General features: G+C 39.9%; 1 protein-coding gene across 1 annotated transcript; it reads right to left on the bottom strand.

Annotated features, from left to right (window-relative positions):
* Positions 1–29,533: 29,533 nt before the first annotated feature.
* Positions 29,534–60,774, bottom strand: LRIG3 (leucine rich repeats and immunoglobulin like domains 3; the record flags this gene model as incomplete). Its single annotated transcript, XM_083860616.1, has 19 exons — positions 29,534–30,584; positions 33,237–33,512; positions 33,596–33,739; positions 34,828–34,986; positions 35,196–35,648; positions 36,082–36,363; positions 36,866–37,186; positions 40,085–40,248; positions 41,423–41,494; positions 41,869–41,940; positions 42,601–42,681; positions 43,954–44,097; positions 44,525–44,668; positions 44,982–45,125; positions 47,022–47,165; positions 47,809–47,943; positions 59,201–59,275; positions 59,547–59,618; positions 60,764–60,774. 19 exons carry the CDS (start codon positions 60,772–60,774, stop codon positions 30,340–30,342), a joined length of 3,138 nt encoding a protein of 1,045 aa, XP_083716742.1. The 3' UTR covers positions 29,534–30,339.
* Between the last annotated feature and the right edge of the window lie 11,315 nt (positions 60,775–72,089).

The raw sequence follows: 72,089 nt of genomic DNA, 5'->3' as shown, positions 1-72,089 counted from the left end.
AGGTTGAAAATCTTGCTCTATTTTGTAAATTAAACATACATTATAGTCTCATAATGTGCTATGAAATTAAAAAAAAATCCACATCACAAAAACAGTTGTATTCCTTTAAGGAAAGATGCCGTGGTTTTCACAGCAAGGAACAATTCTCAGTGCAATTAAAGTAACAAAGAAAATAATAAAAGAATGGAGGATGGTTATAAACTACTTGCAGCTGAGGTATTTCCATTTGCTTGATGTAGACCTCTCATTCCAGATGCTGGCTGAGCCCTCAGTCTCTGATCCTTTATGAGTGTGATTCATTCATTTACTTCTGTTCTTTACACCGTTAATGGAATTGTCATCCCTTGAACCCGCCTTTGTGTAACCAAGGTTCTGTATTTTCTTTTGCTCTCTTAAAATAACATTCAGCCAGTGGTGAGAACATCTAGATTCTACATCTCTTCACATCTCCTCCACTGTTCTTTACAAAAGGTATTGGTACTTGTTGTTTTGAAAAGACTATGAAAAGAAAAAAAGAGAAAGAAAGGAACAGAATCTGCTGACAAAATGGATTTCCTAAATCACCTTCCTTTCAATGGTTAAATATATTATAAATATAGTATAAATTATTAATATATACTCATACATAATTATAAATACAATACGGATTTGTTTAAATAATATTTCTTTTAAAGATGCATTTCTTGTGTATATCACAGCACAGATTCACTAAGTACATGTTCCTCAAAATTATATTTTCCATAATATGGGAATCTGTTCTAAGGCTGTAATCTTTAGTATTAAAAACCTGATAATTAAGTAATTATTGATATAGATCTGAAAAAAAAATTCTTGTATTTTAGCAAAACATTTATAAAGATTTAAAGGATGGCTTTCTTTAAAGGAAATTATATTTTGAAATAATATACACAGATATACTGAATGTACATAGAATTACTGAGAAAATTAATTTCAAAAATAATATCATCAAGCTTTTTAATTTTGGTAGAAGAAGTCAGAGTAAAAAGAGCAAAATCAAAATATTTATACTTAAATTATTTTTCTTGTCTTTTTGCCTGTCTTTTCCCCATGTATATTTCTGATGCAGTGCAGTGGTTCGGCTTCTCCAATGGGTGCAGCTCCGGCCAGCCCTGCCTCCACTACATCCAGGGGGCCACTTTGCCAGAGGCGTGAGCAAACCCGACCACGGTGCGGATAGTGCGCAGAATAGAAAGGCGGGACTCTCAGGGTGTGCAACCAAGGGGTGCGTGGTCCCCAAGGCAGCGCTCCGAGGAGAGACGCTGGCCTCGAGATGGCACGGCTCTTTATTGAGTGGGTTACAGGGGTGGGATTGCGTGGGACCAATCACAACCTTTTGCCAATGTATAATGAGGGAATGCACAACTTTTGAACCAATAATAAGTAACTTGGGGAGGAGGAATACATGATGAGGGGGTGGGGAAGTTATATAACTTAAAGATTGACACTTAACAGAAAAGTGGTAAACAACTATTATGGGATAGGGTTACCAGGACAACCAAGGTTTTGGCGGGAAAGTCTGAGGGAAGGGGGGAAGGAGAGAAGGGGAAAAGGAGAGGGAAGGAGAGAAGGAGAGGGAAGGAGAGGCCATCTTAAACAATAGTAATAATTACAAAATTATAAAACACAAATTATAAAACCAAACTGGAGCAGTGAAAACCCAATTGGAATTGAATTTAAGCACCACCACAATGCAGTAATTTCACATGTATAAACACCCTCTGCTGTAGTTTGGACAAGTCTGCTGAAGGTGTGGCTACGTGTGAGGACGGCAAAGCCTTGTAGAAACCTCCATGTTATCTTTAAATGAGCTATCCTAGAGACTGGGTTTAGAAGAGTTTCTTTAGTGGGATCAAACACTATGGGGAAAAACACACATTCCTGTCTTCCAGTACATATTTTAGCTCATTTTGGACTGGTTCTTATAACTTAGTTATACACTGCCTACTCTGAGTTTACATTTAGTGAATTTAATGCTTCAATGGACAACTCTTGTAGGAGAACATCTTATGGTTCAGTCCAAGTCTGCTGTGATGAATTTTGATTCAGAATGTGTGAAATTTAGACTGTGTCAAATACCTTGATGCAGAAGACAGCTCATGGAACTTTAAATAGCACAAAAGGGAGGATACTGACTGCCCGGCAACCTGGTCAAGAAACTGCAGGAGCAGATGGCAAAGAGATTGGCTGTGCTGACTCTCTGCTCTAATCTCACTCTCCAGGAGTGATGGGTTCATATTATACAGTTTTATGATTTCTCTGCCTCAACTGCTCCCCTTAACTAGGATTCTGCAGCTAGACAGACACGGGGATTTTCAGTTCAAGAGTTTTCATACCATTATTTAAAGTAAATGAATTTAAATTCAGCTACTTACTTGGTCAGGAGCAATGGAGCCAACCCCTTGATATTTTTGAGCAGTTGCAATGTTCTCACCATCTGCTGGGTGACAATGCAAGTCTCTAAGATCTATCCACAGGGATACATAGGTACATTAACTAATTTTTACTTCATAAGAAGTAAAATAAAAATATAATAAGAAATTTTAAAAGTATTTTTTCTTTTAAGTAAAATATCATGCTAACTTTATTCTTAATCTTTATCAATACACATGCATAAATATTTGACAATCATACTCAAGCATATGATTAAATCTCATATCTGTATTGCAGCATACTGATCAATATTTGATTCTCATTCACTGCAGAACTATTGAGGACTCTAAATACACAACATATACTATTTTTATCATGAAAGGATGCTACTGAGGCATGCCATGATTTGAAACACAACTCAAAAAACAATGCAAGATTTCAAATACTATAAAATTCTAAATGGCATTAATCTCAACCAACTGATGCAGAAGGCAGGTACATCTAGGTTAGTCAGCTAGATTCTTTTTATTGGCGAGCAAATGGCATTACTAAATCTTACATTTATTATGATATTTTAAGTCTGGTAATCAGGGTGAGATGAAGTGCTTCCTAGGTGTCTCCTAGGAATAGCTATTTCTCATATCAGTCTGACAAAGGATATTGAAATACCATTAGATATAGATTTCTACAACACAGACACCTATACTAGAGACATTTTGGAAACTACCACCATTGTCTGACTGCAAAGGCACCTTCTGAAACACAGACAGAGAGAGCTACACTGGGCTCTTATGTACATTAGATATTTAAGTTTAATAATCTATTTACCCTGAGATTTACTTCAATTTACCCAACCTACCTCTAGGCCATATTTTTTCCCCATGAATAATGCAAATCATATGCCTCTTTCCTCACCTCATTTAAAAAAAAAAAAAAAAAAAAAAAAAAAAAAAAAAAAAAAAAAAAAAAACAAAAAACAACCAACAACGAACCACCAAATCCAATGCAGTTATCTTTCTGTAGGCAAGGACTAAGCAGAATAAACTAAATAGAATGAATTCCGTGGGGCAGACATGTTCTATTAACATATGTAGGATAAATACCAAGATACACAGATGAGTGAACTTCTTGTATCCATTACCCTTCTCTGGTTGTAATGTGTTGCTGGTATAGCATTAACTTGTGATAAGAATGTCTGCTGCTCCAAGTAGATAGGAGTTGAAAAAGAAAATAAATTCATTTGATTTGTATTCTCAAGGCCAATTGCCAGCCCAAAATGCATTATGCCTGTAGCCAATGGTATGTTAATTCAACAGAAACTTAGTCCAAAGACCTTTGCCTGTATCTTTTCCAAGCTGCACTGCTTAACCATTCACAACCAAATAAATAGGAGAATAGATCATAAAGGAATTACAGTCCATAGACTGAAGCTCAGATGCTCTTGGCAGCATGACAAATGATGTGCATATGATCAACAAAAAGCATGGAAAAGATGCAAAGGATCATGGCATATTTTGCTATTGTTTGTTTTTCTTCTATTTTGTTCATTATGTTCAAAATCAGAGGTAGAAACCACAGCCAGAAATCAGCAGCTCAACACAAGGTAAAACAGACCCCTATCCAAGCAACTTGATTAAATAAACTGGGAACAACACCAGGAGCAGCAACAACACAGAAGTGAGTTTGAGTCAGGAGAGAAAAAAACCCAGACCCAACAAACAAACAATAAAACAAAATAAAGAAAACCCTCATCTTTATACCTTTTCAGTGATGAAAAGTTTGAGAAAATAATATAAAAGCAAAAATTAAATTGTTATTAATCTTTAATTTCACATTTGCTTCAAGAAAAACTCCTGTCAGAAATGTCTTGGGGAACACTGCACCTTCCCTGGGAATCTACTGGTTCATACCTTCATTGATAGCTAAGCCACCCTTGCTGTGTTGTCATCATCATCACTACCTGCTGGACACAATGAAGTTGTTGGGAAAAAGGAAATTTTTTCCTTAATAACAAACCTGACATGAATCCTACAAAATTCCTTTCTATGATTACAGAAAAGCTATTTATAAAAGTGGAAAATATATAAAAAGTCAGAGCTCCTGACCAAAAAAAAAAAGTTTGTTAAAAAGACATTCTATGCCAAAGAAAAATTTAAACAAAAATATTTCAGCAGTTCCAACTTACTGTCTTCATGTTCATTTAAACTTCTCTTTGCAAGAATGTTTTGTGCTCTTTAAATTCACCCACCCTTTTCTGTGGACTGTAAAGGATGTATTAAATACAGAAGCCTCATGCAAATTTGTTCATTCCAGTAAGATTTCGTGTTTTGAATCCGAGGCAATATCTTGGCAGCTGTGCTTGTGAGACAACATCCCCGAAAGTTGCATTTTGCACAAGTGAATTAATAAAAACACAAACAACATTTTGCCTTGCTCTTCTGAACCCCTGCAATGTAACAGCTTCAAAAGGCATTATTCAGGTGGGCCTGTGGAATAGACATCAGGGTAAGAACTTCAACTACCTTTCACTATCTATCCTTCCATTTTGTCTTCTGAGATTCTCTATTTCAAAGCTCTCTTTGAGAGTAATATGACAGATTGAATAGAGACTGAAAACAGTGCAATCATGTTTTTTTAAAAATCCTTTTACATTTTAAAAGATTGAGGTTTATCCATGTTTGTGTTCTGCATTCCCTCAGCTAAACTAGGTGCCTCTGAAGTTTTGTGTTCCACTCTGTATTCAAACCCAGCCTGGATCTATATCTATCTATATCTATCTATATCTATTTATATCTATATCATATATATCTATCTATATCTATATCTATATTATCAATCTCCCTATATATATGTGTGTGTGTATATATTTGTATATAAAATAGGTGTGTTGGATCTTCCTGTATGACCTTGGACAAACCTGTTTACAATTTTCTGATTCAGTGTCTTCACCTGCATATTTTTAAAGATTATTTTCCTTTCTCTGATGCATTGACGTCACAAGCTGAAATTACATCATTTCTAGAAAGATGATCACAGGAGTTTAGGAAGCAAACAGAATGGATGAGAGACTGAATCCCTGTGAAAATCCCTTAAAATAGCATTGGTGGCTCTTCCAGTCTAGGAAAGGTTGCACTGCCAGTGCTTGTGGCATCCCTGTTGTGCATGTGAGGAGGGAAAATTGCTCTCTGGAACTGACAAAACCAAGAGCTATAGATTCCCTACATAAACAGATAAAATGTTAAAACATGTTTCTCCTGTCTCTGTGTGGCTTGCACTTCGTTTATCAGCTCAGCACTCTCCACACACACACATGCAAAATTCAGGTGACTATTAAAGACTTGTAGGTTAAAACCACAAATAAGATATAGTCCATCAATAGGTATAATGTGCCCCATCCTTTTCTTTTATCAGTCCAGTGTGAAACACAGGCACAGACATTGAACACTGATTTAATTGAATCACAGTTGCTTAAGTGCTCTCAAGAGGTGATAAATTAAAAAGTGTTTTATCGATAAAAGAAATGGGTTTTTGCAAGTTGAAGAAGCAATATGGCATGAATCTAGTAATAAATTGTTGGTTATCTACTAACACCAAATTGCTACCAATAAAAATTATCTGTGAGCTTTTTAACAAGGAAGGAACAATAAACAGAAGATTCCAGCCCAGACATTACTTTGTTTTCCTCTTTTTGGTCAAATTAATGTCAAGTTAAATGGAGAGCTGATCAAATTATTTCTGGAAGGCAATTATTTCAGTTAATCTGATTTATTTTGCCCTGAGTAAATGTTCCCCAAGGAATGCTGATTAGATGATTTTATGGCCGTTTTCCAAATTTTTTTCCAAGCAATGACCTTTTCTGCAAATTTCTTTTTCTGAAAAGTTCTTATTAATTTTTAAAAGAGTTTGCTTTCCCAATTCATATTCTACTGGTTATGTAAAGTCACCAAATAAGGCTTACCTGCAAAAATATTTTTTATATTTTAATACAAGGGTTTGTTTTTTGTTGTTGTTGTTGTTGTTGTTGTTGTTTTTCCTTAGAAGTTCCTAGGTAAAATGCTGACCTGTCTGAAGCTAGTTGATTTAAACAAGGACAAGAACCCATATTGCATGTCTTTGAAGTAACTAAAAATGCAATGGAATAAAATAGAAAAGACATTTAAAAATAGGTAAAAATGAATGTTATCAGGTAAATACTAAAATTGTTCCCAAATTATTATCTCTGCCTTTTTCTCCTGTACTGGTTTTCACTGGGATACAACTAACTTTCTTTATAGTAGTTTGAATGGAGCAATATGTTTTGGATCTGTGACTGGAACAGTGTTGGTAACACATTGATGATTTAGCCATTGCTGAGAGGTGCTTTCACATCATTTTGGCCTTTTCTGCATCAGTGCTGGGGGTCCACAAGGCATTGGGAGGGGCCAAAGCTGGGACAGCCTCCCTTTTTTTCCCTCTAAAGATCTTTCACAGCCCTCTCCTTCCCTTTTCTCATTTCACATGCCTTCATTATGGAAATACAGCTCATAACCACAGCTTTATTAAAAATAACATGTAGTCCTATACTTTGTTCAGAGGCCTCCCAAGTAAGAGGAAACACACACAAACATCCCAAATAATCCCAAACTGATAGATGCTTAAAGGTATTCCTCTTTCTTCCATGACTGCACATGGAGACTGATGATGTTATAGCTCCTGAAGAGGATAAGGTTTGGAATTCATGCAGTCAAAGCCCTAAACTGTACTTTCAGGAATGCCAGTACTCGTATTGCACCACAGAGTCATCAGAGCCATCCACCCAAGGGACCAATACCTGGCTCTAGATCAAATGACACAATGTGGCTTTGTGTGCATATTGCTCAGGACAATTCTACTACAAAGCCCTAGCAAAAGCTCTTCCAAATTGCCTGGGTCACTGCGGGAATTCTTCCCTGAGGGATAGCGATCCACCGCGACAGCTCTGCCCAAAACTGCCGGCACTTGGCAACCCCTCACCACCCGCAGTTAGGGGTTTCTCTTCCTGGCAGCCGCTTCCCAAAGCCAAGCGAGCGGAGAATAGAATGACGAGAGAGGACTCTCACGGGTTGGCAGACAGAAGATGTTTATTCTCCTGCTCCGGTCCCGGGAGAGACCAAGAGCAAACTGCGCACCGGCTTAAAAACTCGAAATGGGTGGGGATACAGACAACCAATCAGCAGAGCACAGGGAGTGGTCTCAGGGATTACAACCAATGGGCAGAAGGTGAGGTAATGCATGCATTAACATTATACCAACCAGAACTCAGAAACCTTGGAAGCTTCTGGAAACAGGGGTGGGGTGAGGGTGAGTGACATGAACAGGGGTTATATAACTCAAGTGATTGACATTTCAACTTAACTCGTAAACAACTTATTATGGGATGGGGACCGCCATAGCAACGTGCTTTTGGCGGGAAAGGGAGAACAAAGGAATAAAGCATAAATACATAAACTTTTTTAACAGCGAGAGTAAAATAGAAAAAACCCAGATAGGAAAGTCCAACATTCACCGCCACATCTCCCCCTTTTTTATTTAATAAAGAAAGGGCGGAGGAGGTAGGTATTCAGAGTCCGGGTAATGTTCCTCCAACCATCGCATGCGACTTTCATGTTCTTCAAAGCTCGGAAGCCAATGGTTTTCCGGGACAAAGTTTTCTGGATCCCAGACATCAATGGCTTCTGCCGGAGATGTCATCTCCTGCATCTCGATTTCTTCTGGTGACGGAGGAGGAGCCCACACATTGTTTACGGACAAGGAGGATGTTGCATTGGTGATCATTCTCGCGGTAAATCTCCGGATCACTCCACAGGAAATTCCTATCATAATTAAAATAAATAGAAAAATGACAACAGACTTTATAAAGGGATTCAACCACCCCGTAAGGTTCCAGTTCCCAAATAAAGAGTCCCAAAAATCTTTGGATTCTTTTTTGATTTCGTGAACCATGTCTCGTATCTTCCGGATGGATTGCCTCACATCCTCGGCCTTAGATGTTAAATTAAAACAGCAGAGGCCCTCGAATTCCTCACAAGTATGGTGGTGAAGAAGGAGGAGGTAGTCGATGGCGGCCCGATTTTGCAAAGTGGCCTGCCTAGTTACTTCCTCGTCTGCTAGGAGGTTAGACAGGGCGGCTGAAGTTAAATTGGCCTGTTTGGCTACCCAGCATTCCAATCTGCCTAATTCCCCCATAGCTTTGGCCACCGAGACCCAGGGCAGAAAAACTGTAATTGCTGTTGCCTTTGCTCTGGACCAGTGGATAATCTCTGATTCGCAGTCCGGGTCGAGACTTGCAAGGTCTCTTTTTTGGACTGTTGCGTGGGAGGAAGAATTTCTCACAATCCAATTGGTAATTTGAGTTTTGTTTGGGGTAAACAAGCCAAGCCTGCCGAGTGTGCACGGGCCTCCTATCAGGCGAGAGGGGATGCCTGTGTACGCACGGTCGCCGCAGATTAAGAATGAGCCGGTGGGCAGGGTCAAGGGAAAATTTTTGGTTGTACTTGCGGTGTCCACGTGCGCGATGTCTTGGCACCATTGTTTTGCCATGTATTCATCTTTGATCTGCAACAAATTGATGTAAGTTTTTTCTCGACCCTTCGGAGGAGTAAACCTAAAATGGACACAATAGGGAGCAGGGGAGGAGCCTAGAAGTTCCAACTCCTGCGGTTCAGCAGAGGCACGGGAAAGGGTTGAGGTTGAGGACGAAGAGACCCAGTCTTTCCACACAATCAGTGGATTGCGCACAGGGAGAACCACCCGCCTACGACGCCTGTGCATCCACGACGGCTTGTTATTATAGAAGAGTGGGTCTTCCCACCAGGCAAGGCGACTTTGCGACGGTTTTGGCATTTGTGCGTTAAATTCATTCACTAAAGACAGAAGAGAGGGGGGAAACTCTTCTGCCTTAAAAGGGATCCCCACTAGGCAGGACGCAATCGGGTCTTGTGCTGATCCCTGGGACAAGCAGATGTGGTCTTGTCCCATCGCCATCGCGAGGGTCCTCCACACATTGGCCTTGGGTTGTGGGACAATCCAACCGGAAGAGACTGAGATCAGGAATCCAAAGATGATGGCAATGACGATCCAAGGGGACTTCTTAGCAGTGACTTCGAGGGATCTTCCATTGATCAGGTTCCTGTATCAACAAAACAAAACACTAATTAAAGAGCCAGTTTGGGATTGAAAAACAAGACAGGGGTTCTTCCTCAGCCTGAAAGCCAGGTGACTTTTTCCTGCGTTTCCATGACACTTCCCCAGCCAACTTGTTTCCTTTCTTCAATACTTTAGGAACGTAGGGACGCACCCACTTGGCGGGCACCCACTTGGGCCCTTCAGGCGCTGCAACACAGGCATAACCGCGCCCCCAAGTGATTAAATCTAGAGGTCCCTGCGTTTCTAAAGTATTGGGGTCCCGGACCAGCACAGGTGGTTTCTTTTCGAATTTCAATTTGGGGTCACCCACAAAATGCCTGATTATGGGTGGGTTTAGATTTTCAAATGAACAATTTAAGAAGTTCAATGTAAATAAGGCCCTGGTGATTCTGATTTGAGGTGTGTCCAATTTTTTAATTTGGTCCTGCTGCGCGAGAACCCTTTTTAAATTTTGGTGGGTCCTCTCCACAATGGCTTGGCCTGTTGGGGAATAGGGAATGCCCGTCCGATGTTCCACTCCCCACTGCTGAAGGAAAGCTGCAAGCTCCTTGGAGGTGTAACTTGGGCCGTTGTCTGTTTTTATTAATTTAGGGATGCCCATGAAGGAGAAGGCCTGAAGCAGATGCTTCATGACATCCACGGCCTTTTCCCCTGTGTGGGCAGAGGCAAAAATCACTCCTGAAAAGGTGTCTACGGAGACGTGCACGTACCTCAGTCTGCCGAACTCCTGGACGTGGGTAACGTCCATCTGCCATACTTCGTTACTGCTCAGCCCTCGGGGATTTACCCCAGCATGCATTGCCGGGACAGCATGCCGCTGGCAGTTAGGACACGTTGCCACAATGGCCTTGGCCTGGTCTCGGCTGAGATGGAACTGCCTGACCAACCCTGGCGCATTCTGATGGAACAACTGATGGCTTATTTTCGCCTGTTGGTATAAATCAGGCAACGGAGTCATTGCAGCAGGGGCAGCAAGAGCATCAGCTCTCCTGTTTCCCTCCGCAATGAATCCGGGCAAGTCTGTGTGCGATCTGACGTGCATCACATAAAATGGTTGCTCCCGGTGGGAGATTAACTTGACCAATCTTGAGAGCAACTGAAACAAAGTAAAGTTGGACACTTCCTGCAAGATGGCATTCTCCGCTCTGGACACTACTCCGGCTACATACGCTGAATCCGTAACAATGTTGAGAGGTTCCGGGAATCTCTCAAAGGCCCTGATGACTGCATCCAACTCAGCTATCTGAGGGGACCCTTCCACCTCAGTCACATCAGACTCCCACCGCTGAGTCTGAGGGTCCTTCCAAGTCATTACAGACTTGTGGGATCCTCCAGATGCGTCTGTAAACACAGTCAAGGCCTCAAGAGGCTTCCTGCTTTGAACACTCTTCAAAGCCAATTGGAATTGAGCTTCCGAATTGAAAATTTTATGGGCAGGCCGCAATACAGAAATTTGGCCTGGGTAGCCGTCCAGGGCGAATTGCAGTGCTTCATTCTCTTGAAGCAGATGTTCCAACATTACTTTTGTAATTTGGCCCGATTTCAGCCGAATGGGTATGTGAATGCAGTCAAAATCGCACCCTGCCAAGTCCCTGATCCGGATCCGAGCTTTCCGGATCAAATCCGCCATCAGTTCTTGTGGCCTGGTCATTCTTTTGGACCTATGGTGGCTCAGAAACACCCACTCTATTATCAAGAGGGGATCTCTTTTGCCTCGGTCCTTCCGTGACAGTGATGTTACCTGTGTGTCCCATTGAAATATGACACCGTGCAGATGAGGCAGGTTTCCTAGAATGATGAATTTGAAAGGCAAGTCAGGATCGCAGCGACTCGCCTGTCGCGTAGACATCAGGTGTTGTACCTTTTCCAGTGATTTCTTCGCCTCTGGGGTAAGAGTCCTGGGGGAACTAAGCCCCTCTCCCCCCTTTAACAAATTAAAGAGGGGTGCTAGGTCCTCTGTTGTCAGACCCAGCCAAGGTCTTACCCAATTCAAAGCCCCACACAGTTGATGGGCATCAGCGAGGGTTTCCACATTAGTTTTTATCTCCAATCGTTGCGGCACAATGGTCCGCTTGTTTATCCGCAGTCCCAAGTACCTCCAAGGTGGCATTCGTTGAATTTTCTGTTCTTGCAACTCGAACCCTGCAGCAGTCAGTGCATTGACTGCCAGGTCAAGCGCTTGCGTGAGCAGGTCGTCGCTGGGGGCGCACACGAGTACATCATCCATGTAGTGATGAATGATGGCCTGGTGTGCGGCTGCACGAACAGGGGACAGGAGAGAAGAAACATACCACTGGCAGATGACCGGGGAGTTCTTCATCCCTTGGGGCAACACCTTCCAGTGATATCTTTTTCTCGGGGCCTCTCGGTTAACATTCGGAACCGTAAAAGCAAACCGGGGGGCATCATCGGGGTGTAGAGGAATATTGAAGAAACAATCTTTAATATCAACAATGGCCAATTTCCAATTTTTGGGCAACATGGTGGGGGAAGGCATCCCTGGTTGAAGGGCTCCCATGTCTTCAATGACATTATTAATTTGTCGGAGGTCCTGGAGGAGCCTCCACCTGGTCTTATCGCTCTTCTGAATGACAAACACCGGGGAGTTCCACGGAGACATGGACTCCACGATGTGTCCTTTTCGGAGCTGCTCCTCCACGAGCTCTTCGAGTGCCCTTAATTTTTCTTTTGAAAGCGGCCACTGCTCCACCCAGACAGGCGAATCTGTTTTCCAATTAAGCTTCTGAGTGGGGCACTCCGCAGCAACCGCTGCCCGAAAATTTCGCGGAGAGTCTGGAAGGCCAATCGTGACTCCCCACTGGGCCATGACGTCCCTTCCCCACAGGGGTGTCTTATAATCTAAAACGAAGGGCTTCACATTTGCCAATTTCCCTCCGGGCCCCATAATTTGCACCATGTTTTTTGACTTCCGAGCCAATTGGGCACCTCCTACACCTTCGATTTGTCCATCCACGGTTTGAAGAGGCCAATGTGACGGCCATAAATGCTCTGGCACTATCGTCACATCTGCCCCTGTATCAAGGAGACCAGTGACATATCTGGTTTCTCCGCCCACCTTCAGCTGGCAGGATTCCTCAGGCCTTTTGTTAGATACTACAACGACCGGATTCGCCTGAGGATGGCAAATTTGGCAATTCCCTTCTGGGCATTCTCTCTCTGGGAGGGAGGGGATAGCTTGAGCTAATATCTGCCCTTTGGGAATGTAAATTGGTGGGCTCGTGCAGCGCAGCCAGAGGACAAACCACTCGGGGTCAGATGGAGTGGTTTGTGGTGCAATTTCCACCTCTGGCGGGGTATATTTACAATCCCCCACGACTACCCATCGTGTGCCAATTGTGCACCAGGTACCTCCATTTCTTGAAACCGTAGCGGTGTGCCAGTCCATGTCCTTGATCCAGAGAGCCCCAGTTGTCCGAAGCCGGAACGGTGGACATTCTGACGTTGTCCTCAAAGTGGTCTCTGGAAAAGGAAACATTTGGTGATTATTTTGGCTGTCTTGGGCTTGGGGTCTCTCAACAGGAGAATTTTGTGTCGCGTCCGGGAAGTTCTCGTCCGGAGTCAATCTCTGTCCACTTTCAGACAGGGACCCTGGAAACGGAGAAAATGTCACATCAGGAAATTGCTGAGTTCTCTCAAACTCGTCTGTCACTTGACCTTCAATCCCCCCCCCACTGGCTCGAGCTGTCCCTGTTTTTTCATCACGCCGGACAGCTCGGCGCTCTCGACCTAGTTTTTTTGGTCTTTTAGTTTTTGCTGTTTAAACTGTTTAAATTCATCCCCCCATGGGCACTTTTGCCACCAGTGCCCTTGACGGCCACACAACGCGCAAGGTCTATCTCCAGTCTTCGATGGCTTCCTGTTTAGATCCCGTTTCTGTCGAGAAGAAGGTGTCTGTGGAGTAAGGTTCGTGGTTTCCGCAGCCGCAGCAATCGATCTCTTGCCTTTCCGATCGGGTTTTTCTGAGGTCAACAAAGGCACCACCTCTGTTACTACTTTTACATAGTCTTGAATATTTGGCTTCTGTCTGCGCGGCAGGGTGAGGATGGCCTGTTTGCACACGTCATTTGCGTGCCGAAATGCCAAGGAGAGAAGCAGCCGGCCTCTCGCCACCTCATCATCCTCATGCTGCTCAATTGCATTCGTCAGCCTTTCAACGAATTTTAAATAATTTTCATTCGGCCCCTGAAAGACATCTTGATAATAAGTTAGAGTGATTGCTGGTTTCATGGTTACAAAGGCCTTTTCAGCCATCTTTGCTGCGACTCCCAGTATTTCAGCCGGAATCCCCTCAGCTTGTCTCTGAGGTGACTCCCACTGTCCCTCTCCCATGAGGTGCTTAATAGATATTTCATTGCCCTCATTATCGACGGCTGTGTCAGGAGCTTCTAAGAGACTGGGAAGGGCGTCCAGAAGCAACTCTTTCCAGGTGGCTTCCCACAACTGATATTCAGTTTTGGAATGAAGACACCTAAAAAGGTACTTCAGATCATGCGGGACTACCACAGTTCCCGTCAATTGGCCGTTTAACAAACCGAGGAAATACGGACTAGAGCGCCCGTATTCCTTCAGGGCCTTCATCAACTCCTTGACAGCAGTCTGTGGGATCTGTTGCCAATGTGGTCTCTCATGGCCACCTCTCCCTCTTTTGTAAACGACTGGATTGGCCGCACGGGGCACTGACCTTCCCCCTTCCAACTCCTCATCCTCATTTTCCAGGTCCCCTTCGTGGGAACCGGAAGTGGGCGTGCCTGAGTTGAGGTATGATGGGCGGGACTTCCCGTGGGAAAGGGGCGTGTCATTTTCCCACGGGGTCACTTCCCGTTGGGCGGGACTTAGGGCGGAGTCAGGGGAGGAGCATTTTAGAGGAGGGTCGAGAGGCGGGGTCCAATTTGAAAGTTTCCTCCCCATGGGAGGAGCTCGCTGAGGAGGAGGGGTTTGAGGAAGAAAGGCGGGAAAAGAGGACAGGGAAGATGACCGAGCCATGTGGCGTCGGCCATTTTGGGACATTGGGGTCCAGGCGCCATTTTGTTTCAGGGGAACTTTCTCCTCTGCCAAGCTAAACCGAACTCGGGGAGAACGAGGGAAAGCTTTAGGGAAATTTGGGGATGGAAAATGACTCAAAGCCGCCTGGCCAGGGCTGCTAGGAGTCCCCCGAGCAGATCCTCTGGTCTGTCCGGGACAGGGAACTCTGGAATTTTTTGGGGAGCAGGGGTTGGCAGCATGAGTAGGAGCTGCCCCTCCACGCAAAATTCCTTTCGGGGACACTGGGGAACGGAAAGCAGGGGAATGGGAAGACAAGCATGGGGGAGAACAAACTGAACCATTTCCTCGGGGGGTCCCTTTCTGCACTTCCTTCATTTTTAATGAAGCGGTCAAAATAGTTTGTGACCAAAATAAATAATTTGCTGCATTTTTATCTCCTGAAGTGGCCAAATTAGAAAATTTTGAAATGGCAGATCTCCAATACTGAGGTTCTGCCACAGCTTCAGGAGTAGTATCTGGGAAGTGTAGGAAGAGTTTCCTAACAAATTTCTTCAATTCCCCCTTGGAATATTTAACTTTCATGAGAACCAAAACACCAACCAAACTGCTAAAAACTTCTCTCTGGGCTGTAGACAACCGCGCACCCATATCTACAACCTTTTTCTGGAATCACCCAAATCAAACCAAAACACAAACACAATCCAAGCACACTACAAACCCCGGTCAGGCACTTGTGCCTCCGCCCCGGGGGGTGCCCGTCGCCTCTTTAAATGCAAATTCAAACAAAGCGCCTCCAGCACCCTCAATGTGCTGCCCTCGGCACCCACAACACAAGCAGTCAAAAGCAAATTTCACAATGAAAACTCGCAGGTCGCCCCCCCCCAGGAAACCCAAGTGGGGATAAAACCCACCCCACTGGGCAGCCGCGCGGCTTCTCCTCCCACAAGCCAGTGACGCCTGGGCGTGGAGACCCGATGAGAGCTCCCTACCGGGGAGTCTCCCTGAATCAGGGAAAGGGGAAATTCCACTTACCCTGTCCTGGGGCTTCTGCGAAGAAACATGAGAGATTCCAGCTTCTCCGTCGCTGAGGAAGTTCTCGAGGGTGCTTCGAGCTGTCTTCCTCACCCTAGCAGGAGCGCTCCCACTGAAGGGCTGCTACCACTGCTAGGCGCAAAGCAGTCGAGATCCAGGTGCTCCGATGAGCCAGATCCAAGTGCAGTCTTCCTGCTGAAGGCTGCACCGAGTGCCTTGCCGCTCCGGGATTCACTGCGACTGTCTCAGGAGCCCCACGTTGGGCGCCAGTCTGCGGGAATTCTTCCCTGAGGGATAGCGATCCACCGCGACAGCTCTGCCCAAAACTGCCGGCACTTGGCAACCCCTCACCACCCGCAGTTAGGGGTTTCTCTTCCTGGCAGCCGCTTCCCAAAGCCAAGCGAGCGGAGAATAGAATGACGAGAGAGGACTCTCACGGGTTGGCAGACAGAAGATGTTTATTCTCCTGCTCTGGTCCCGGGAGAGACCAAGAGCAAACTGCGCACCGGCTTAAAAACTCGAAATGGGTGGGGATACAGACAACCAATCAGCAGAGCACAGGGAGTGGTCTCAGGGATTACAACCAATGGGCAGAAGGTGAGGTAATGCATGCATTAACATTATACCAACCAGAACTCAGAAACCTTGGAAGCTTCTGGAAACAGGGGTGGGGTGAGGGTGAGTGACATGAACAGGGGTTATATAACTCAAGTGATTGACATTTCAACTTAACTCGTAAACAACTTATTATGGGATGGGGACCGCCATAGCAACGTGCTTTTGGCGGGAAAGGGAGAACAAAGGAATAAAGCATAAATACATAAACTTTTTTAACAGCGAGAGTAAAATAGAAAAAACCCAGATAGGAAAGTCCAACATTCACCGCCACAGGTCACCTCTAGGATCCATTTGGAGGTGGAGGCTTTATTTTCATTAGTTGTAAGTGCCAATTAATTAGCCTCAGCTGGCTCCACTTGGCACCTCTGTGAAACCATTGTTTCTGCAGAATATTCAAACCAACCTTCCTTCCTTCCTTCCTTCCTTCCTTCCTTCCTTCCTTCCCTCCCTCCCCTTTTTTTTTTTTTTTTTTTTTTTTCAACATATAATGCCCTGAAATGGTGTAAGGGCAGTGTTACAGCCTATAAATGCTTTGGAAGCCCTGATTTGATGGCATGTGAGTGGGCTCTACAGGGGGACCACTGCTACTCCTTCCCCAGCTGACTACTGGGAACAGACTCAAACACAGTTGACCCCAGAAGCACATCTGGATTTAATCACAGAAGGATTCACTCCAAAAAAAGATAAGATCTGAAAAGTGAAACAGAGATGTTAAGACAATAAAGATATTCCCACCTTTCTGCAGGGTCCCAATCAGGAAATCTCATTTTGCTGTGCAAGTTTACAAAGTGGATACAAAGTGTGAATCTTTCTGATATAAGAAAGACAGGCCTTTGATGTATCATAACATCAGATATTTCTAGTTCATCAAGGAACCTGATAAAGACATTCGGACATTTCTGAAAACTCGAGGATACTGCTTTGGAAGTTTCCTTGAAATTTCACTAGAGGAAACTAAAATTGAAAGATTAACACTTAGAAAAAAGAAAATAATTTTTTTTTCTGTCTACATCTATTTCAGAAGGTCAACTTTTTTTCAGGATTTTATCAATATGGAACAACATTTTTGTTGGAAAAAAAATGTTAATCTCTTTTTCGATTCTGTATCTTAAGAAACACAATATCTTTTATTTATTTATCTTGCTGGTAGAATAAAGAGTTTTACAGCACCAAAATATAATTCTCCCATTCAAACTTACAAAATAAATATCTACCTGGCAGATAATTTTATAACAAAACAGTAAATTAAATTAAACAGTAAATTACATTACTGCTTCATGTTCTACAGCCTCACCTCTTAGGACTCAGAAGAAGACTGAATATATTAGGTCTTTGGGGAGTGTGTGATAAAAATTGTGCCTGTTTTCACATTTGTGTGCTTAAACAAAGACTTTACAGTTCCACTCAGCTTAATAATGAAATCCTAGCTGTAAGAACCTCATACACAAATACATTTCTGAATGGGTGTCAGTGATGAAGTAGTCTCTCCATCAAGTGTGAGAAGAGCAACACAAAGCAAAAGCCCAGGAGTGATTCTTGCTCACCAAGATGTTTCCCTAGGTCTCTGCCACAAGTGCATTTTCCTGTCATTAGGGAAACACAGGCACTTCCAAAGGGCTGCCTAGGCCATGGGCTCAGCCAGTCTCTGCAAAGCATGGATGAGCATGGTATGCTTAAAGCACACTTGCCAAAAACTTGAAAAGTGTTTCAGGAATGATAGGATGCATTAAAAAAAAAAATAAAATATTCACACTTTGTCTTTTAATTTGTATGTTTTCTTCTATCTTTAGGTGGTTTTACGCTCAGCTACTAGGGGGTTTGAACAACCTTTTCCATTAAGGAAATATTAATGGGGGCACTAAGCAATCTGTTGTGACAAAATTAATTCTCTTTGGATAACATTGGCTGTGTGAAAGGGCAAAACCCTTTAGCAAATACACAAAAGCAAAAGTCAAACCAAAGCCAAAGTTAGAAGTAAGCACATTTTGAGCTAATGCAGATTCATCCTGCAGCTGCAGAGCAAAGTCACCTACTTGATTTGTGAAATCATGAGGACTGTGAAGAATCACAGAAAAAAAAAAGAAGCATTTGGTGGTCTTGAGGAGTGAAATAAGTTGGAACTGGGGAACACTCTGCGGGCAGCTGTGAGACTCTCTCTGCTTCCCAAAGGAATGACCCTTTTAAAGAATAACCTGCTTTTCCTGCTTGGCCTTTTCCCCGTGTCAGGACATGGACAGAAACAGAGACATTTCATAAATGCCTCAGCTTAGCATGGTAGCCATTCCCACAGGAAGCTTATAATTCAAGCAATTATAAACTCAGAGGAAAGGCCATATTTCTTTCATTGTATATTCATATTTCTTTCAATGAATATTTCTTTCATGTTGCATCTCAGTTGAAAGCAAGATGGAGATGAGCAAAAAAACCAAGATCACTAAGTTTTGAAGGGAGCCGCAACAATGTTGAACATGTGAGCAGTGTGAATATGACTTCATTTGCTTAGTTAGTTACTTGCTCAGGAAAGTTGAGATTTTGCTTTTTTTCTTTCACTGCCTTCTGTATATTTAATTTCAGGTTTAAACCTAGAATGATAAATTAGTACAGTGTAGTTAAAATTGTTCAAGTGCTTTAAACAACTAACATTCGATTAGAATGGAGCTCAGACAAGCTACAGTGTCAGAACATGTTCTTGCTTTTCATTAAAATTCAGGTTTCTGAGGAGTGACACATTTTGAATTTTGATCAAGTTGATTTATTTCCATTAGTTGTAAGTGCCAATTAATTGCTTGCTGCATTAATGAGAGATTAGATCATTTTAATAGCAAAATCCAGATCCAGTGTTCCCTTTCACTCTAACTAGCCCCTTCAGTCATCCTATTCTTAACTTCTAGAACACTAACAAAATCCTAATTTAAAGAGAATATTACAGTTGACTTCAAACAAGGCCAACTTACAATCCAGTGTAACTCATCCTGTTTTATAAACAAGACAGAACCTTCTTGTGATTCTGCTCAACAGAAATTGTCTTCCTTCCTAGAGCTACATTAGTCAACATTTTACTCAAAGTTTTGAAAAAAGCTAATTTTTCAGATGATTGCCAATGTTGATTTACAGTGATACTTTATTTGGTTTATAAATTTAGAGGAAAGAGATACCAAAAATGTTAAGGAAAAGACACATGATATTCAAAGGAAAGTACAGAAATTTGGCTTCTTTAGACTAGGAAGGCAGAGAAGCAATATGCCTGATCTTTATGAAAACATTGGAATCTACATATTGGATACAGTTCCATCCACTTTCAGCAACAAAAAGCTGTTATTCCAAAGAGCAAATATCTGTCCTAGGTAAATTTGGGCTGAAAATCAGAAGGTGACTCCTACATTTGTGAGAAAACAGGTTTTAGCAGACCTTTCTAAGTGGATTGAAGGAGGAAACACAGATGGCTTTTACAAAGGAACATTTTCTGCAATAATTTGCTTGTCATAGTATTGTCAAAATAGACCCAACTCCATTCCTATTATAAGCATTTAAAGCCAGCAGAAAAGGGTATCATGTTAATGATCTCTGCTTCATCATCAGATACAACAAATTACAATTAAATATCTGTAAACTTGTTTGGGGCTTTCTGAAGTCAGCTAAATTGTACTCTTTTTTCTCATTTCTAGTGAGTAACAGAGATTGTTATAGCACAAGATTTACTGATCTATCCCTATCTGACCAGAAGTTAAGCTTTTATTTTGATCTGTTTTCTGAGGTTGTCAGCAGAATTTTTGGCAGCCTTGAACAGCAGTGCAGCTCCTTCTCAGATGGGTTTCCAAGACATGGGGAGAAATGTCTCCTGAGATGCTTATCACATATCCCCTGAACCCAGAGGAAACCAAGACAGTTACCAGAGGCTACAGGACCAGCCTTCCATCAGCTAAAAGGAATCAGGAACAACCCAAGCCCTTACTACCCCCTGTATCTGCTTGTATGAGATAAAACTTCCTTTGAAGACTGTATAGAAAGGGCTTTTCATGGTGCACCATGATGACGTGAATTATCTCTATGGTCCACTCCTTATATCCCTCCACCCCACATACCTCCCTACTCACTCTCTTTTCCTGCATTTGCTCTGCTCCACATGTATTGAGTCTTTCCCCGCTAAGCTCCTGATAAACCATACAAGCTACCTCACAACACCATGTCCTTATTTTGGCCTTTGCCTTCTCTTGAAAACTTGAGGTCCAAGCAAGAATGTCACCAAGCGGGAGCCAGTCTTGTATGGCTTCTCATCACTGGCATAAAAGAAGGACCAGGAAGCAGTAACAAGGAGCCACCATTTTATCACTTAAGGGAAATTACATTATTTTGGGTCACCTTTTGGATCAATTGGTTTTAAATTATACAGGACCTAGAAGTATGCTAATTTGCAACATGCAGGGTAATAATAATTTTCAAAAGTAGACTGATTTTGAAGTCTGTTGAGAATAGAATTATAAATTTTCCATAAAATCAAATACTTTGATGAATGAGAGCACCTTTCATTCATGTTTAAACATGGTCTTTTTGGGGAAATCCTGGTATAAATACTAATAACCATAAACCAGAAAAAAAATAGAATACTCACTGATTAGTCTTCCAAGTAAGCTATCTGATTTATTCCACACATTTTAAATTCTACTAATTCTTGTCTGCTGAAAATTTTGTTGCATTTAATAGTGGACAGTATTTAAAATATAAGAAGTGAGAACACCTTACACCTACTATATTACTAGATTTAGAAAATATTTTGTTTCCAAGCAGCTAAAGACGGGCAGTTCATGAAGACTTTGAAACGGTCAAATACTCACTTTTACCTTTAAAAATACGTGATTTTAAAGTCTTTAACTATGAGAATAAATATTCTTTTAACAGTAGATTTGTGTGCACCTTGATGTTCGTCACCATATCCATGCTCTACAAATATTATTATGTAGTGTAAGTTGGAATTCTGTTCTAAATCATGTTTCTGTAGTGATGATTGAAATAATAGCAAAGAAAGAAGTTTCTAGAGTAAGCTTATTATTTAGTTTTTAAGCAAATATACTTCTTGCCATTCATTGTAAGAAGAGGTGATATTTCTAAAGTCAGTGTTCCCAGAATTTCTGCCTGGCATTCCTCCCAGGTAGTTCAGCAGAAGCACTTCATCAAATTCTAAGATTCCTCCAAATGTTTTGCCCTTAGCTATTGTGTAACAGCTCCTGAGTAGTCTTATACTCATGTATTCAAAGGAAACAGACAGAAAATTCTTACTTTAGGGGAAAGGATGGTCTGGCTCCTTGCCAAGTTTGGCACATGTTCAGATGAAAAGCAAGATCTCATCAGGGAGGCAGAATGATTGGCACAGCCAGGAAGGCTGAATGGGGGCTGCCTTGTCAGTGTGGACCATTCAGTAGGATTAGCTGTATTCCTAAACATATCCAAACATCTCTCCCCTCAACTGACCACACAAGGAACCGATCACACAAGGAAACAGGAAAGCAAAAGGTCTTGGGACAATGTGTTCCCCTCCTGCCCAGTGCTGTGAACTATCAGCACAGTGTTCTAGCTCACTGCTGAATTCTCTTGAAGATGAAGAGCAGCTTGGGTCAGCCCTCTCAGAAGGAAAAGCTCATGGTGGTTACCTGAAATGGGTCTTTTATCATTCCCTGAGGGGCTGCTGTGAAGCTTGTCATGGTTTACCAGGTCCAGCTCCTACCTTCAGCTGCCACAGCCTCCTTGCTTCAATTTGCATGCACACATTCTCTCTCCAAAACTGTGTAAGCAAGATCACTTTGAGTTTAATGACAGTATTTCTTTTTCTAATTTGCTTCAAGTAGCTGAATTAAATAATAGAAGTGGTGAACTAGAGGACTCCCTAGAAAGAATAAGCACAGGCAACTTCTGGACCCCACACTCTACGAACACACGTGCACACAGTCGTGCACACACACACACGTGTATACAATATTTGTGACTGTGTTTCCACCTGTGCTGACATGGATGAGAATTTACAACTGCTTCAAAAAAGTTACAAGCAGTACCTCAGAAATTCCACATTTTACTGAGCTGCATTATTATAGCACAACTGTCAGGCAGCCAAACGCTATGTCAGCCCTGCAAATGATTTACAGCAACATCTGTAAGAATATTTGAGGAGAGAAGGAAACTAATGTCCACTTTCAATGCCAGCGTTTCAAAGAAACTAATGGTCGCAGTTTGGATTCACAAACAAAAAACACAGAAATAAATAGCACGTTTGAAAGGTTATGTGCTCAATGTTACAAAAAGCTAGGGAAAAAATAACAAATAAATGCACTACTTTTCAGACAGGAAAATAACCACAACCTTTTCAGGCATGTCTTAACTTAGCCATATAAAACACCTGGCCCTAAAAAACAGCAGACCTTTTTTTTTCTTTCCTGACAAATTTATGAAGCTTGAGCAGGAAGCCCACATAAGCTTAAAACTCCTTAGAGCAAAACCTCATTAAAAAAAGAAAAAAAAAAAAAAAAAAAAAAAAAAAAAGGAAAAATCCCACCAAACTTTTAAAATAGTTACTTTGTAATTGTTGTGAACTATAAGAGCAAATTCCTACTTTTCCATTTAAGAATATTTTGTGAGGAGAAAAGAGGTCCAATACTACTGAACAGCTGGAAAGCTTTGGGTGGAGGAAAGAGGTAGGAATACCTTTCCCAGATCTCTCTCCTCAGCCTCTGCACCTGATCAATAACCAGACATTACAGACTCAAAAATGTTTCTTCAGCTGCCTTGCCTGAGAGATAACTATCTGATGCAGCCTTTTTATTTGCACTGCAGTTTAACAGAAGAGATGATTCAGGCATTGCTCGCACAGCTCCTGAATCCGAGGTGCTGTTTGAGACCTGCTGGATGAAGGCATCCCTAGGGTAGGAGCCGTGGAGCAAAGCTGCCCCTGCGGCTCCCCTGCCAACAGCACACACAGCAACGCTGAGAGGCCACTCGGGGCTTGCTCAGAATGCACCCTGGGACCAGCCTCCTACAGCTCTCAAAGCGCACAGGGAGCAGAACACTTCTAATCACACAGAAAAATATCAACCCTGACTCTTTATGATTATAGAAACTCGTTGAGTCAGTACTTTCAAGAAGAAATCAAGGAAATATGCTCTGGTAGGAAGGAGAATCAATCCACAAGGACCTGCCAAACTCAGATCAAATGGATTTGGGAAGAGGGATGTGCAGCAGGGAAAGAACAAGCAATAGCTCTGCACAGTCCAGCTGTGTGCCTGGTCTGTGTTGCCCTGATAACCCAAGGGGCTCTGCACATTATACTCTAGTTCTGAATGGAAAAGAGAGAATTCAAAAACAAAAATGAAAATAATTTTGAGACAAGTAATTTCAAAGTGAAAAATCAAAACACTTCTATTTTTTCACACTTTTTTCATGTTCTGATTTAAGCCACTTAGTAAAAAAAGTTTAGTGACTCTGCCACAGAGTTGCTTTTTGATTTCATAATCTTTTTTTTTTTTTTTTTTTTTTTTAAATTTTTTTTTTTTTTTTTTTTTTTCCAAAAAACTCCCATACTTTGAATGTAAATGCTGTTTCAGACAAAACTGCTAGAGTGTGCTGGTAAGGTGAAATAACACAGTTGTTATAAGCTACAGAACAATAAACAAACACATTTCTAAAATAAGGCACTCAGTTCAGAACCTCAGTTTATGTTAAAGGATAATTTTATTCATTAAGTTAATGCAGCTTTCTCATTAGTCACATTTTCCATCATCACCACCATTTTACTACTCTACCTGCTGTGTGGTCACATTTACGTGAAATTTAATTCTTTCCAAGAACATTTTTACACGTGGGTTTTTGTGCCCTTGCCAAAGTCTGAGAGCAGATTAACTTTTCCCTGCTAACAGCACATACCTATGAGACTGCTGCAAGCACCCCTGACACTTTCCATTCTTTAGCTAACATGGAAGGCTGTGTAAGCTAATTACAATGGAGGCCGTGTTTCCCCTTTCCTGAGGGAAGGTTAATAGAGAAAGAACTTTACACTAATAAAGAATCCGATCACTCTGTGGCAGAGGCCAGGCTACGGGCAGCTGGCTGCTGTAGCACTGATGCTTTCTTAATGCTGCTGGTGTACAGACCCACAGCAGGTAGCAGTACACACACAGTTTATTTTAAGCCAGAAGAGTGGCTAGTTGCAGTTATGAGTTGGCTTAATTATATATGTCTTCTACCACTTACTCAAACAGCAGCTTCTTCATTGCTGTACTAGTCAGCCACAGCTATTAAAAAAACATAGAACAAAAGATTCATTTGGAGATGTGTTAAAAAGTATTATGTGGTACCAGTGAATCAAGTTTTTTCTTTTGTGAGCTTTCTGGTTAGTCACAGACTGCAAAATTCTTCTGCACGCAGTAAGGCACATCATGAGGGACCTCCATAATGCCAAATGAAGGACCAAGTCCTTCTGCTTACTTCTAAGAGTCTAGAATCACAATGAAATTGAAAAGCATTTCCAAAAACTCTGACATACTTTGTCCTGCAGAAAATGCACACTTCCCTATTCAAGGGCTAATAATGGCAGCTTTAACTCCTTGAGAAGCTTATACAATTATGAGAGGTAAACATTAAAACCTGCACAAGTTATTCCCTTGGAACAAGGGAGCTATTCAAAACCCCTCCATGGAGGGGAACTACAGCTGTCCTCCCCTGAATTCACCTTATAGTGCCACTGTAGCTCTGCCTTACAGTTGCTCTGACTATTCCCCTAACAGGTAGCATGCCAGCAAAGGACAGAACCAGGTATGTCTGTCATGTGCTGGCACATCTATGAAAATCAGGATGAAAGTAGTCCACCATTTGTTAATGAACAGAAGCCAAATGGAGCCCTGAATTCTCCACGCCACAGCAAAACAAAATGCAGGCATTTTGCAAACATTGTGCAAGCAACCCAAGGACAATGTCTATTCCCCCAAGACAGTATTTTTTCAGTGATTTCTAAAATAAGTAGGCTGAACACCAGGAATAGTACCAAAGGTTGCTTCTTTAAATGGCTAAAAACTTATGTGGGTTTGCATCATTTTGCCATAAAAGACTCTGAAGCCTCACTGTCCAAAAATATGTTATTTCACATATCTCTATAATTAATACCCAAATTTTAATAATCTAGCAGCAGACCCGAATCATAAGTCATTGCTTGTCCACACACATCTACAAAGGAAGTGCTGAAAATAAGTAGGTCACGTATTGCTATGGCAAATAAATGTCTTTGGACAATGTTGCATACCAGCCTTTCAAAGTAGAAACCTACAAAATCCCAAAGCCTGTTCTATATCCAGAGGATCTTACTACCTGTAAAGTAAGTTAGATCTTCATTTCCAATGTCATACTTGAAATTCACATGCCTTAAAACTGGCCACCATTAATTTCAGAGCAGAATACATATTCAGATTGCAAACTCCTCCACTGAAATTGCTGGTCAACAGCCCACAGTTAACAGCCAAATGGAACAGGAATAACACCAATGCCCTTGTTGATGGCTGAGGCCCAGGGATCATGCAGAAGTGCTATTCACTAGTCCCTAATCTAAGTAATTTATGGTTCTGTTCTCTGTTGCGTGGGGAAAAGATCCTGAAGTCACAAAGCCTAAATTTGTTTTACAAGCAGTTAATTTAGAATTGCCACCAACTTCACCCTCAGGTCCTGCTGTCCCATGGCATTCTTGAGTCTCATTGACCACACGCATTCTCACACAGTGGACCCACAGACCATATGACTCTGGGAAACTATGCACTGCACCAGCCATACTCAGTCTTGAACCCAAACACAGAAAAACAAACAGATCTTGTTTCTCGTCTACAAGAAAAGGAGATTTTAGATGGAGTAAGAGGTAACTCTCCAGATGATGTGCTCTTTGGTGCATTGCTGCTTTTGGTACTTGAAAGCATAGAGGGTGAGTAGAATTAAATGTACAAAAAGCATTGTGAAGCTTGTAAAGTACAAAAACACTCTTTATTATGCTTATAACATTGTGCTATAAATATTTTATCCCTTTGTCCTGAATTATGCATTTTCTGTACACACATAACCAAGTTCTTCCTAAAGCTGTGGCTAGCCTGCCACTCTCCAACACTTCCCTCCTCTCTTCGAGCACTGCTGACTTACTGCCTGCAATTCCACTGTGCTCTGTAAACTGAGTCCATTTGTCCCAGCCTGCCACACCACTGTTGACAGGGCAAGCAGAGAAATTGGAAGCTGAGGAGCTTAGGTTACCAGAGAGGGTCCCCTGAAGACATGGGAGCAGTACTGAGCTACGAGAAAAAGACCAGCATGGGAAAGAGGAGAGGGTCCCTGTGCCACTCAGTAAGAGGTTGGGTGTGTGCATATTTATTTCAGAGAAACAACTGACCCCTTAATACTTAAGCACAACAACTAGGAGCACCTTTTGCCACACATTAGTGAGCCAAGACACTGTTGCTTTTATTCCCTCCTGTAACACTTCCCTAAAATATAAAAAAGGAAGGTATCTGGAAAGTTCCTAACTGGAGTAAAATTACATGAACACAAACTGTATAATTGGAGTAAAATGGTATGAACACAAACTGCATCTTGTTATATGCTTTATTTCCCTTCACTAAATAGGCTGAGGTTCCCCCTCTCGCCTTATTTTAATGAAGTAATTTCACAAGAGTTGTAAACTAACATCCAACTAGTCAAGACACATTCTCTATGACAAAGCAATACACAAAGTGAGCAAAAAAGACAACTTCACTGAGAAAGTATAACTCTCTGAGACGTGTCATATCCACAACAAGAAAACCTGCTAACAGAATTTCTGCTTATGTTTATATCCAAGAAAGAACACAATCCCCAATTATAGTCCTTGGTCTGTAAGGCTGGCAGAACACAAATGTTTGCAGTGCAAAGCTAAGTCTTAGTTTTAAGCTTCTTTGAAGCAGCTAAAGGAATAAGGCTTAAGTGTTCAAGGGATCCTCGAGACTGAAATAAGAAATGTTTGGTGACACTAATGAGCCCTCGCTTGGAGAAGACTTTGCACCTAACTCTTTGCCATTTTTCAAGATCCCCCACACAGTTAAGAATTCTAAATTAAAGCATTTGCTGCTGAAATACAGTAGTACTCTGTAAGGTTGTGTTTGAAATTTTAACACCCTTCAGGATGCAGGTATCCCTTATCTCATACACACAATTTAAGTTACTCATTTAGGAAATGTTTGCTCCAGAGAGATTGTCATAAATGAGTAACTCAATATATCTAAAACTATTTAGGGCTTGCAGAAACTATACCTCAGAAATTGCTTGTGTGAGTTCAACAGGCAAAACATTTTATTGTGTAAAGCATTAAGTAGATACTGCCCTTAAAGAACATTCTACAAGTTTTAAGCGAGCCCACGGCAAGATTCCAGCAGCTACTGGTCATAAAACTGCAAAATGTCTGTTTTGTCATTCAGCAACACAACACTTGTTTCTCATCCTAGCTCTTAAGATGCAGTGTAAGCTTTACTCAGGGTTGGCTGCAATTTATGTCGCTATCACATCAATTTACAATTTAGCTTTCAGCTGGGTAAATATCCAACTACCAGCTCACTAATATCTGCATCGTAGAGAGGAGGGGAGAAAAAAAAAAAAAAAAAAAAAAAAAAAAAAAAAAAAAAAAAGGCAAACTTCCAAGCCTTTAAAACAGGTGTTTGGTTATATCATTGGTTTAAAAAGAACTACTAAGATACTGAAACTGTCTTGCATTTTTACAGATTGCCACTGTATTAAATCTACTTATAAAACACAAAACCTCAAGACAGCAGAAAAGAGGACTTGGGAGTTCTCATTGCCATTTCTGGACATTTAAGGCATCAAATAAAAATCTGAATCATTCCTGTGTCTAGATTGCTAAATGCAACTTGATGAAATGCATTTAAAATTCAGTCATTGACCCTGAACATTTATTTAGATACAGACATCCAAGCCTTTGGAAGATTAGTATCTTTGCAAGGGAGATGAAAAAGGAATGACATTGCCACTGTTCTCAACCTTCACCCGCTACAGAATTTAAAGCTTGTTTTTCATGATGGACCTTTAACATGGAGTCCTTATGGATAAACACTAAATCTGGAGTTACTGTTTTTAACTTTGCTATTTTTTAATATGTCAAAAAAGCAATGTCTGGTTACAAACAGGAGCTATCACAGGCCCCAGCTCTCCTCTCCCTAGAAATAGGGTCACTGAGGAGGGGGGGCTTGGGGGGAAAAAAAGCAAAGATATTGAATGAATCAAATTTTAGATTTCTTGCCTTATTGACCTACAGGTTTCTGCTTAACTGAGGAAAAATTAATCTCTTTCAAATGCACTTAATTATAATCAAATACCCATACCAATGTCTGTCACCACATCAGCACATCTGGCAGCAATGAAGACAAATTAACAATAAGTCAAAAAATCTGGCAATATGATCAACTAAAGCACGCAAAACTCATTCTGTACGCTTAGACCACCAGTGACTAAGAATGGATTAACTTCCTGTCTCTAATACTGGTGCCTAAATTAAATGAAAATTGCATTGCAATCTGGGTACCAGGTTTCTGGCTGCAGACAACTAAAACCCCTTAGTTCAGCTACACAGGCAACAAAATCTTTGCTCTTGCCTTAGCCCTGATGCCTGTGATGGCCTATTCTAACAGCTGCTTTTAATTTAGTTTAAAAGAAGCTATTTGGCAACCATGTAAGTTTGCACCTTCAAAGCAGGCAGATTTAAAAAGCCAATGTTCTGTAGAATTAACCATTTTGGAGCCTTGCTGTTTTAGTGCAGTGATGACAACAGGATTCACAGGTTTTTAAAACAATAGGCATCTGTATATGGAAACACAAAATAAAGACTGTTTTCACTCAGTTTTAACTCTGTTTTATACTAAGCAATCCTCTTTCTCTGACTTTGTATAGTTAAAGATACTGGGTCCATTACTACAAATATAATTCAGCAAGAGTCTACATTGCTCAACTTGACCGAGCAATTAAATAAAGCACAGATCTCATCTATAACCAGAGAAGGGCAGCCAAGTAAGGAGCAGAAGCATGAATTAAACCAAAGAAAACATTATCTTGTTCTTGGATTACCTCCTCATGTTCAGCAGGGAGTGGCTGCAGAAGCAAAAGAGAGGGAGAAAGGGTGTGGGAAAGCAAAGACTCAGGCACGCATTGCATATTTGGCAAATACTTGACATTAAGCCACTCAGAGAAGAGCTACGTTACCAGGCAGATATCCAGTTCTTCTTTTACTAAATAGCTTGATATGAATTTGTGCATCTGCTGTGTATATCCCTCCACCAGATGCAGGCATACTAACAAAGGCACAGGCAAACTACTGGTACTACAGCCTCATGGGCATGAAAACTGAGATCATGTGCGTGCACATCTGAATTCACAAACTGCAGGATTTACAGCCTTGCTTTGGTTCAAACAGCTGCAACCCACCTAAGCAGTAGCCATGGCGAGACCACACCCATTCTTTGAAGATGAACATATTTTACACAGTAAATCTAAAGGTACCAGTTTAAGTCAAATAGAGGTGCAAACATGCATCTACACCTACAGAAAGCACCTACATTTGCAACACTGTCTACAAACGTAATTCACACTTTTCATTCTTCATACACTAATGTGGGTCAAAGACCACATGGCAGCATATTTTATTAAAGTAATGTGCAAATAAGATGCATGATACCTGCAAACAGCATGGAGTTCCCATTTGTAAAACGGTACAAGTAACAGTACAAAATTAGAATGTTTACTACTCATTTCAAGAAAATGAAGTCTGACATAGAAATACATATGCTGTATTATTTACACCATTAATTTACAAAACATATTCTTTGCATTAAAAAAGGCTATAAAATAATTACAAATATAATATTTTTATATGGATTTGCTTCCCTGTATAACAAACTTAGAGCGTTTTGGAAATTATGCTTTATTGGAAAAAAAGTTTTTTTTTTCTTCTGATTTCAGAGCATCATGTGGTTTCTTCCTTCCCTTCTTCTCCTTATTCCCTTTTTAAATAAAGTTCCATACTGAGGTAGTAGTATGTCAAATTATTTCTTTGGTTCCAGAAATCAGCAAGTCCCGAACGAGCTACGTATCCAAATCACAGGATTGGAAAGTAGAAGTCCTAAAGTTTTCAAAGGACTGTTTGCAAGTATAAAAGCTACTTTCTCCTCTAGAAACTGTCCTTTCCTTTCCCTCTTCATCTGCCTCTGCATCAAAGTCCAGTGAGACATGATGATTATTATGGGAGGCTTTTGGTTGGCAATTTGCTGGCTGTCTACAGCTTGAAATAGAGTCCAGCTGAGGCTTCCATAAAGGCTTTCCAAATGTTCCTGAAAGACAGTAAAAGAATGAGCACAGAAATACTCAGAAACATTTGTCTATCATGCTAGTGTACATAAGTGACATTGAAATACAAGCCAAGGATTGACAAAAGAAAAAGTTCACCAAAGTGAGATTTTACTTAAATGTTGTTTTACCATTTTAAAGAAAACATCCATGTGATCACAAGCATAAGGCAAGATTCTGCCACTAGAGACATTACAAACATTTCCAAGTAGTTGTATAGCCACCCACAACTTTACTTCTTTTGTTTTCATGACTACATCCACACCCAGTTTTCTTTGTGGAGGGTGATGCAGGGGGAAGTGGGAACACAGACCAAACTGCAAACACATCACAAGACAATTTCTAATGTTAAAGTCGCTTCGTTTTGTTCTTCAATAAATGAATGACACTTGCAATCTGCCATGCAGTTCAGAAAAAATAAAATAGCAATTAAAAAACCACGTAACCCCACAACCTCTGTCAGGTTATACAACATTGTCCCACAATACAATCTGAGTGCTAATGCAATCTTTTTCTGGATAGCATCTCCCATTAATAGATGCAGATAGCCACATGCTCCATTCACCACTGATCATCCAGCCAGTTGTGGGTAAAGAGAACAGTAGCAACCCAAAGAGATTTACATATTTCAGTTAAATTGTTATTAATAATTATCTGGATTTACTAGTCAGGGAACAATCAATGTGTGTCACTCTTCACCACTGGGAAGCTGTTAGTATCAACACCTCTACAAGAAGGGCCTACTCTTTTCACTGAACAAAGATACAGCCATCATAAGTCATACTGTCCGTAAGGACTTATTTTCAGAGGACAAAGTGTCACAGGCTGACTTTGAAGAACTCAAGCTTTTATTAATAATTTAATGTTCTTAATAAATTTTGAACCCAAAATGCAACACTTCTGCTTATGTTTAGTTGTTAGAAGCAAGGGTTTCAAGTAGAACTGCGATCTGAGAAGTTACTAAAAAACGACTTGGACAAAATCCCTATTTCCATCAACGATCTGTAGAGCAGTTTTGACCTAACGCAATATGAAAGGATGTTCCTCACAGCACTAAAGCCTAAAACTGTCCTAAAAACAAAAATCCAAGCTATTAACTGTCTTGAACTGTCTGCAAAATACCTGCAGGTATGAAGCTGTGCTCCAGTGACAGGGCAACATGGATCTGGGGCTCTAAGCATGGGCTTTAAGAACCTCCCAGGCCATTTGCTCTTCATGCTTCATACCTATGTCTTACCATTTGCAAATTGAGTTAATACGTTCACTTTACACAGGCATAACTAAGTAAAACATAAAAGTTTTTTGGCTTTTTTTGGCTAATAAACCATGCTGATGCCAGCTGTCTTCTTCACTGTGATTGTGCAGGCAAAAGGGGGCTTTTTAATTTGACAACCGTGTTGAAGAAGTGAATTCACAACTAAAGACAAGAAATCTATCACAACTTCTTCCACAGCCACCAGCTCCAAGATCTAGCCATAGGCTCTTTGAGAGAGAGTGGTAATGATTATGAAGCATCCAAGGCAATGATAACGCAACGTAAGTGGGGTAGTATGCTCACAGAACCGATGAAAGAAGTAACTGCATGTATTTTTAGGGCAGAAGGAGGACTATGTGCCCTTGAGGTGATATTAACTCCTGGATATACAAATACACAGTTGGACTGCTTTCTGCAGGAGACATGCTAAAGCCCTATCTGCACAGTCCCACCACAGTAACAGTGGCAGGCAGCCAGGAGGCTGGCCGTGTGCAGTCCCAGGGTCTCTGCCAGATGTCCTGGCATCTGCAACATTTTATAGTTCAAACATCTGGCTTTTGAAGGGGGAAAACTTCAGAGCTTATGCTTCCCTCCCCACCCCCTGAGAACAAAGAGCCCAGTGATGCACATTCCCCCAGGTCCCCTTCAGAGCCAGCAGATCCAGATCTGGATCAGCCAGTGCTAACACACCAGCTGGGAGACAATCCATGGTACCAGGGCTGTGCTTGGCGCTAACAAGGATGAAAGCAGTATGTGGTTTTATATGCATTTTAAACCAAGCAACCAAACCGATATCCAAAATTTAATGAGTTTCAAGGATAAAGCAACGCTTTTCTCCTTCCCCCACCTTTCCCTGCAATCTGGATTAAAACTGTAAACCTCAAATTAAACTTCAGGAATCCTTCTGTCATGCACATCATGAGAAAACGACAAAAAAGGGACAGAGAGGGCATTTTCACATAGTGCCTTATTTTGATGGGCAAATAGTTCTGGCTGTGTTATACAATATATACACATACAAATTCAAGTCTCCCCACCTGCCCTGAGCCCTCCTTACACAGCTTTTTCCTGTCAGGCAAAACTTCTGGTACACCTGAAGATTGCTAAGGTATGCTAACGTTTACAGAAATCTGCCAGCTATATTAAGACAGAAGGTAAGAATCACATCACTGATGAGATTTTTACATATGTGTGATCTATTAAGATCTGGTAATCTAAATATCCTCATTACACAGTTTTACTATAGTCATTTTTCTGTTCCTCGGGTTCAGACATTTGGGAAATAAAAGGCTGAGAAATCAGTTTTGCTTGGTGTTGCAGGTAAGAAGTAAGACAGCAAAGACAACGGCAGCTTGAATGAAAAACCATAGCTAGAACATACCCATGAAAGTGCTGTTACTCGTTATAAATGAGGGTTCCAAACTTCTGTTGAAATCAAATGTGTCTGAGCTGGGACTTTTGCTTTTAAGTCCAGTTGCTTCATTTTGAGTATAAATAGAATTTATCAATCTGCTACTTGTAGCCTGAGTCCCAATAATACCAACACACTGGTCAAAGGGATCTTCCTGTGGAGGTGAGTATTGATGGCATTCCTTTTTCTTAAAATATCCAGACTCATAGGGGCTCAAGCCTGCTGTTCTCTGGTCAGGGCTGGAACCTAAAAGAAATGAAAAATTGATTTTATATAGATTCATCGTAACAAAGATAGAGTTAAGACTAAAACTTCCCCCACCAACTTACTTGCACTGTATGCTTCAAATGCATCAGAACTGTAAGCATTGCCTTTTAAATACAAAGTCCCCGAAGTCCCCAGATAGTGGCATAGGAATGGATCTGCAACACCATCCAAGTCCATTTCACTGCTGTTATCTAGATGGCAAATGCCTTAAAAGTAAAATTGATGTGTCAGCACAAGGTCTTTTCTTCAGCTTAGAGTTTCCTGAGAAAGTTTTAAGAACCCCATGTGTTCAACTATATTTCCTAGTGTAGTTCAGAGCTTGCTTAGGTTTATCCTAACCTTTGGATGAGAATTATAATTCCAGCAACTGTTCAATTAATTAGCTTGACAGAAAATGTGTCACTTCACTGTACAATCCCTGAGTAACAAAACCAAACCAAACCAATCACAAGGGTCAGAACCAGGGACTTGCTTCTTCCAAAACACAGAAGAAAAATTCATGGTCTGTCTGAGGGCCACCTTTCAAAGCAGATTGTAAATGTCCAAGTCCTGGTTGGAAGAATCTGAGGGAATAACTGGTTGCCTGAACAGCTATAAAGATTTTCATTTCAATGGTTCCTGAAAGCTTTGGACACAAGTCTCTGGTTCTTGATCCACAAAGAGGCTGTTCCTCTCACTACCCTACAACCGCAAAACTACCTCACCATCACTCCAGTCCCACCTGTCCCAGCTCCTGATTGTAACTCAACCCCAAGCCCTTTCTCAGAAAGGTGCCTTTTCCTCCCTAGTGCAGGTTTGCACGGGATTCTTAGGGGCCACACATATAAATATAAGTACTGCAGCTTTTAACTTGCAGTCACCTTAAATCCTTTATTGACTCTGTAATGATTCTTTTAACCGGCAAGTTTAAACAGTTACACTAGAGTTCTACTGTATTACCACATGCGCTATATTCCACTAAAAGCACCCTTGTCAAGCTGTAAAGAGAGAAGGGCATGCCGTGGCAGTTTCTTTTGGACACTTTTGTTTTGGGCATGTCCTCATCAGTTTAAATTTACCCTTGAGACTAGAGAAAAACTTCCTGATTTAATAAACAACATAATGACATTTGGATGAACAGAACTAAGTTCCAGTTATTATTGCGTTGAAAAAATCCCAAGCAATAAATTTCACATCCTCTATTAAATTTCAATAAACATGCTTCTTTAGTGTTAGTTCAATTAGTTAGAAAGACAATAGCCAAACTGCAGCTCCTCAAGCCACATGAAAAACCTGCTTAGCATTTTCTACCTACCATTACTGTCTCTCTGCTGCAGGAAATACCCTCCTACAGAAGACGAGAGGAACTGATGGTGACTGCCATTTTCAGATGAGCCATATCCATCCTGCCTTTCAGCCAGTGTCCCCTGGGATGACAGGTAACTTGGAATATCAGCAGGCAAATTTGTTTCATCTGTGGGGAAGCGAAACACATACAAAAGCCATCAGCATACTTCAGTTTGTAGAAACATTTTTAAACTTGTCAGCAAAGCACTGAAAGTAACAAATAATTCACCTTTCTGCCTCTGAGTCAAAGCACACAAATGTTTCTACAATAAAGTCACTGCAAAGCAACCACAAATGTTTTTTTTCCTTTCCAAAGTAAACCTTCAGCTTACACACCTGTATTTGTGATGCTGCAATCTTCATTTCTCCTTCTGGTGTGGTAGATGATGACCACCCACACCAAGGAAGTGCCCACCACACAGCAAACCACAGCTATGATCACAATGCCAACTGTGGCCCATTCATCATCATCAAGTGATGGGGCAATGTTTTGAGGAGAGTCACAGGTGGGAGTAGGAATTACATTAAGACGGATGTTGCCTCGTTCTGTTCCAAGTGTATTAGACATTTCACATGTGTATTTCCCAGCATCTTCTACATCTGTATCCACAATAATTAGTAACTGATTGCCTGCAGCAAAGAAATGTCTTTCTGTTACCACGAGAGGGCTGTCATCCTTAGTCCAGTTCAGTCGGGGTGGAGGGCTACCACCAGCAATGCACTGCAGGACTGCAGTTTCACCTTTTGTTACAGTTCGATCCAGCAAAGGCCGCAAAAATGATGGTGTTTCTGAAAAGAAAGCACAAGCCTTATATTTTAAATGATCTTGCGAGAGTAACAAGTGTCCCTTTCCTTCACAGCTCAAGAGGAAAAGCTAAATTAAATGCCTCAGTAAAGTCTAATAAAGCTTTCTTCTAAGAAGAAACTCAAGAATTTGTACTTAAAGCCTACAATTTACTTGTCAATTCATCTGATTTACATGCTTGATTACCTTACAAGGTAAAAATGCCGAATTATACATGCTTAAGATTGCCGAGAACTACAATAAAAATGCTTAACAAAATGTCAGTAAATCACAAGTTAAACAAATCTACTGTCTCTAAATGAAAACAGAAGCCCCTTCTTCCCTCCATCCCATGCATATCAGATAAGAAACATCACTAACTTTTATTATTTTGAATTATAACATTGATTGTGCTGTTAAGGTTTGCCAATATCTTACCTAGCACAGTTAATGTTGCGTTAGCTGAAATGCTTCCAGCAGTGTTTTGTGCAGTACAGCTGTAAACACCTGTGTCCTCGATCTTTACATCGACAATAAAGAATACATCATCTTCAGGCATGACATGCATGCGCCTCTTGCGCGCTGCAGGAAAATCTGTTCCACCGTCTTTCTGCCAAGCAATCTGTGGGATAGGATGCCCAACTGCAGCACATTCCAAACGTGCCATTGCCCCAGCTCGAATGGTTAAGTCCATGGGGATTTTTGTAAATGAAGGTAGCACTAAAGAAAAGTTGGTGATACCAAAATCAATACATGAAACATACTTTTCCTTTTTTGTAAAGCCATTTTCTTGAACACCCTTCATGGGCCTAAAATCACTAGAGAAACATATAACCTAAATTGATCAGTAGCCAGCAGAAAGGGAGGAAACTGTGAAGTATGTGAGACCACCTAGATCAAAATCTCATTTTTGCTAACAGCCTCCTAGATGACCCTTCCGTAGCATCTGAAACAGAGCATACACTTACCTCCTGTGAAAAAAAGTTAACATTTTTCCATCTGGTAACATTGATTTTCCCAGATTTACTATAAACTGGCTATGTTACTTGTTTTTTCCTAGACTAGGCTTCAGCACATTGGGACCAGAGGTAAAACTGAATGGTAAACTTGGCAATGGATAAATTTTTAAGAAATAATAAGAAAGAAAATAAAAAATTAAGAATAATAATTATAAGAAATAATCTCGTATTATGGATCTTCAGGCAAAACATAACATACTTACTGTTTACTGTAAGTTTGGCTTTGACAGAGTAGGATGAACCAAAATGATTTGAAATAACACATTGGTATTTCCCTTCATTACTGAATTCAACGTTGCGCAGTCGAAGGATGGTGGTGTACTCCATCACTTCTCCGCCCTGGGCCCGGAGGTGTGCGTAATTCTCCATTTCAGCATCTTGCAGTAATTCGTTGTCTTTCTTCCATGCAAAAGTCATTGGGGAATCACTGCTGCTGGCTGCTGAACACACAAAACTCAAATTGGAGCCTTTAATTGCTGACTGGGTTTCTGGCTGGACAGTGATCTGTGGTTTAGGAAAATCATCTGCACAGAAGAAAAGAAAAAAAAAATATGTATGTGATGCCTGAGGACTCTTTCCAGAGAGTTAGTAAGCCTTGTTTTATAGGTTTGAGAGAAGAGTCAGGTAAGTATTAAATGGATCCACAATGCTTTTGTTTTAAATTTTGTTAGCCTTAGGGTATTTAAAGATGCTATATTTATGATTTTATTGTGCCAAGCCATATCTTATTGAAGAGATAGCACATTTAAAAGCAGACTGTGTGCACAGTTTCTTCAATAGCAGCACTGAAGATGGAAGAACTACCCCCTGACATCCCTAAGAACTATTCTGAACATCAATCATGAAGCTTACCTCTCATCTTTACAACACCTCAGGCTGCTCTGAGTTTTTCTTTATTGAAAGCCTAGCTCTTCAGCTACCAGAAACTGCAGGTTACAGTTGAAGGTTTTACCCAAACCCATATAAAAATCATGTACAAAAGTCAGTGTTCCAGTGATCTGCATTTGTTTGGGCCAAAGGGGATGGAAGGTCTCTTAAGCAGGACAGAACACACAAATTTCAAGAACTCATGGAAGTCTCTTAACTGTATATATAGGAAAGTTACCTACAAAGTGGCATGTTTTGAGTTCACAGAATTAGCTGCCTTCTGAACTATTTATCCAATTGCGTGTACACTGCATGAGCAAAAGGAGTGGGCAAGTAAATGCCTGGTCTCCTAAAAGCAAAAGCCTCAGTATATTCCCAACTTTCAAGATGTGTCCAATCTCTGGACAAACTTCATAGGAACTGCAGGGAAAGCCCTGTGCCCCAAAAATTCCTCCCTCAGATCCTGCTGTTTTTCCTAGCCCCTTTGCCTTATTACATCTCAAATGATTTGGAACAGCTATGGGGTCTATTATTTCCAAGGAAAGTATTATTTCCTTGAAGAACCTCCACTCTGCTACAAAAGAAAATGAGATGTGCAGATAGCCTAACCTTGAACTGTTTGTAAAATACCTGCAGGTATGAAGCTGTGCTCCAGTGACAGAGCAACATGGATCTGGGGCTCTAAGCATGGGCTTTAAGAACCTCCCAGGCCATTTGCTTTTCATGCTACATACCTACGTCTTACCATTTGCAAATTGAGTTAATACATTCACTGACTTTGCACGGGAATAACTAAGTAAAACACTCTAAATACTTAAATTAGCCTTGTGAAAGGATGTGAGAACATACTTCAATCTTAATTATCTGACAGGAAGCGGTGATAAAAAGGCCACTCAAATAAGCATACAGTACAGATACAGAACACACTAGGATAAGATTAGCATTATGTTTTGTCAGAACAGAATAATATGAGAGCACATTTGAATGAATGTATCACAAAGACATCCATATATATACACACCTTTTAATTTCAGACAGGAGTCAACACACTCCACTTAGAAATTCTATAAAAGCAAGAGCAGCCACTTGTAAGGCAAGGTGTGTACACCTGAACATCTACTGAAACACTCAATGATTGAATTAGGAGATTTTAGTTATTTCTGCACAGCAATTCAGTTATGTATCAAGCTCAACAATTGACTCAGTACATTTCTTTTGCTAATACATCTTAAATGGTTTAAAATTAATTACCTAAAAATAGCATTCAGCAGCCAAAAGAAAGATCACAATTCCCCGATTTAACAAATGGAAGATATATATTTAAACCCCCAGTTTAGTTTTTTGACAGGATGCATTTTGCATAAATTAGGACGCCTGCTTCATATATTCTCCTCTATCTACTGAGTAATCTGTAATTCCCTGCATTATGTCAACCTTTCATTCTCAGCAGTAGCTAGAATCTGCTCATTATTAAATTTATTAAATATTTGACTGCTAACAGGAAGGGAAAAAACAACATTTTGGTACATTATTTTATATACTGGACCTGCCTTCCCACTGAAAAAGGATATGAGTTGAAACAATAAAAATTAACCAGTTATATTTGCTATAGAAGTTATTGAGAAGACACTTACCTTTTTATCTCCAAAGAATATAAAGTTTGGATTTTCTTTAGTAAGAAAAATAAAATGTATTTAAAAAAAAATACATGAATGCAGTTAGCTTTTAAATTTCCTGATATTTTCAAAGTTCGCACTTTACATATCAGAGTAATCAAACACATGTCCTTACTCTGAATGCTTAGCTTCACTTTGCTTTGAGTAGACAACACAGCATAGGTGTTCATGAATGCTACTAAACACGCAGAGAAAAATTTCATTTTTAAGGCAGATGCTATCACCTAAAATTGTCAGGTCCTAAAGTAAAAATATTTTACTGGCATTAACTATCTGGCAAACTGAAATAAAAAATACCAGTACTCTAACTGTGGTAATCAGGTATTTTTTTAATCACAGTTTATATAAAGGCAGTAATTTACATATTCCTAATAATTTTTAAAGCAGACAACTAGCACACATAAAAAAACGTCAGAGCTGAGGCCAGTACAGCTTGTTTACCTTCAAATTTTATCAGACCTGGAATAACCTCAAGACTAATGGAGTATGAAAAAAATTACAAACAACCAAACCCAAAACCTGCATCTTTATTTTGCCAAAATATGTCTCATTTAAAAACAAGTTACCTAAAAAATATCTTTTAAATCTAGAGGCCCTCACAAACTTTGCCCTCACAAACTACTGAGCTTTCACTTGTGCATTATGATATGTTCTATGTAAGCAAGCTGTACTTGGAAGTCAGAATACCATCACTCCCTGTCTTGTTCAAAGCCACAAGCCTTGAGCATCTACATCACAGTTTGAGAACAGAAGAAAATGTTAGTATCACATCCTCCCCATTTTATTACAGAAATCACAACATAAGAAGGAACCACAAAAAAAATCCCAAGCACACAGCAAAATTTGTTTTATGGAATGAGAAATAGAGGCCACACTCACCACAGACAAACCCATCCAGGCTGACAGCAAAAATACTTCTCCCTTTTAGCAGCTGAGGATGGGCACAACTGGCATTTACAAAGCTCTGGAAGTTGTTCTCTGACATCCACTGTGGTAACCATTTTAACTGGCAGTCACACAAGAGACTTGATGTGTTGAAGTGCCTAAGAAAAATCAATTAAAATCAAAGCCTGTTTGGTTTTTTTTTTCCTGTTTGTAACACAGATCTGTACGAGCACACTTTTGTAACAAAACTAAGGTTTTAGCTCAAACACACATATCGCAAGAGAAAGACAGCAATATTGTTCAGCTCAAATCCTCTCCCTTGCCCAGATGGCCATGCTGTGCATAATGCTCCCCAGGACATGGGTGGCCCTCTAGACTGCCAGGGCACTGCTGACTCAAATTCAGCTTGCCATCGACCAGGAGACCAGGTCCCTTTCTACAGCTCTGATTTCCATCATCTCATTCCCCAGTCTGTCCATTTTCTCAGGGCTGCCCTACTCCAGGTACAGAACCAGCACTTTCTGTTGTTGAACTTTATACAGTTGCTGATTGCCCAGCCCTCTCACTTGCTGAGGTCTTTCTGCAGGGCCTCCCTGCCTTCAAGGAAGTCAACAGCTCCTCCCAGTTTTGCACCATCTGTGAACTTGCTCAGTGTCCCTTCCAAGTCCTGAGTCCAAGCCATTTATAAATAGCACAGGGCTGAGGATGGAGCCCTACTGAACCCCACTGGTGACATGCTGCCAAAGGGGTGACATCACCCCTTTCAGGATAACCCTCTGCACCCATGAGCCAGCATTGCTCTGCACTGATCTACAGAAAAAAGGGTGAGAGGACAAAAACCCATCCTTGCTGAAACACATTTTTTGCAGTGACCGCTTCATGACTTCTCTGAAGATCTGTCTCGCTGCTACTACAGGAGAGAAGGACCCAATTACAAGAACTGACAACCAGGTCTTTACAAAAGAATTATAGCACTGCATTTCACTGGTCCAGCAAGCTTTAGCTCAGTGATAGCACTGCTGATCTTAGAGCACACTACATCAAAGTCTCCCTTATCTAAAACCTGTTAGAGATCACCCAATTTAAAATAAGGACTTCAGAGAAAACAAATGTAGCAGAAAATGAATGCCTCCTATCCTACCCTCTCACTTAAATACACCCACCATATAAAAAAATAAAAAAACCTTAAACACTGACACAAGCTTTTTATGTTACTTAAGAGAGATTCCAGTAGGGGCTTATCACTGCATCAGGCAATATCTTACAAGGCTTTTATTTATACATTTTAAGGATATATATACTTAATAGAGATGTCTTTTGACAGAAACTTACAACTCTTTGAGTTTCTTCATTTGTGAAAATGCATTTCCTTGAACTGACATAATTGCATTGTTACTTAGATCTCTAGGAAGAAAAATGAAAAATAGGATTATAAGAAAATAATAATTTATTAAACTGAATAGATTTAGACTCAAGCAATAGTTTGCTATTTTAGTGATATACAAAGGACACTCAAGCTCAAAAGCGACAGAGATGCAAATAAGGAGTTTCATAGCATGCTTAATACGTAAGAATTTCTGCATTAACTCCAAAATTCACACTCAGTGTAACTCCAAAACTGAAAAATCTTCTGAAGCTCACAGTAGCAACCATGGCAAGTGTATTTCATATTTCACCCCAAGTCGTAAGTAAAGCTTGTTAGTCCTACTTTAAATTTGGTTAGTATCAAAACCCTTTTTTTTCCAATTTTGGGTAACATGTGAATTTCTACTACTTACAGGTGTTCAAGTGCATCCAAACCAGAAAATGCTTTCTTTGTAATGGATCTAATCCTGTTTCCTTGGAGTATCCTGAAAAAATTAAGCACAATACAAAAGAAATGCAATTAAATGGAAGTATTTTTGAGCTGAATAATTGCATTTTTGGCATTTACTTTTAAACTGGGACTACTATTTACCACTCATCCATCTCCAATGCATCAAAATGTATCACATCTACAAGATACTAATTTGTTTCCCCTGAATAAATAACTAGATTTTACAATGATTTTAGAAGACATTTAAGGTGTACAGTTAAGTGACATGGATTATTCTAAATGTGTAACTATAAAAAGCTTTTTATTTCATAAATCTGTTTTTGAAAATTTCAACGCAATGGAGCTACTTCCACTGGATGCTGCTTTACCTTACTGAATGAAGACTAGGCCTGTCACTCACTATGCCTTTGTCATATGATACGCTTCTTATTCTAAACATGGGAAAACCTCATTGTTGCTAAATATGTCCATAAATATTAATAATACTTAAAATATTTCCGATTAGTTTGACTTGGAATATCTTGAATTTCTTTTATTGAAAAGGACTTAGAGAATAAAGTGGGAAGGGAGAAAAAAATCATCTCCGCTATGGGAAGTTCAATATCATTAAGTGTTGGGCTTGACCCTTGAAGGACACATAATAAGCTCATTTTTTTAAGGCATGATGAGATACAAATACTGCAGCAATACTTACAGCTTCCTAAGTTTATCTAGGCCAGAGAAAGCACCATTCATATCTTCAATAGTCCATGATATTTCATTGTTTTTCAGATCCCTGTTTAAGAGGGGAGGGGAAATCAAATCACAAAAGCTATTAAAAAGAACAAGATACATACTTCTTCAACAGCATGTATTACTTTAAAAAAAATTTCTATATTAGCTTTCTGTTAGGTTGGATTTTTGTTCATTTGGTTTCTGTGGGTTTTTTAAGAGAAGCTTTTCCTGATTAACTTTATCATTTCAATTTTCATTGAGAGACTTTGAAGACTATTAGTATTTTTCCCACTGATAATTAAAAAGATCACAAACTCAACAATTTCGAGAATTACAAGGAAACCAACCTACACCCCTCTAAAGGCATTCAGATACAAGACTATCATAAGAGAATGTGCACTGCAGGAAGGGAAAGGCTCAACTGTCATTCCTTTGAATCCCCACCCTCACACCTTTTTAAGTCCATAATATTAACACCCAGAGAATCATTTTAACATCCCAAAACACTTGCTTAATTACCTATGAAGTATAAAGAGATTAGAGATTTGTGTACAGAATGGTGCGTCAGCAAACAATTTACAGGGTAGGGATGGAGGAGAAAGAAAAATCTAGGAGAAAAAGCCTATTAAATAAATACCTAAACACCTCACAATTCTCTAATTTCCTCTCTTTATGATCTCCAGCTCGCTATATTCTTAAAAAGCAGCGTACACTCTTCTAATTTGCATCTTTCCTAGATTCCCTAAGTGTGAGCATGTGAGCAAGCCTCTGAAAATAAAGCCTAGAGGGAAAGGCAATAATTTTGCTCATCTGGCTGACAGATGGACCAGTGGTATGCAATGGAAAGGTTTAAATGAAGAGGAATATATTTAGAGTAGTTTACTTTGTTCTTTCCCTTCCTGTAAGAAATGCTATTCCAAAACATGCTCCATTACTTAAAGCAACTGTCCAGTCATGACAACGAATTTTGTCCTCTTATTTCTGCTATGAGGGCAAATAATTCAGTTAAGACACAATTATAATCCAGATCCCTAAAACTGTTGGTGGCAGTGCTCTGCTTGCTGCCTTCTAGCAGAGATACGCTTCTCCCACAATAATGCTACTGAAAGTTTGTATCACGGTTACCACCATCCATTGTGCATAGCCTTAACAAAAGAGGAACACCTCCCTTTCTCAACTGTTCTGGAAAAGAATCTTACTGTAAGAAAATCATACACTGATCAGGGGAAGTTAACCAGAAGTTCTTGTCTATTTCATAAAGAAAAGAAATAACCTATAAACACAAGATTTTTCTTAAGATTTTTGACCTTACAAATTGAGTTTGTCAACTTACAAAATCTGTAGACTGGAAAGTCCCTTGAAGGCACAATCAGCAATGTAATTTACTCTGTTGTTTCCAATGTACAAACCAACCAGCATGCTTAAACCAACGAAGCTTGAATCATCTAACCTTGCTAATTGATTGAATGTCAAATCTCTGCAAATTTAAGGAGGGGGAAGAAAACATTTTAATGTTCATGCTGCAGTGCTTATTTAACTTAGTTCAACACATGTGAATTTTCAGGGGGGAAGCACAGTTTTTCCCATTATGATTCTCGTAGAACCCACCACACCACTTCTGACCACACAGCATTTTGCATTGTTTTAAACAATTCACAAATTACTGCAGAATTGATTTCTGCCACTTGAAAATGACTGTGTTATAGCTTTAGTTTAACTGCTACAGTGAAACGGAGCAATCACAGCTAACTTCAACTTCTTTCAACAAGATATAACTGTCTTATACAGCAAAGTTGTTGTCACCTTGGAAACTTTGCTATGAAAAATTCATAGATCAGTGCTAAGAAGCTCATGTTTTGGCATGTACTCGGCTTTTGAAACTGCAAGAGAATAAAAGTACTCACAGCTCACTGAGTTTTTGGCAAAATTCCCAGGCATCAGGACTGATCCTGCTGATGGCATTTTGGCTGAGATGGAGTTGCTGCAGCATCAGTAAGCCATAAAGCCAGCCTTTGGTTACTTCTGTTAAGTTGTTATAGTCCAGCTGCCTACAAACACCCACAAACAGAAAAAAAACATAAGGTTCAGAAGCTCAGCAGCATGTACGCTATGCCACAGGTCCACATCTGACCTCACCACACTGCCTAGATAGCTGGAGCTTTTATTTAGATCTTGAATTGTGTGCATGCATCTAAAATGTGCTGCTCTACACATTCACTACTGACTGCTTGCTGCTTTTCAGACCACAACTGAACAATTTAATTCAAAAATGCCCTTAAATTTTAGCAATTCTATTAATTTTGTGCAAATCTACTTAATATGTTATCAGCAGAACCTACCTAGGAAAAGTTTGATACTTACAAGACTTCCATGTTGGTCAAACCCCAGAAAGCACCATCCATGAGCCTCGTAACCCCATTTCTCTGTAGTTTTAATGATTTCAAAGCAGGAAGTCCTTGGAAAGTGAGCCCATCTATTTTTCTGATTTTGTTGCGACTCAGCTCCCTGCATCAACAGAATTTACAGTTACAGGACAGAAATTTTACCCACATGCCAACAACCTTTCTTCCCTCTCTGAAAGAACCAATTTTATTTAAACACTTTTCTTCCACACGAAACAAAGACAAGAAGAAATAAATATCATTTTATTGTGGCACATTATGTTCAACCATGTTAATGCTGTTCTGCCTTTCTGATACTGAGGACAAGGACTTAGTAGTTCCTTGATTTTCAGACGTCAAGAATCCCTATAGATCTAGAATATCATAGTTAAGTCTGTTCCCAAATTCAAAATTGAAAGCAGTGTTTATGCAGCAGTAGAGCTGTTAAGATTGGTTTGTAATTGCAATCAATTGCAACAGTCAAGAAAAAGTTAGAATTTTAGCTGTGATAACTAGACAAATTGAATATCCTGGGTACCTGTAGCCAAGCACTCATTACATTACTCCCTCCTCCATAACCAGTTACACATAGTGCCTTCCCTCCTTCTCAAGTGGTCTTGGCACTTGCCCTTCTGCCATTACACTCATCCTGTGCAGGTCAGAAACTGGGAGCAATGTGTATCCTGTGAGGGAGACGTAGGGTGTAACTAGCTGGAGGACAAGATGCAGTGATAGGATTAGACAATACTACCCAAAGGTAGTAAAAGGAGTGATCATCTGCCCCTTTAAGGAACTCTTAGGTCTACCAAACTAGGAAGAATCTCTCCTTCCAAAACTTTTCCTCATGGAAACTAAAGGTCTAAATAATCGTCTCCCCATGGTAACATAACATCATTATTTTTCAGAGTCACAGCCCTGTAAGAATTCAGATTTCCTCTATGGCAGTCTGACACAAAATCTACCTGGTAACAAACCTGAGGGAGAACCCTACTTCTCATCCTGTGTTTAAATATGAATTAAAAGTGAAGAACATTTGGTAAGAACAGACTTCAGTTCTCCTCCATTCTTCTCTGAATACTTTCAGATGGTAATACAAATTTTTGGCCTTCCTTGCAGATAAGCTACCTAACATTGGTCAGCATACCAACTATGAATAAAGGGAACATTTTTAGGCAAGAATATAACCAACATCCAAAATTAAGATGAATCTGAAGATTGGTATGTCTACCAAGATCATTAACAAACCCGGAGCTTTGTAGGACTGTTGTCATACTCTTGTACTGGGGCCTGAGTAAAACCGTTCCAGCACTTGTACACAGAAGAAATACAGTCAACTCTTTTCCAGGAGTGTCAAGCACCCTAATATTTCAGTGTTCTTATAAACTATCACTTTCAAGGCTAACCTAACAAAATTTTAACTGTCTGACATGGAAAATAATTATCCAGGATTTGACAAAGTGAAATCCATTCTAGTCTCCATTTTCTGCACTTCAAGTTTTCCAATTAAAAAAAAAAAAACAACAAACCAAACAGTCCCTTTCATTTAACTTTATTATTTATTCAGTAAAACATTTATGGACAGCACAGTATCAGTAAAGCTGAAAGTCTATTTATTCAAGCATATTGCTTATTGTCATGCCATCTGAAAGCAAATCAATTTCCTTCATTTCACTGTGAAAGCACAAAGTAAATGACTGCTGCAGTGAAATATATAAGTTTACTTTACTTACTATTTTCCTGATGCTTTTTTACAGAAATATTGCTACTACCCCTTTTCTAGCCTTTTTATTTTTTTTACTTTTAATAGGCAAACGCAATTTTAAACACAAAGACTGTTCACATCTCACCAACATATAAGACTAGTTTTGTTCAGTAAAACACTGCAGTTCGTAAGGGTTGTAGTAATATGTTTTCTCTGTCTGTCTCACTCTGCCTCTGGTTAAATTAAAGGCTAAAGTTCAAGCACTGCCAGTGCTTTGGAAAACCTGAAAACAATTAGTCAATTGTAGGTTACACTTACAGGTGCTGCAGATGGGACAGTTTAAACATCTTTTGAGGAATTGCTGAAATTTTGTTCCTGTTCAGTTTCAATACTTGAAGTGTGGTAGACAAATTGTCGAAGGTACCAGGCTCCATAGAGGTTATTCTGTTACTGTTAATATACCTGTTGAAACAATGTCTAGAAGGTTAAATTTACAGTTATTTAATAAAATCTTAACACCAAGTAGTGAAACACAAAGCTCTTGTGGCACTTAGTCATTTAAAAATGGAATTTTTTCATATTAATTAGAGCTCTTGACAGCTTATTCTATAGTCAACTAGCATTTCACCTTCACCATTTTAACTCTACTCTGTCAGAGTGTGATAATGGAAGAGGATAATACATGGCAATCCTGTTACTTTTTTATCAGTCAGTATATCTGGCATTGCAATATTCCTGAATAAGAATTAAAAGTGTATTCACAAGAAGTCTATCAAACGCCATATAAATACAAACTAGCCTATCCATGAGGAACCTAAATTCATTTTATCACTTAATTATTTCTCTCAAGAGACACATCTATTTATTTCATCTCAAGATAATGGCCCTGGCTTTTTTTAATGAATTAAAACATCTAATTTTAACAACTCATATATTCAAGTCAGCAGCTTATGTTAAACGAGATAGGTGAAAGTAGGAATATTTACTATCATTCCAATTAAAAGAAGATTTACTACCTTAATAAACAAATTATCCAACAAAATTTTTGAAAGTTACCTGAAAAAAAAAATCCAAAACAAAGAAACAAAAAGTAATTTTTACTTACAGATACTTGAGTTGTAATGATGGGAATGATGAAATTTTTAGCTCCGATATGTTGTTGTTGCTCAAGTCCAAAGTTTCTAGACTCTGAAATGGCTTCAGATGTTCAGACAAAATGCTGGCAATCTTGTTACTGGTCCTGAAATTTAGGGCCAGTAGGCAAAAGACTGTCATTTCCAGAGTAAACACATAATAACTACATAACTCTAGCAAATGTTAGTTCTTAATTCTCCTACTTGAAAACAATTTTGAGTTGCAAAAATGCAGTGAAGTATGTTCTCTATGCGCAGAATTAATTGGAAATCACAAATTGGAATAGTCTAAATAAACTTTCATTATTATTTCTTAAAATATAATTCCAGTAAACTATGAAAAAATGCAATATAATCAAAGTACTGCAATTCATGGCTTTTAAAAAGAGATGTAAAACTCTCTAATCACCTACTTCTGAACAGTAGAAATATCTGGTACTTGCATGGCACAGTATGTCACAGTACTGACGTGTAATGAAATAAGGTTAGAGCTGTTTTCTATTTTATATAGCAGCTAAACACAGTGTTTGGGGCTTTTCAAAAACTCCCTTGGCATGGAAGCCCAAACGAGTTTCCAGAAAAAAACACAGAGCTAGATTACAAAAGATGGGTGACAGTGCAGTCCCCTGAAAACATTCTATAATTGTGGAATTAGACCTAGTATTCTAACCTACAGATTTTTCTAATGAGTTGGCAAAGAACAAAAATTCTGCGCATTAGAGGTCATTACAGGAGTTTTAGACTTTATGCCTGGTCAAACTTTAGCTCACCATCACACCCAATTCCACAACAAAAAGTATGCAACAACCTGAAGACGTGGGTATTGTGGTCTGCGCTAAGGAACACTCCTTCCTTCACTTTTACACATGAACTTTTTCCAGTAACCCTATTCCATGTCCATACCCAGAAACCTACCAGTTTTTTCCATCTCAGCTGCCTAATGTACATACACACACATCATACACAGACTCATACATGCACATCAGCAACATTATCTTTCAGGGCTACCAGTACATAGGTGAAAGCAGACCATGACCATTAAACAAATGTAACCTGGAATGATTCTTGTTACCTTGAAAGTTCAAGTCAGTTCTAGCTGTGGTACATTCTACACCTTGTTTGAAAATTACCAAAACTTAGGAGCTTCCCCCAGATCCTAGAGATGGCAGGCAAATGCAATTTTAGTAAAACTATCAACAATAATATTAATTCTGGAAGGTGTTTACCTTAAGTGGAAATATTTGCTCTGGATCAAATAGGCAACTCTCATGTATTCAAGGGGCGTGAGGGTACTACTGCTCAAGACAAAAAAGTCCTAACTCACAAACTGAATCAGAAGTGAGATTAATGGGCTTTTTGACCACATATGGGAATGAGTAAGTGATCCTGCAGTCCCTCCAATGCTGAGCTTGTATCATATTTCATTCCTTAGGCTGTCTGGTAGAGGTACACTGCATTTTTTTAACTCTTATCTGAAAGTACTTATAATAAATGGAAACAAATTACTTTAATAAAAACAACAACAAACACCACCACTGTGTGTCACTTCCATGGGCCAAATAAGAATGCGAGTTAGATAACAGGTCATAGAGCCTTGCCTTTATGCATTAGTTTGTTTACAAGGTAATTACTAACAAGGTATTAAAACTGCCAATTACTTGAATGACGAATAAAATTTTCCTTGCAGTAAAAGTGTGCTGCAGCAGAAGCCAGCAATTTCCTGAACTGCACGCCTCCTAAATTGCAGTGTGAAAGTGTTCAGTTATAAGACGGCTTGCACAGTGCTGTCTTTGTGTCAGCATTGCTCCATAAAACAGAAATTCCTCACAACTGGCAGGATAATAGCCCCTGTATTACAAACTTTAGTTGAACCTAATGGAACCGAATAAAACTCTTCCACCGTCTTCATAGTACTTAAACCAACTGGCAAATTACCTGACACAGACCAAGTTACAACAAAAAACAACCAAACAAAAAACCTGCAGCTTGTTTGTTTCAGGAACATCTTTCTTTTCTGGAGATGGTAAGGCCATATTGAGGAGTGACAAGCAACTTCCTTTGCTCACTGAAATTGCACTACACATTATAGTCCTAGTCCATCTCACAATCAAAATCAAACCAGCCCTCACTGCACCTTCCAACTTAATCATATTTGTAAAAGTTACTCAGATACGAAACAGCTGAATGGTTCACTGTTTATTGCTCTGGACCCCAGTCCAGTTTTTCTTCAAAAGAATGTAAGTATTATAATTCACCTGGAAGATTATTGAACACTAAAGATATCCAAATAGTTCTACGTTAAGACCCAATTTTATTTAAAATGAGAAATAAACTCTGATTTTTCTTCATAATCATTGCTTAAGCAAATTGAAAAAAACAATATATCATCTTCCTCATAACTGCCAAATCATCATCAAAATTAGTCAAGAAGGACATGTTGAAAACACAAGCCTATCTAACTGTCAAGACAGAGCCAAAGACTACACATGCAGGCACAGTGACAAACTTTTTTCACTGAGAGGAGGGTGAGGGTAAGAAAACCTAAAAGAAAATCTTTCTGTGAGATATTAGTATTACTGTGCTCAGACAAAAGGAGCTGCATACACTCCCACTGGTTTAATTTCACAGACCTTTTGGAGGCAGCCGTATCAGAGCCCTTGCAAAACCAACATGACTGTCCATATCTGAGCATGTCCTGGGTGGTCTCCATTGTGTGCCACTACAACTCACAGCCTCCTTTTAAATTTTTCTGGGTTTTTCACCTGTTTTTCCCATCACTCACCAGCTGACATCATATTCATATAGCTGGAATATTATATTCTTTCTTGTACTCCCCCTCCTCCCCTCCCAAACTCCTTTCGGAACAATGATGTAAACATACTGTGTGAAAGAAAATTGAACCAAAACCAAATTTTATTAAACACAAAGGACCAAGACTAATTGGAAGTGCTGAAATATACATACCTTGTGGCTTTTAGGATAAGACTAGGCAACTTTAAGGAACCCTTATCAGAAGGGCCTCAGTAACTACTACTTCAAGAAGAGCAAAAATATTCTTTTTTTCTTCAATTCCTACTCATTTGAATACTGAGCCGTACTGTAATGAACAATTATATCATTTAAAATACTGACATTGCAGTTTTAAGCTGAACACTATGCTTACAAAAAAACCAGCCTCTGTTATGAATGGGAGTACATGCTCTGCTCACCATTAAGACACCCAACTGGACTGAAATAAGAAAATCTGTTGGTTTTTTTTTTTAATATTCAAAAGCCATCAAAATATTACCAGTGAAACTGTTTTTATCCAAGACAAAGCCAGCAGAAATAGACCCCAGAGTCTGGCTCACTTCCAGTTCTACTGGTAGGTTTACAAGTCTGATGCCTCTCTTTCACACATGAGCCTCTTGCCTTCCTTGCGGCAAGCAGTTGTTCTTTCTTTTGAAGGTCTCCTTCATTCCTCTCCATGCCTCTCATTCCTCTTTCAAGCCAGATGTCAGAAAGACTCTGCTTCTATATTTTGTGATTTTTATGGTATACAGGCATAAAACAGAAAATGAAAACTCACAACTCTGTAGGCTACTGATATCCTGTGCAAAACTTGAAACCAAAGGTTTATTGATTTCCAAATCAAACATCAACTGGGAAAGGGGAAAGAGAAAGACATAGACTGAAACAACTCTGTGATCAGGTATGTTTTCATCATCAAAAAGAAGAGACAAATCCAAACTTATAAACACATGATACTTTCATAACAATTCTCTTCTGATTCCAGTCACAGAACCAATATGCAACTAATTAAGTTTTCCTTCCAAACTCTCTTCTTAATACCCTGATGTCTGTTGCCAATTCAGTTTTCTGGCTTTTCCAAAATAATCACAAGTTACTTAGTACGTGATAGGCAAGTGAGTGTGTAAGTTCACCCTTTATTTTAACAACTATAAACAAAAGCAATGCAAGCATAACTATTTTGGCACGAGCTGACAACAGGAATAATAGCCCATTGGAGACTTGGTGAGCTTTGTGACAGTTAGTCAATCCTAAAATCTTGGAAATTTTTAAATATGACCAAGATAAACCCACCACAGCGCCTTCCAGTACTACAAATCATCTTTCTAATCTCATGTATAGAGTTCCTAAGTAAAAACACCTATTCCTTGTTTTTACAGAGCAACCCTCCCTTTTAGAGGGTGCAGACCAAAGTCTGGGCAGTTGAGATTGCACACCCTTCTAGATGTACCCCTAACTTCAATCATTAATACAAGGTAAAGATGTTCTCCCATCCACTTCTCTTTCACTCAAGGCACAAGTGATTTCACTGCTCTATTGCAATCAGCAGCACCAATTCTCTAAAACATAATCCAAACACTTACACCTGACCTCCCAATTTCATTCTCACTTCTCTCGTTTTCTGTATCAAATGCCCTATTTCTCTGTAAAATTCCTACCACTCTTCCATTCTGTCATATCAGAACAGTGTTCTATTTCTTTAGTCCATTACTATTCTTTTTAATTCACCTTTTCCTTTACCACTATGATCAGAAAATCATGACAGATTTATCCACTGCAAGTAGCTCATAAAATTTGCATTCTTTTCCATTCTCATTGCAAAAGCATTAATCTAGACTCTCATTCCTTATATTTTTGCTAAAACAAACTCTGAGTTTCTATGTACTTCTTCTCTTTCCCATCATTCAGCCTAACTTGCTGCCATAAAAATTGAGTTTCCATGTCTGTAAGTCTGACTAAGTCAGGTTCCTTTAAAAATTCATTCATTTACTTCCTCTTAAGTCTCCACACAAAATGTCAAAGACTGCAAGAACTAATTCCTGTAAGTTCCTCGCTCTAAAACTTCAGACCAAGTCACACATGGTTTACCACCAGTCTCAGCTTTGGGACATTCTCCAAGTAGCCTTATGCCCGAAGCCCAGTCTGGCATTCCTCTATCCTTTCTTTCAATCCTTCTTCAAAACAAACTCTTCCAGGCAGCATCCAAATCTTAATCCTTCCCATAATAAAGTGGTAGCTGAAGAGATGACAAGGATGTAAAATATTTGACCAGTATTTTCTTCATACTGGGATCCAGACTTCAGTTTAGTATGCTAGCTTTATAAACAAACAATACCACTTTCTCTGGCAAGAAGAGAAGGGAAAGGAATCCACTCCTACTGAATGTAAGCTTTCATTTTCAGGATTTTCATCTAAACATCTTTCTTATGACTGCAGCTTTGTAACTACATACCAAGACAGTGTTCTCCCAGATCTTACACACAGCTTTCACTCCCAGACCACTGTGACATGACAAAGAGACAAACTTCTCATACTCTCCCTTCTGTCTTTACTGAAAGCCCGTCACAGGGGTTTAAGTTACTGCCACAAAGTGCAAACTATCACTCTTATTTTCAAACTGTCAGCTGGGACAAATCCAGGATTTATTTTGAGTGTTTGCTTCAATTCATTGAATTTTATTTCTCAATATGATCTGAAGCCTGATCCACAATGCCCATTATCACATAACATACACAAACACACTTTTCCAGTTTATAAACAGAAAGGGACACACAGTGCCCACCCCACCCCCCTCCCCCCCCCAAAAAAAAACCAAAAAAAAAACCAAACACAACAACAAAAAAAACCCGTTCTCAATAGTAGAAGGGATTGTCACTTCTTCAGTAACTATGTTTGTGCATAAAATCATAAAATAAGTAATGAGGTTAATTTTGTAGTGGCTGATCAGAAAGCTAAGTTTAAAGCTGAAACAATTTTCCTTACTATGGAAACTTGTGACCTGTGCAGTCACCTAGGACTTGCAACTTTACAGTTCTTTTGTCCTGTTTTTCTCTCCTGACCTTTTCTGTTAGTGCTTTTTGTTAATTTACCATTTTAAACATCCAAGATACAAGACACATCCTCAAAGTCAGTGAATTTAACTTCAGCACATATTGACAGAAAGACATTACAAACCAAAGGCTGTAGAAATGTTTGGAGAAGTGGCTCGTGGATTCTGTTCATCATCTAACAAACACATGGTCGCATTTCAGAAAACTGCCTCAATTTTGGCAGCACTTTTGTCTATCTCAGAACTCAAAAATGAATGGTCCCTGCCTTAAAGGTTTCCTGCACAGATAGAGTTGGAGGACTTCCCCAGCAGAGCAGAGAAAAACTTCTACCATGTCACATTTTCATTATGTCTCTTATAAACAGAAGATTTCACATCCTAAAAAAACAGTGAAGCAGGAACCTAATATAAAACACACATTAATGTAAGACTTGAAAAACATTCCAGAACTCTGAATCATTCATGCACCCTTTAACTTCCACACCACGACTTCTGCATTTTCCTCTCTGGCTTTACTAAGACCAAATATTTGTTTGCATGCTAGACTACTATGATCACTCCTTACAACATAAGAATTTCAATCACCTACACCATATCCTCTAGTGTCTTTAAATAAAGTATCTTCTATTCAATAAAATGTAAAACTACAAGTTTATTTAAAACACTCCATTTCCTGAAAACTAGTCTAATGTTAAAAATTCACTATATGCACTAAAGCCTTGGGCAAGTACAGCCTTCTAGTCCCTACTGACTGCAAGCGGATTACCAGAGAGCATATCCTGGACATGGGTAATGAGAAACATGGGGGTTTTAATATTAGTTCTACACATATGTTTTGATAAGAACAATAAATTCTAGTTGGAGAGGCAGGATACTTTAATACTCAAAGCTACCTTCCATTTTTCACAGTACTCAAGGATACAGAGTACTGATGATGTTGAACAGTGTCTACAACTACACATTTTTTTTAAATTCTTCAAGTAAAAGCAGCATGGGTTTCTTATTTAAACCTATATCCTTAAACAAAATCCTAAATAGCATTGTTGAATTTGCAAATCAGTGTCTCTTCCTCACAAAATACTAGTAACATTAAAAGCAGTTAACATTTTCAAATTAGTTTTAAAGTAAAACCCTTATGCAAACAGTAGTTGGTAGTTAAACACCAAGCAGGACTTCTAGACAAGGCTATTGTACTTACACTATTTGGTTTCCATCTATTCCTGGATTTTTACCCTAGGTCCAAAACTACAACTGCAACAGACCTAAAAGGCAGTATTAGTTTTCTTCTCATGTGTCAAGACTGCTGGTTCAGATAGATTTTTAGGATAAATAAGACAGAACTGGTACATCTTGGATAAACAATGTCATTAGAATGGAAACAATATTCAGGACTTTCATATGTTCTTCTGGAATGAGGGCATTCCCATTAGTGTCCATTTTTGTACTCAACACAAAAGCAATCCACCTATCTTGGAATAAAAAGTAAACTGTTTTTTCTCCAAGAAATAAAGAATTTTCTACCACAACCATTTAAAGCAATTCTCCATTAATTTAACTGTTTTTACATTTATTTCAGGAATGCAAACTAGAGAACTTCTAACATACTTTACATCTAGGGATAGATAAGTACACCTTACCATGTGTGGTGTCTGCACATTATATACCTATGGTAAGAAGTTGTTAAATACAATACTCTCCTCAAAAGCTTATGTTGCCAGCACATGGGGGATCTGACCTCCTGGCTAGATCTATTGGGCTGACTATCTCTGGCAAACACCTGAACTTCCCTTTTCCTGCCTTAGAATACTGGTGTTTTCATGCCTTCTCTCACAGAAGGTATATAAAAGGGCTCGATGGCTGTGCAAAATGAACACCCTGCAATTTAATTTTCAGAGACTTGACCTAAGCCTCCTGACCAGATATAGCCCAAACTACCACCCATGTAGCTCAACTTGAAATATCCAGATTTCCAGGAGGCTCACAAGCTCTCCTACTACATGTAACAAGATACATACTGATCACATGAATAAAATAATAGATACATCTCCAGCCATGTAATAAGAGTGTGCCTGAATATCCATCTACACTCCCTCCTTCAGACTGACACATCTCCCAGGGTGGTGGTGAGGGGGTGTGCCTGCCTGATACTTTCCATTCCCAAGATGTTCAACCCTCAACTGGCATTGGTAAAAACAAAATATTAGCACTATTGTTTCATGTTACAGACAGGCTGGGACCATGAGACTGGGAACATCTCTTGCACTGGGTATGTTTATTCTGAATAATTCATTAGTATGTAAATATCTCATTTAGATAAAATATCAGCTAGATAGCTAGAAATGAGGTAGCTCCAGAAATGGAAACTGGACTAACATGATAATCCACCCATGCTTGTTTATATTCTTCAAAGAATTCAGACATACATGGCTGTGTGGGGATACCTGCACTATTATGGAGACATACCAAGCAGTGTAATTTCCTCTGCAGAGCAAGAAAAGTCTTGCAGAACAGGTAAAATACGAAGGCACCCCAGCTCAGTGAGAATTCTTAACAAGTTAAAAAAAAAAATCTTGTAATAGAGCTTCTTCAACAAAGAAGATACCGGCAAGAAAACAGGTTATCAATTCTATAGCGCTCCTTGAAGATTCTTGGAAAAAAACAGTTGGCTTTTCAACTGAGAGTAAAGAACCAACATACATGACTCTCCTAAGAAGTGTAATCAAATCAAGTTTCAGAACACTATCATCCTCTTTTCTGCTATTATTTGAAAACGAGAACAAAGACTCAACATGGAAACAGTGGTATGCTTTGGAAAGGCTTCATAACCTCCTTTCTTATGGAAATCCAAAATCCTGGAGAAAGTCATCAGATGTTTCTCTGAAGAGTAGTTCTAAAACTTATATTCTAATTGTTCCACATGTGTTCTTTTCGCATGACTTAAGACATATTAACTCAGTTTCATTCAATCCCTTCAAATAACATCCACCACATAAAACCAAATGAAAGCATTTTTTCACTTCTAAACAAAAAGCATCATTAGCTGGAGTATTTGTCCATTCATGCTACCACAATACGATGTATATTTTTAGGCCAAACAGCTGTATGTTTATTTCTCTTTATTTACACTGTTTTCTATCAAATTAAATTTAGTATCTTTACATAAATAATACCCAACCAGTAAGAACAGGCGGCTCAGGGGAGACCTTATCACTCTCAAAACTACCTAAAAGGAGGTGGGGGTCAGTCTTTTCTCTGAAGTAACAAGCAATAGAACAAAAGTTTAGACTGATATTAGGAAAAATTTCATCATGGTACAGGTTGTGAAGCACTGTAACAGACTGCAAAGGGAAGGGATTGAGCCTCCCTCTCTGGAGGTATTCATAATATGTGCGTATGTGGCTTTTATAGACATAGTATAGTGGTGGCCTTGATAGTGCTGAGTTAAGGGTTGGACTTGATGATCTTAAAGGACTTTTTCAACTTAAACGATTCTATGATTCTCGTCTATGCTTTAAAGAAAAGCTGTGCAAAAGAGATGTTTTATTTTTGAGCAATACAATACCATTCTAATTTTATGTTCTATATTCATCTATTTTGATATAGAACAAACAATTATCTAAACTTTTGCAGACTGGAATTTTTAAGTTAATACAAAATACTAAAAAAATTATTTCTGCCATATTAAACTCCAGGAATCTGTGTTGCAGTTGTAGAATAGGTATTAAATTTCAGCTGTAGCAGAATCACATTCAGTAATCTCCTTATCCACACAGAATTAGAATGAAAACAAGCTAACACCCAACCAGAGCAACTTTACCTGCATTAGAAATGTGATAAAAGCTTTTAGAAAATACTTTTTTTTTCTTTCAAGTGTTAGCATACACAGTGCACAGCATAGATCTAACAAAGATTTTTCCATCTTTGACCACACCTGAGTAAATGCCCCAAGCCAGGGACCTAAGGCTATGAAAAAAACAACTCAACAGTGACTGATAATCACTTGTTCTCTCAAAGGAATACCAAAATTTGTGCACAGCTGCAAAAGAATGATTTTAGGTTCCTCTAAACTTGTTGCGTTTCCATGAGAAGGAGAAATGCTAAGAACTCAGAAGCAAAGCAAGACGATATAAACCACTTCATTATGCTAATATTTCTAGCCTTATGGTAAAAAGGACCTTAGCAAGATGGTTATATAAATATATATATACATATGAGAAATATAATCTGCAGCTCAATTAGATGCTTAAACTACAGAATGCTATGCCAGTGTAAAAATAATGCCAATGCTACTGCAAAATAAAAGTGCTTAAATTCAACAATTATTTCTCAGACACCATCTGCTTTTTCTTTCATTCTTTCCTGATTTTGATCTGTAAGAAACCACATCAGTATCAAATGTCACTTAGTTCTTATTCAAACAGAGCAGCCCAGACACAGCGGCTGCACCAGCTGACTTGGCTGACCTGGGCCTAGAGTAACAACAAACCCCTATAAATCACCAGATGTAAGCAATTGAATAGTGATCAATTTAATTAACTGAACAGCTTTCCAAAGTTTATTGTATTGTTTTAACCCCTCAGGATTCTCCAAGAAAGGTAACTTGCAATTTGTATTCAAGGACAGGATTTGGCCAGAGGGCTACATATTAATAGCTTTAGATACTTTAGATTCCCATAGATAAAACGCAAACGCCACACATGAAAACTGGGCCTTTTCTTTTTTTGCTAACTAACATTATGATAGTAACTCCTTTTCTACACCTTCCTTCAACAGTTTATTAAAATTGAAATACAGACAAAAAAAATCCAACTAATTTATTGTTGAAACATCAGAAGTAAAATTTCCTTTAAAATCAACTTTTTTGGTTATGGGCCCGATATGCCTTTTACAACTTTATACTCTTATTACAAATGAACACCAAGTAACCCACTCATTTCTTTCATGAAAGGCAATGAACATGGACACAATCATATGTCAATATTTTATGTAAAAACCACAGTCGTAAAAAAATGTGCCACATATTAAACTGGACTAAAAAGTTTTTTCAGGACGTTGGCAAAACATCGTTTAACCTAGATACTTGCTCTGAAGCTGCATCAAGGGGATTTCCCTGTATTACCCAGTGAAATTAATGGAATTCTGTCATGATTTAACACATCAGGATCTCAGCCAAGATGCATAATGACAGAGTATAAGTCTTGTTTTAAAGACAGCACTGTGCGAGTTTTTTAACGTTTATGGATGCTTGTACAATGCCTAGCACAACAGGACTGAGGCTTCTGGGCACTACCACAACGTTAATTAATTCTAATGCAGTCTTTGTATCTGGAAAGCACAAAAACTACAAGGATTAAGTTCAATTATACACATTTTAAAGAACTACTAAATAATATAGTATAATCAACTTCCTAGCCACAAGCTGCTCTATTTCCAATTATTTTACTTTAATCTCTGTAATGCACACATTTCCATGAACCCTGTAGAGTTAGTTCCACTACCCAGGGACAAGAGTAAGATCTACTTACAAAGACAGAAGAGTTATATTTGCTGAGACTGGTCCCAGATCTGGAATGATCTCCAGTTCATTGTTGTTCAACTTCCTATTAATATAACAAAAGGGAGAGTTAGCTTTGATGTTAATCAGAAGTATGTATATTGGACTTGCTAAACTGCTGAACTGTGTCACCTCAAAATTAAAAAATGATTCCAGTTTCACTTAATGTAAAATATTAGAACAGTAAGTATCTTTGTTGTTCAAGCAACCATCCCTAGAGAAATAACTATACAATTAGCATACACAAACACAGGTTGGGCATTTTTGGTTGGGGTTTATGTTTTGGTATGGTTTTTAATTAAGACAAATTAACTTACACTTCCTGAAGACTATGAAGGTGATCCAAGATACTGGTCTTGATTGAAGATAATTTGTTGTAACTTAAGTCCCTATGAGGTTACAAAAATAAACACCCTGTCAGTTTTGCCATACAATATCAGGTAAAGCAGTACAATTTCAATCCAAATTATGTTCTCACTTGTCTCCAAATACATAAAAAGATTTTTTTGTGTGTTAATAAAATTAGAATAGAAACTCATTTGCCTATACAAGGTATAAATACACAAATACAAATGCAAATACCTTGGTCACTACCAGCAATGTCAAAGAAATTCCTAGTATCTCTGAACAGTATAGAACTGTTTATTGGAGCGTACATAGGACTCATGGAAAACATTTTAACATCTTGACTTTGATACACCAACAACTCCTCTCCCATATCCTCTCACAACAAAAGATATGGCTATAACAACCTCTTGGTTACTTTAACAGGAAAAATTCAAAGAACAATAGTCATTGCAGTCTCATTCCTTGGGTCAATCATATTTTACTCTTCTCACCCACGTCTCAAAAGCAATCCATAGCTCACAAATACACAATGAGGACTGCCCATAAATCATAATTGTATTTTCATGCTTCCACAAAATTCAGGGCATCATCCTTCATCCCCACATAACCAAAATTAATGGGGCTCTTAAGAAACAGCAGAAGAAAACAGACATAGCAAGGGCTAATTCTGAGTCGGAAGATGTCCGTTACTAGTGATAATAATACCACACTTAATTACACTTGAAGAAGGAGCTTGAACACTTAGCTTGTGCCATGTTGAAGATCCCCAGTATTTACTGATGCAGTTTATAGGCAATCATTAGCACCTTTGTAGCATTTGCTACTCAACAAGCCAGGTACTAAAAACGCAACCCACTTCTTGCTGACCACAAGAAATACTATTTTTACAGTGGCATACATCTTCACCTTCTCAAACACTTGACACCATACAAGAAGCCTAAGAAATTTTTGCTGCAGCCTTATAAGTACTGGAAACATAACAGAAATAAGAGTAACTATAAAGTAAAAGACAGAAAAGCCAATTGCAGGAACTCAAACCTGCATGTCTCTGAACCTCTGCACAAGTGGTACAGACTCACAACTCATCTTGTAACCACGACTACCTCTGTCGAAGGCCTCCCCCTTCCCAGTCACTCTTCCACCAAAACATGCACTTTTCTGCTCCCCCACTACAGATTATCACTACCTCACCGGCATCAATCCAGTCATCTGCAAGCATTTGTTCCAAGTTAAAACACTTCATCTATCCAAGCCAGCTAACAAAAATAACATTATTTTTTAATGAGTTCTTAAATTCACTTCAGTGAGTGTTTGTAATGCAGACATACAAAGAAATTAAGCAGCACACCTCAGCAGTGAGCAGCTGTAGCATCAAGTGAAGAGTGCTTTAAAAAGCACCCTTTTGAAAAAAAATTTGCTCACACTCCATGGTACTTTTGCCCATGTTAATTAAGCACTAAAGAGTCATCTACCATACCTGGGGTCCTCATCAAGCCACACAGGCAGGAGTGTTATTTCAAGTTGACTCTATTAGGAAACTACATGATTCCTCACTTTTTCTGGGTAAGATGACTCAGTATAGTGATCTGTGCTGAGCACACCAAACACAGGCCTGACTGCCACAGATGTGTCTACTCTCCATCCACAGCTCCAGAAGTGAAGAAAGCTGATGAACAGCATATCCCTGCTGCACACAGACTAGAACTGGCTTAAATGAAGGCATGTTCAGGGCCTGTGCTAGGCTTTGTGACTAAGCCCTCATAACCCACAGATCCAGAGAACTCCAGTTTCCCTGCACCCATGTCTCCACATCCTCAGATACAGGTGTAATGTTGCAACCCAGCCATGCACCTAGGTTTCCTTAGCAGAACATGTGGATAGTAAAACTCTGTTTTAGATTCTCCCAACTGACTTGTTCAATGTTGCCAGAACAGTTTCACTGTCACTTTTGTCCTCTGCAGCTGGCAGTTTAAAAAAACCCAATAATAATAAAAATTAAGTATAAAAAAATAATCCCAGGCACGTATGGGTATTATGAAGGGTACTGCCAGTATTTGGCTGTAAGGTGTGCTCTGAGCCAGATAACTGGACCAGACCCAGCGGGGCCGCTGAGCTGTGGCACCAGAGCCTGGCTCAGGGCCACAGGCAGGGAAGAGAGATGTGCTCCTTTTCCCAAGCCAGGGCTGCACAGGAGCGTGCACAGCGCACAGCTGCAGGTGTGAATGGCGTTTTCCAGAACAAAAGAAGCGGGCTGAGTGCTGAGGGAGAGCCACCCACAGAGGGGGAACATACTCCACCCACCACATCCAGGTGGCCACAGAGGGGATGTTTTCAGAGACTCAGCTCTGGACTCAAGCACCTAATAGATATCTGTGCCTTCTTTCAGATGTCTAAACTCCTACAGATTTTCCTCTTAATGATGGAAAACCAATATAGTGTCAATGTTTTCAAAAGCCCACTAACTTTCATTTCACCATTATGATTTTAAGTTCTCCTGTGTATTAGGATAACCGCACTAAAGTTAGAGGACTGCATCTTTCACTGCTTAAAAATCTAGTGCAAACATTCTCTTGACCATAGACTGGAGAAAAATCCCATTGTTTAACATCTGAAGGTATTAGCTGCACAGATTTGAAATTCTCACACTGCATTCCTAAGCACAAATACTGAAAAAGTATGCTGCTACAAAAATCCAGACAGCAATATAACTTGGTTCCTAAAGGCAGAGTAGAGACAGTTTTTGCCCTTAAACTTACTTCAGTATTTGGCTTTAGTCTGCAGGGATTATAAGAACTATGCAAATAAACAGCCAAAATTCAGTTAAGTTATGGCTGTTAGTGCCTAACATGTTACTGTTCTTCATGCTTCAGACACGACTTAGGAATCAGTAACTATTTCAACAAAGAGCTTTCAACATTAGTGCTAAAAACCTGCATTTCTTCATTTCACCTAAAAACTCTGCAAAAGGTTTATTTAAGGCATGTTTGCCTAAAGGACCTACCAGACAGTAACAGACGTGAGTAGATTTGTTCTGCTGGAGTTATAACATGTTAAAAAAAAAAAAAAAAACCAACCAAAAAACTGGCAGAGTCTTTAAACTATAAAAATCCTGCAATTACAACCACTGCTGTGCATGATCACCACACTGGAGCCAGACACTTTCACTCATAGCTCAAGCTCACATCCATCTGGAGTCTATCAAGGCAACCCTGAGTGTAACTAACACTAGGTTTCAAACTACTTTTTTTCGTGTTTGTTTTTTAACACTAAAGATACATTCACATTTTCCAAGTCACACCTACTTTAAAAAATACATACATAAAAATTTCTTATGCCTGGTTTACTTACAGCAGGTTGTCAAATACAAGATGGAAAAAAAAAAATCCCAAAGCAAAAAACCAACAAGAAATTCCCAACCCTCCAGACAATATTGAATTGCCTGTTTCATACAGTCTATATGCTTGTCCACCAACAGCCGAATAAAATAGGTATTATAAATATTTTATTAAACATTACTTCAGTACTACTGGCATACGAAACTTCATGAAAATTCAGGAAAAAAAGCCTTGCAAGTTACATTTTAAGTTTAATCAGAGTGGCTGGAAGTGAACCAAGAGTTAAAATATTTGCCTCTTACTAAAAATCTAAGTGAAGCTTAAGCCTGTAGAAGTTTCTCAAACTTATAAGCACTGGATTGGCACCATTTTTAAAAATATAAATATCTCTCATTCCAGTTGTAAAGCTACAAGTTGATATCAGTCCAATGCATTTCTCAGCATACCTTAAAACAAGTACGAAGCAAAAGAAAATTAAATTTTATTTTTCCTTCACAGAAATGGAACTGTCATTGTTCAAACATTATTACTACGTGTTTTCCATTTCTGAATTCTCCTTGTATGTTAAAATCAAATTATAAGGGGGGAGAAAACTCCCTCTCTGATTACTTTTGCTACTAAAATTTCAAAAGTCATAGCAGATTGAACAGAACACACTCTGAAAAGTCAGAAACCAGATATATATTAAGAAATTCTTTATAGTAATAGTAAGCATATATACCTGCTCTTCATCCCACATTTCTAATAGAAGTGATTGGACACTTAAGTAGAATTGCCTCCACTTATGAAAGCATGCCATAGTTTTTACCCTCTAAGAACATCTTCTATGAAACAAATTTCTATGTTCCGTTATGTTTGTATGACCATCTTTCGTAACTCACAAGTCTCAGCATTAGCTGAAACATAACTCTGAACATCAATGTTTGTATGGTTAAAAACTGAAAGGAAGCTTACTGCATAGAAGGAGAAGGCAAGTGCTTCTTCACACATTTTATAGATCTAACTTTTAGACTCTAACTTAATTTACAACACTTAGTCACAATTATCATCTTCTTCCTTGGAGAACTCAGAAACCTGAGCCCCAAGTCAAATTTTAAAATGCAAATCCAGCAACAGTTCCTTAATCAGTCCCACTGGGGCCTATAGAGCTGCTAATTCAGCAGAAATCAGCAGAGCTGAAAAACAAAAAGCCAGGCTGTAGCTGTTTTAAGACACTGATCCAAAGTGACTCATAAATCAGCTTGCTATGTTCAAGCTTTAGTCTGGAAAATATTGAAAAACAGCTGTGAAAACCATACAGCTTTTTTTTCTGGCAATTCTGGTAGAGAACTAGAGGATTTATAAAATGTAAATACTAAAGTTGTAATACAAACACAAGTGCAAATCATTTTTCAGACTCTCCCTCCTGCCCCACCGACAGTTCAAGCATTCCTGAGTGAACCTGGCAAAGGCTGCTGCAGTGCCAGTGGGAGTTTGCACACATGGAGGATGCTGGCCAATGCTCAACACTCTTCCTCCTCCTCCAGCTCTAATAACGCCACATTCTTACAAGATCAGGGTACACATCCTGAAATTAAATGAAAATCCAGCTTCAAAACTATCTGTACACAAAGCCACTATAAACACTTATCAGTTTTCAGCAGACTGTTACCTCTCACGAAGGCAAGGTAATAGAAGAAGGTATTTTTGGCCAAAATCACAGTGAAGTTGGAAATTATAGCCTGTTTACACTCCACTTTGTGAAGCCACTTCCATACAAAGCAGTAGACTCACACCTGCCACCAAGAAGGGGACATAACTCGGGTTCATTTTTTTTCCTCCTCTCTGTCCGTTCTGAGGTCACACTCAGAATTTTATTTCAGCAGGGAATTTGAACAAAAAAAGGCATGAAAGAATGCAGCAAGAGTTTCAAAAACCTGCTCTCCATATGGGCTAGCACAGATGGGCAAAGGAAGGTGTAAAGCCTAACATGGGCCCAGACCTTCTCAGGAAGAAGAGCTTTCACGGTCCTGCTTGGAGGTCTTGCCTGCGTATGTAGAGAACATGGTAAAAAGCTGTTGTTTTCTCAAGAGAACTGGAAAGCCTGCAATTAAACTACTAACCTTTGGTTATACCCACCATAGAGTTTCATGGAAAACATAGCAGACATATAGCAGTAAAATTCATAAGCAGTCTTACAATTTGTAATGTGCAGTTTGTTGCAACAATAATCCAGAGTAGTCAAACCTTTTTTGTGTATGTAAAGCTGAACACATTAATTATCAGACTGCACAATCCCAGGTCCAAATACCGGAGTAGCTGGAGGTAACAGACAATGCCACACTCTTCCTTGTTCTTATTAAGAGGGGAAGGAAGAAAGGGCAGGGTACTTCTAAGGCATTTGTCACAAACAAAAGAAATATTTACACAAAAGCGGCCAGACCACATGGTTTGGTGACACCTACAAAGATGTACTTCTGTGAGTTTAAAAGCAAGTGACACAGCTGTCCAATGAGTAATCACAGCAGGGTTTCTTACAACAGACCAAAGCTTATTTATACAAGCGGAACTTATTTTCTCACACTTTTAAAGGAATGTGAACTTACATAAGGGCAATTTACACTACCAAGGGAATTCTAATTAGAAAAATGTCCCTTGTGCTAACAAAAAAAGCCCTGCAATGTGTTTTATTGTCTCTCGGGAACATAAGTGGAAAAGACAAATTTGGATTACTGCTAACGAAAAATGCTTTTTAAAGCAACTCTAAAAAAAAAGTTCTGTGATTTTCTCCTTTTGTTTTTATTTACCACATCTGAATTTCAACAGCATTAATGTATGTTGAGCTAAGAAACTAAACTATAAAGTTCACCTCATATCAAAATAAAATCCTCAGGTTTTGTCAGAAAACTTAAGTGTGCATAGTGAAACAGTTCAAAAGAATAAGAAGGATGAAATATAATAGAAAGCAAAACCAGTTGTTGAATGTTGACTGTAAAGCAGATTTAGTAGTAGATCCGTATGTTTCACTCACATAAGGGAAAAAAAAAAAAGAAAAAAAAAAAAAAAAAGAAAAAAAAAAAGTTTCTTTCCCCTCACACCTTTCTATACTAGTCCTGGAAATATTCAACTCCCAGAGCCATGCCTGTGTTCAGTTCCATATGGTGTCAATACAGCCATCCACATTTCATGAGTAAAGCAGCATGACCTCCAGACGAGGCAATTGAACAGAATTAGCCACAACTAATTGAAAGTCTTCCTGTTTACTTTAAAGCCCTTATCTCGATCTGCTTTGAAAATGTAATAGAAAATTAATACGACTAATATAGAAGATCTTTCAGTGACAAGCGATTAAAAACAAATGTGAGAAGTCTCTCGGCAATTTTTTAACTTTTAGAAGGCTAACCTAATTTATGCGTTTTCTATAAAAGTTTGTCATTGCAAGTAACTGTTCCTCAGCTGGCACTTGAGTTCGCAGTGCCCCGGGTTGGGCCACTGCGGGGCCGAGCGGGCCCGCACCTCTGCCAGCGCCAAACAAAACTGCCCGAGAGTGCAGACCTACGCCAAGGAAACCGACAGGAGCCTTCCCGACACACCGATCAGCGTTAACGTGATGACTACAGCACGTCGTCCAAGAAAGGCAACAGAACTTTTTCCTCGCCCCCTCCGACACTGAGCAGCACTCCCGGGCCGATTTCAGCCGGGCGCTGATCGCCACCGCGGTTGGGGGCCGCAGCCCGCCCCAAGGGACGCTGTCCCGCCGCGGCCGCCGGCGCCCTCACCGCTGACAGCCCGGCCGCGGCCCCCGCGCCGCCCGCTCCGCACCCGCGCTGCCCTCAGAGCCCGCCCGGCCGCCCGCGGTCCCGGGGGCAGAAGATGGCGGGCGGACGCGGGCCGGTGCCCCCAGCCCGCCACCCCGATACTCACAGCTGCACCGCCCCCCACGGCAGCCGCTCGGGCAGCCGGCTCGCCTCCAGGCGGCTGCAGGCGACGAGGTGCCCCGTGCAGCGGCAGGGCGCGGGGCAGCGGGCGGCGGCGAGGCGGCCGCCCAGCAGCAGCAGCAGCAGCAGCGGCAGCAGGAGCAGCGCCGGGAGGACGGCGGGCGCCGTGCGGGGCCGGCGGGGCATGGCGGGCTCGGAGCCGCTGCCCGCGCTCCCGTCCCTGGCGTTCCCCCCGCGGACAGAGCCGAGCGCGGCGGGACCTCCCGCTTCTCAGCGCGGGTGGCGGCTGCCGCTCATGCCCCGGAGCGGCCGCTGAGGGGGGAAGGCGATGGGCGATAGGGGCGTAGAAAAAAGTAAAGACAAGAAAGCGGGAGGGGACCGCAGCGCCGCCAGCCACTCCGCAAACTTTCCGCCACCTCAGCCCGCCTCCGCGCGGCCGGGGGAGCCCCGAGCACGGCCCGCCCCGCCGCAGCCCCCTCCCTCCCCCCCTCCCCGTGCCATGTGACGGCCGCGGCCGGGCCCCGCGGGGCTGGGGCTGCCGGGCCGGGGCGCGGGTGGGCCGGCCTCGTACCCCGCTGCGGCCGTGCCAGTGGTGGCACCCCCAGACCCCCGTCCCCCTCCCCGGGGGGACGTGTTCGGCCTCGCAGCACGGCACCCGCTGCTGTGGGATTTTGCATCCGTCCTCGGCCCCTCCATGGGCGGGCGGGAGCCGGCAGCGGGCCCCGTGTGCCCTGAGCGGCACCCACCGCGCCCGGGCCGAGGTGGGAAGGCACGGGCAGCAGGCCGTGCTCGGGCGGGGTTTCCCTTTGCCATCACACCAGGTAGAGTGTGTCTTGTAATCCAGAAGCTGCTCCAGAGGCCTCAACGGCTCCCCAGCCAAGCCTGGGGTCACTGGCATGTAAAAGGTGAGGTGAGGTTAACTCCTGCCTTCCGGGTCCTACATGGCTCGTCCAGACACCGTAATTAAGCCCATTACGTTCCCCACAGGATCCCGGCTCCAAAGGTTCAGGGAAGTGGGCAGGACGTACAGATTCCACACCTCTGAGGTAATCGATGTAATTTAAGTAAATACCTATTGTTCAAGTTCCATATGTAAGCCCGAACTCTGCAACGGGTTCAATCAGTGAAGGCTTCACCCCCCACTCTGCAGCAGCGGCCATCAAATTGCACACAGGCACTGCTTTCCTTCCCAACTTTGTATGTACACCTGAGATACGGCAGACATCTTAGACTCTGAACCTGCAGCCTCGAGAAGTTTGACAGCTCCACTATCAAGATTTCTAAGGCTGAAACTGTCCCAGTTTTTATTGTTTCCATGTATATCTCATGATAAAGGGAGTTTTTGTTAAACAAAACTACATTTTAGCCAGGAGTCATGAGTTTGCAGGCCAGACTGAAAAGTCCTAAGTAACTGCAAACTCATGTGCCACTGACAACATGACTGTTTCAGATGCATAGGGTGTGCAGAGCTGTGAGATGTTTTGTCAGCTTGTGCTACACCGACCATTGATGTTCCTTAAGGAAATTACCATGGGAAAACAAAAAAATGCTGCAGGAACACACTTTTTTCTACATCTAAAAGCAAGCAAACAAGCAAAGGAAAAAAATTATAGGCTAGAAATTACTTAGTGTGTCTTTAAAAGTTATTTTTTTTTTTTATTTAAAGCGAATGAAAATTGCCCTGGTACCATTGGTATGTCAGTATTGCAGTTTCTTTTCCAGTCTTCCTTTGGAAAACATTAGAGTGACATTAGATCAGCAAAGCCTGTGAAACACTGAGCTGTTCTAAACAGACAGCAGGATACTGCCAAATTTGGGGATTTGAAGCTATCCATCATTAGTCTGTATGTGTTTCCATGGAAGTCAGTGGGAAAGCTGCTGTTCTCAAGTTCCAGCATTTGTTCTAGCTGTCCAATTGTTTCACACTGTAACACTAAGATACAGAGACACTTGAACATGTTGTGTATATATATAGGCCAGATATGCTATACTTGCTAATTTTGCAGAGTAATCAAAAATTCAAGAGAAGGATCTTTATGTTACTCCAGGTAATTGTTGAACTATCTACAAAAATTAAAATAGATTTAAAGTAACTAAGCTTTGTTTTACAGCTCGGAGACTGCAGAGCAAATGGCCTCACTTTTCTGGGAAAAGTGAGCTTCTCTTATCTTGAGTGTTGGTAACGGTGGTGATTCACTAGTAGGTGGCAAGAAAGTCATTAAGCTGTCAGTTTTAACATCCAAGGAAAAGGAAAATTAGAAACAAAGTATTTTGAACTTAATTTATCATAGCAGTCAATAATATATACGGTGCATATTTGAACTATGGAACAAGACAGAATCTGAGAAACAAAAGCAGAGGAAAAAAAGAGATGAAAAGGGCAGGAAGTTCTGGTTTTGTAATTTTGAAAACCACTCATGCAGTCAGGGAATACTGTGTCCTTAGAAAAACCTAATGCATATTTAGTGCTAGTAATATATGAAGCTGTTTTAAGTTAAGCAAGGTAAATCCATTCAGAAAATTAGTTCATTTGTCTTTGCAGCTTCTTTTCTCAAAATAATCAATATTATGAATCCTACAATGCTTATATATACTTACATGTGTGTGTACTTCAGACTCCCATGACGGAAAGTCTTTCTTCTCACAGGGAGATTTGCTCTCTTCAGAAGTCTGAGGTGATTCTGCACCTCATATGAGCACTGCAAGCTCTGGCAACCCTCAGTTCCAGGAGTGTCTTCATCATTGGTTTTAGCTTGAGTGCACTGTGACTATATGAAAGCAAATAAAAGACCCTTCTTCACAAGTTTGGCTGGACTGTATGTTATAAGCTTAAAAGTTAGCTTATACCAAAATAAGAGGTCTCCCATCTATCTACCCTGTTACCTCCCCATGTAGCAAGGAACTTATGGTGACCGTTTGTTGGCATTGGCATTGGCATAACTGCGGCTTCACCAGGATTAAGGTACTGGTTTGACTGATTAAAACCCCTCAAAAATAATAACACCACACATACATGCACACACTAATTCTAAGTTGGAATAATTTCCTTATCCAGTTTTCCATGTAGCTGCACAAGGAAGAGACTTTACTCATGGTTATGTAAGGCAGGTTCTTTCCATGACAGCCTGAATACAGGTCAGCCTGAGGGAATGATGTTGAGGAGGGGGAAGCATGGCTGCAGAGAAAAATTCTTGTAAAACTAGACTTGGAAGCTCTCTCTTGGGCTAAAACGATTAGTTTCCTCCCCAGCACTACCGGGCATAATCCTATGGATGAGTTGGGAGTGGAGGACAGGGGATTGTGTAGTGAGATGCAGCCCACTGTTTTGGGTGTTATGGCTTGATTCTAATGGTATCATTTTCAGTTTCTGATTATTTTAAATCAGATAAACACAGGTTTACAGATTCAAGTCCAAACATATGTTGTTTAAAATATGTATTCACTTCAGGCAAAAGACACACCCAGAAGCTGTCTGATTTTTTTTGCATATCATTAATGCACTGAAATCAGGCACTGCTTTCAAATAATCTACTTCCAGAAGAGGTCAACCCTAAATCAGACTGGGTTTAGCAGATTATTAAAAATAATTTACTTTTTGCTAAATTAAGCAAAACTAAATTAAGATACTGTACATTTTCTGTTCTGAATTAAAATTTGACATCTTTTATAACGTTAGTAGGAGTTCAGTTAATCTAATTACAGGTTTTTTATTAATTGTGCAAAGAAATCTCAAGTGATTACATCAGACAGTTACATATAGTTGTATATAGTTATGTGTAGTCAGATCTGCAGGATTAATATCAGAAGGTCAAAAGGACTGAACAGTTACACCTACTAAATACTAAATGGTTTTGTCCACTAAGGCCACCTCAGGAATTAAAAGTCTTCCCGTATACTCCTGGATAACCTTGTAATCCAAATCTGTGTCTGGTATTCATTTCAGATTTTCTACTTTTCATGGGTAAATGAAGTGATTTGGGTAGGGTTCAGCAGCAAAAAGCAGAAGCAAAGCAGAACAACATTGCTTACACTCTGATACGTCTCACTTCTGACAGAGTGAGATAGAAACCAATGGCCCATCTATTTACTTTCCTGTCAGTAAATAATACTGTAGGAGCATTGGCAGAATTAATGTCCTGTCTATTTATTCATAAACTTTCACAGTTCAATTTTATTTATTGTCAAAGAATATGTTTAGAGCTATCTGAGAGAAGGAAACGAGGAGTTCATGCTCTCAAGATCATTACTGTCTGTTGAAGATTCACCAATTTATTCCATTAAAAAGAATAATCTTAAGGCTAACAAAACTTTTTTTCTAAAGCCACAGCTGGAGGGAGAGATGAACCTGTGAGACCCATCTTGCTTATAAAATAAAAGTGGAGCAGAACACGCTTTTTGTGGAGGCTGCTTGCCTACATGAAATACATTGAAATAGGCAAGAGAAAGTTTTGCCTCAGGCACCTGTCTGGAAGTTACTGAAGAGTCCCACGAAACATCTGTGTTGTATGCAGAAGAGTGTGTATTTCACTTCTTTGTGTGTAAACAGTAATCACATCCAATGTAATGGAATATTTTTCATGGAAATTAATCTAAATGAAGAGCTTTTCCACCTTCCTTTGCTTCTGTCCATTTGGTATAGCAATTGATATTACTTTTAGATTATTATAGCACTAAGACTTCATCACCATTTATTTCAAACGCCATGATTAACCATTGTAATTTCATTTGCATTTGAGGAAAATAATAAAATATTCTTAAATAACTTCCTAGTAATTGTGAATCTCCTTCTAGTGTGTCATAACTCCATGGTGAATATTCCAAGGTGCATACAGAAATTTATTTTTGGTAGTAATTCTAATTGACTTTATGTGATCCAACAGTGAAACCATGAAAACCAAATTATGCATAATTTGAATGCACTGATTACAACCAGAGAAACCATATGAACTCTTTCTGAAAACTTTGCCTAGGGCAGAAAATGTTCAGCTTTTATAGAATTCATCCAAACAATGAGTGTTTGCCTCCATTACAAATAAACTTAAAACATCCTAAGGCAATCCACATTAGTGACGATTGCTAATGTCTTCAAGTCATGTCCTGTGTGGGCCTAAGTAGGAAGTTAAGTACTTGATTGGAAGGACAATTAAACAATCAACAGCTACAATGATGTATCTTCAAAGCAGAAAAAAATAAGACTTAGTTTTAGATCATTAAGGAACACTCAAGTTGAAATGTTGTAAATTTGAATAAAAGTAAGTAG

The sequence above is a fragment of the Zosterops lateralis genome (genome assembly GCF_965231275.1).
Source record: "Zosterops lateralis genome assembly, chromosome: 4".
NCBI classification, from domain to species: domain Eukaryota; kingdom Metazoa; phylum Chordata; class Aves; order Passeriformes; family Zosteropidae; genus Zosterops; species Zosterops lateralis.
This window is presented reverse-complemented; position numbering and strand designations above follow the sequence as displayed.